Source organism: Mustelus asterias, chromosome 6, assembly GCF_964213995.1.
Source record: "Mustelus asterias chromosome 6, sMusAst1.hap1.1, whole genome shotgun sequence".
Classification (NCBI taxonomy): Eukaryota; Metazoa; Chordata; class Chondrichthyes; order Carcharhiniformes; family Triakidae; genus Mustelus; species Mustelus asterias.
Genome location: NC_135806.1, coordinates 119,135,977 through 119,208,065, shown reverse-complemented (window position 1 = coordinate 119,208,065; position 72,089 = coordinate 119,135,977). Strand labels below are relative to the sequence as shown.

The 72,089-nt window shown below is 44.7% G+C and overlaps 2 protein-coding genes across 3 annotated transcripts; one reads left to right on the top strand and one right to left on the bottom strand.

Moving 5' to 3' along the window:
* The first annotated feature begins 18,105 nt into the window (after positions 1 to 18,105).
* Positions 18,106 to 28,705, top strand: LOC144495123 (ADP/ATP translocase 1). Its single transcript, XM_078215053.1, has 4 exons — positions 18,106 to 19,167; positions 22,536 to 23,022; positions 24,758 to 24,898; positions 28,080 to 28,705. The coding sequence occupies exons 1-4, from the start codon at positions 19,057 to 19,059 to the stop codon at positions 28,235 to 28,237; spliced, it is 897 nt and encodes a 298-aa protein (XP_078071179.1). The 5' UTR covers positions 18,106 to 19,056; the 3' UTR covers positions 28,238 to 28,705.
* Positions 28,706 to 42,457: 13,752 nt separating this feature from the next.
* LOC144495122 (cilia- and flagella-associated protein 97-like) lies at positions 42,458 to 71,565 on the bottom strand. 2 transcript variants are annotated; one of them, XM_078215051.1, is made up of 5 exons: positions 71,501 to 71,565; positions 70,335 to 71,468; positions 62,771 to 63,033; positions 47,999 to 48,128; positions 42,458 to 42,826 (listed from the first exon to the last, which is right to left on the bottom strand). In XM_078215051.1, the coding sequence occupies exons 2-5, from the start codon at positions 71,377 to 71,379 to the stop codon at positions 42,765 to 42,767; spliced, it is 1,500 nt and encodes a 499-aa protein (XP_078071177.1). In that variant the 5' UTR covers positions 71,380 to 71,468; positions 71,501 to 71,565; the 3' UTR covers positions 42,458 to 42,764. The 2 variants fall into 2 exon arrangements, with proteins under 2 accessions (XP_078071177.1, XP_078071178.1); XM_078215052.1 differs by having other exon boundaries at positions 70,599 to 71,468.
* Positions 71,566 to 72,089: the final 524 nt, after the last annotated feature.

The following is a 72,089-nucleotide window of genomic DNA, read 5'->3' as shown; positions in this document are numbered from 1 at the left end:
TAAGCGTTCTCCAAGGCGGCCTTCGCAACACACGACAGCGCAGAATCGCTGAGCAGAAACTGATAGCCAAGTTCCGCACACACGAGGACGGCCTCAACCGGGATATTGGGTTCGTGTCACACTATTTGTAACCCCCACAGTTGCCTAGACCTGCAGAGTTTCACTGGCTGTCTTGTCTGGAGACAATACACATCTTTTTAGCCTGTCTTGATGCTCTCTCCACTCACATTGTTTTGTTTCTTAAAGACTTGATTAGTTGTAAGTATTCGCATTCCAACCATTATTCATGTAAATTGAGTTTGTGTCTTTATATGCTCTGTTTGTGAACAGAATTCCCACTCAGCTGAAGAAGGGGCTTGGAGCTCCGAAAGCTTGTGTGGCTTTTGCTACCAAATAAACCTGTTGGACTTTAAGCTGGCGTTGTTAAACTTCTTACTTAATAAATTATAATTAACAGGCACCTCGTCTGGTGGTGGCTCAGGTAATGAAGCTTAAACTTCAGGCTTACGTTGAGGATATTTGAACTCCTATTGAACTGTATTTTATGCAGAGGAAGAGCTCTCTTTTATTTAGTTACAGAAAATGCTGGAGATGTTTGTATCTCAATACTTAGTAATATAGTCTAACATATTTGCAAGTACACAGATGAAAAGCAAAGTAACTGCCTTCTTTCATTTTGAACCGCTCACAGTAGATCTGTTTGGAAACAGTGATTTATTGCTTCTGTAGTCTCATGCCAATATTTTCTTTGCCTGATTAATTGAGCTTATCCTAATCTTTAAGTCTCTGTGCTCCCGCAGTAGCAGTTTCACCACACGCTATTGCCTCATTACTATTGCCTCTGCATGAGGGCTGAAACCATGGTTTCTACCTAATACAAAACAGCCTTTTAACATAGTAATTCTGCCCACAATACAAACAGATCATTTTATTGATGTGCGCTGACATAGGTGTAAACATTGACCCCCATAAAATGCTTCATTTGCCAAATTATAATGCATAAATGGTAAATTAGAGTTTAAAGCATCTAGATAAAATAGTCAGGGGATGCACAGAATTGCTTAATAAACTGCATTTCAAAAACCCTTCTACAATCTGTCTTCCTCGTTTCCTAGAGATGTGTAAACTTTGGATTCAATCAAATGATGAGCAAACACTTCAAAACCTAGTGTATTGTATCTAAGTAACTACACTGACGTGCAATGCCATCATAGAATAGAATCCCTTCAGTGCAGAAAGAGCCCATTCGGCCCATCAAGTCTGCACCGACCATAATCCACCCCGGCCCGATCCCCGTAACCCCACGCATTTACTCTGCTAATCCCCCTGACGTTCAGGGACAATTTAACACGGCCAATCCACCTAACCTGCACATCTTTGTTTGTGGGAGGAAACTGGAGCACCCGGAGGAAACCCACACAGACAACATGCAAACTCCACACAGACAGTCACCCAAGGCCAGAATTGAACCTGGGTCCCTGGTGCTGCGAGGCAGCGGTGCTAACCACTGTGCCACCGTGTCGCTCAGAAGACTACAATTGAAAGTGAAGCTAATAGTGTGTGCTTCAGTGTTAAGTAGCTGTGTTTTATCCAAATCAATTTCTTGTCCAACTACTGGGAGAAATCTCTTGCTGTGTTGTATTGCTTTGTAGAGCTATAGTTTCCAAATGGTCCATTTCAATTTTCCCAAAAATGTGAACAAATCATGTTGATGTGATCAATAAGCTCTTAATCTCCAACCTGCGATATATACTCTTGATGCAGGAATTAATCGAAGAGACTGTAGCTGCAGGTTAGGCTAGAAACAGACTCATTCTGGCTTTGAAATTTTCACGTGAGCAAAGAATGTTGGATTCAGTGGCCTTCTGTAATGTTCTATGTTCTATATAAACATATGGATGATATTGGAATAGTGTAGGTTAGATGGGCTTTAGATTGGTTTCACAGGTTGGCGCAACATCGAGGGCTGAAGGGCCTGTACTGCGCTGTAATGTTCTGTGTTTTGCTTCTGAATCAAATCTAGCAGCGCTGTGATTGGAAATGGCCATTTAGTCTGTAGCTGATTGTCAGAACTAGCTTATGGGAGGCAGTAGCAACACAAGTATGACCGTTTCCCTGATTTTTAGCTCTTCCTGCTCCTCCCATTCCATGTCGTACTTCTTTCTTCTATTTACAGTGATCACCACAATAAGGTTGTCTTAAAAATGTGAATGTAATAGGGAGAATTTGAACAAATCACTGGACAAATAAAATGTCTTTGGTATGTTTTAACAGGCATATGAGATGTGAAAATGATGAACACGTGCCAGGGAAATCCTGCCTTTAAGCTGGTTCTGCCTTCAGACAAAGACCAGGAGGGAATTCGTCCCAGTTCAGACTCCAACACACATCTCATCACATTTGGGGAATGTCGTAACTCAATAGAACACTGGATTCAACAAAATGCAACAAGTGTGCAACTCCAACATATTTTTCTTGTATCAGACATTTGTGTTGGACTGGGAGTGATATTTACACTCACTTCACTTGTTGTACATAGAGGTACGCATGGAAAATAGAAGCAAGAGTAGGCCATTTGGCCCTTTGAGCCTGCTCCACCATTCATTATGATCTTGGCTGATCACCAAATTCAGTACCCTGATCCTGCCTTCCCGCCATATCCCATGATTCCTTTAGCCCCAAGAGCAATGTCTACTTCTTTCTTGAAATCACACATTTTAGCCTCAACTATTTTCTGTGGTAGTGAATTCTACACATTCACCACCCTCTGTGTGAAGAAATTTCTCCTCACCTCAGTTCTAAATGGTTTACCCCTTATCCTCAAACTATGACCCCCTAGTTCAGGACTCCCCCACCATCAGGAACATTCTTTCTGAATCTACCCAGTCTAACCCTGTTAGAATTTTATAAGTTTCTATGAGATCCCCTCTCACTCTTCGAAACTCCAATGAATATAAAGAACAAAGAACAAAGAAAATTACAGCACAGGAGCAGGCCCTTCAGCCCTCCAAGCCTGCACCAACCATGCTGTCCGACTTAACTAAAAACCCCTATCCTTCCAAGGACCATATCCCTCTATTCCCATCCTATTCATGTACTTGTCAAGACGTCCTTTAAAAATCACTATCGTATCCTTAAAAGTCACTGCCATATCCGCTTCCACTACCTCCCCCGGCAACGAGTTCCAGGCACCCACTACTCTGTGTAAAAAATCTGGTAAGAAGTTTAACAACACCAGGTTAAAGTCCAACAGGTTTATTTGGTAGCAAAAGCCACACAAGCTTTCGGAGCTCCAAGCCCCTTCTTCAGGTGAGTGGGAATTCTGTTCACAAACAGGGCATATAAAGACACAAACTCAATTTACATGAATAATGGTTGGAATGCGAATACTTACAGCTAATCAAGTCTTTAAGATATAAACAATGTGAGTGGAGAGAGCATCAAGACAGGCTAAAGAGATGTGTATTGTCTCCAAACAGTGAGACTCTGCACGTCCAGGCAAGCTGTGGGGATTACAAATAGTGTGACATGAACCCAATATCCCGGTTGAGGCCGTCCTCATGTGTGCGGAACTTGGCTTACTTGTTTAAGTCTCTTCCTGTGATTATATGTGTCTTTATGCAGACAGTACCCCTGTTAGTCTGTAAGTCGGATCTGGAGTCATTTCACTCAGTGCTAGTAGTTTTATCAGTGTCTTAAATCCCTGATTATTTGAAATTTCTTTAACAGACTGTACTATGAATTCTCCCATTTCTGACTGTGGAGTAGAGAAGGCTGAGGGGGGACATGATTGAGGTGTACAAGGTTATGAGGGGTATAGGTTGAATAGGAAGCATCTGTCCCCCTTGGTTTGAGGGGGGTCAATCATGAGGGGTCATGGTTTTAGGGTAAGGGTCAGGAGATTCAGAGGGGATTTGAGAAAAAAACATTCTATCAGAGGGTGGTGAAAATCTGGAATGCACTGCCTGCGAAGGTAGTGGAGGCTGGAAACTTTACAATCTTTAAAAAATATTTGGATGAGCATTTGAAATATTGTACTCTTCAAGGATATGGGACAAGTGCAGGAAAATGGGATTAACGCAACTTTACTGGTAGTTTCTGTCGATGCAGACTCGATGGGCCGAAGGGCCTTTCCTGTACAGTGCGACTCCATGACTAATTAGCTAAAGACAGGGTTAGAATCATAGAATCCCTACAGTACAGAAGAAGGTCATTCGGCCCATCGAGTCTGCACCGACCACAATCCCACCCAGGTCCTATTCCGGTAACCCTTCATATTTACCCTACTGATCCCCCTGACACTAGGATTAATTTAGCATGGCCCATCAACCTAACCCACACATCTTTGGACTGTGGGAGGAAACCGGAGCACCCGGAGGAAACTCACGCAGACACAGGGAGAATGTGCAAACTCCACACAGACAGTGATCCGAGGCCAGAATTGAACCCAGGTCGCTGGCGCTGTGAGGCAGCAATGCTAACCACTGTGTCAGCGTGCCGCCAGGATATTTGAGGGAGGGCTGGATAAATGTGTAAACTGGCAGATAAATGGAGAATGGTTTCAGGTAAGGGCTTCAGGTCTCACTCATTGTAAGTGTGAGATGGAGGGACATATTGCAAGTAACCTATCATGTAGGTGTGGCATGAGGTTCTACAGAAACCGTTGCCATATTAAGATGCCCAAGGTGTCACAGCCATCCACCCAATCATGGGGCAGCGGCATTCCCAGCAGCATCAGCGTGTTCTCTGGTCTCATCCTTGTTATTGATGTCAGGCGACTGGTCCCTTACTGGCACTTCCTCATCCTCATGAGTTTGTCCTCTTTGTACTGCAATGTTATGGAAGTCACAGCAGACCACAACCATCAGAGGGGTGTACTGTAATGCACCTCCTGAATTGTCCAGGCATCTGAAACATATTTTGAGGAGGTTGACTGCTCAGTTATGCTCCTGGTGCCGGCATGATTCTCATTGTACCTGCAGTTTCTGCAGTTTCTGCTCCCCGGACCTAGAATACCTGGTGCTAAAATGCCGGCACTACTGCCTTCCGTGGGAGTTCACCTCTGTTAACCTGACAGCAGTTTACATCCCAACCCATGTTGACATGAAAATCGCGCTGGACGAAATATACACCACTACAAGTAGCCTTGAGATGAAACATCCTGAGACCTTGTTCATCATGGCCAGGGACTTCAATCAGGCCAAGCTCAAGAGCGTCCAACCAAGATACCACCGACACATCTCCTGTTCCACTAGAGGCCCAAGCATCCTAGGCCACTGCTACACAAATATCAAACATGCCTACCGCTCTATCGCCCGCCCACACTCTGGCAAATCAGACCACAAAGCTGTGCTCCTGCTCCTGGCTTACAAGCAAAAACTGAAACGGGAGAATCCGTCAAAGAAAGTCGTGAAATGTTGGTCTGAGGAATCGGATGATCTCCTACGGGGCTGCTTAAAGTCAGTGGACTGGTCAATATTTAAAAACTCTGCGACCAGCCTGAACGAGTACGCCACTACAGTAACTGACTTCATTAGTAAGTGTGTAGAAGACTGTGTGCCAAAGAAGCAAATCCACATGTTTCCCAATTGGAAACCATGGATGAACAGGGATATCCACTGCCTGTTGAAGTCCAGGTCTGAGGCATTTGTGTCAGGCGACACTGACCTATACAAGAAACACCTAGATAACAAAGACACTTACTCAAGCTAGGGCCTTAAATGAGGCAGTCAAAATTTAAATATTCCAGCTATTTGCAATGTTTTGGAAATCAGTCTGTGGGTACAATTCTACTCAAATATATTGGTGTCAATTTTGCCCTTCTGCAGATTGGGGCACAGATCCATTATGAAGCGACTTTCATCACAAAACAAGCCCTGGCCCTGGACAGTCATCCAGCCACAGGGTGATGAATATTTTGCAGGCAGTCATCCCAGCCTCTGCCACTGAGTCTAGTTGGTGTATGGGCAGAGATATCCGCTAAGGATAGATTTCAGCCCCTTCTGAACTACAGGTGAAACTTTGAAGAAAGTTTAAATTCCCCTCTTCCCACCACACTGACCTTCCCAACCCCCGCCAGCCCCCAACCTCTGTCACTGATTACTCTCCAAACAGTTAGTATGAGATTTCTTTGTTAAAAAAATGTTACACCCCCTTCACCTTTGCCGCCATGGTAACATTGGATGTGAGATTCTAACAGGCATCTCAGGAATCCAGCTTTCCTACTCCACAAATACGTTGCAGGATGTTATCCGCTCACTTTCATCTATTGACAATGCATGTGCCATATAGTGAAGCCTGGATGGATTTTAACTATCAAAGCAAAGTTTAGGTTCTCCAGAGTAAAAGTAAATAAAGCTGCTACAAGATCACAAGTCTACATCAGGGGGGGTGATTCTCCCAACACATTGCGCTGCTCTAACAGCACAGTGGGCCGGGAGACTCAAGCGGAGGCCATAGAGCAGGCTTCCCGCTGGGTGGCACGGCCTCCGCATGTCCCCACCATCGGATTTCCAGCAACGACAGCTCCACGCAAGCGCGGAGCTGGATAATTTATTCAAATGAGCATTTACATCTGATTAGCTGTCTCCGGGCTTGCCAGCATGTTTTCACTCCATAGGGTTTACATCAGCTCCCCACTTGCGGGGAGCTGGCGGCCCGACTCTGCTGGAGTGTAGGGGGCCTCAGGTCAGGGGTCAGGGGGGGGTTGCCCCCTGGAAATTGCCACTTTGCCTCTAGGGCGGTGTCAGGGGGCCAGCCTGGCCCCCTGTCACTGCAATAGGGGCAAAGTGGCAATGCCTAAGCGGCACTTTGGCGCTGCCCACCAGGCATCAGACAGTGCCAAGGGGGTGGGGTCAGAGGGGGCAGGGCCTAATGGAGGCGGGGTCTCTGGGGGTGCGATCGGTGGGGGTGAGGGTTCCCACTGCCACTCTGCAGTTGGGATCAGTGACAGAGAGAGGCAGCCAGTGGGTTGGGTGGAGGGAAATCAGCCTCGATCTTGGCGATGATAGATCGGCGCATGCGCAGTGGCTGGCTCAGCGCTACGCTATCGGCCTCTCAGCGCCCACAGGTTTTTAATGAAATTCACGCCAGGGCGCTCTGCAGTGTACAGAGTGTGGGAGATTCATTTTGAAAATCCTGCTGAAAAAACCAGCAGGATTTACTCCAGTTTTTACGTGAATTCGACACTTAGAATTTTTGGGGGGAGAATCTCACCCCAGATATTTTCTGGTATTCAATATTTTGAATATTTATGAAAGTGAATTTCGTTGCCTATCCCCTGTGATCTGGAGGGCGCTATTACTGCCCCAATATCTAGTTAAACAACAGCATATTGTAAGTTTAAAGTTGATTAATTGGTGTCACAAGTAGGCTTACATTAACACTGCAATGAAGTCACTGTTATCCCAGTGAGATTAACAGTAAAGAGACCGGATCATATGTACAAGACACTGTCTGTGATTTTACTGGCTCACCCCGCGAATCGAGAGCCACGAAATCAGGATCGCGCACAATCTCTCGGTTCTCGTGATCTTACCGACGCCGGATTTCCGGTGCGGTCAGCCTCTCGCCCATTTGCAGTGAGAGGCTGAATATATTATTTAAATTTATTTAAATGATCATTGACATCTGTATAACGAGCTCAATCGTCCGGGCTCTCTTGCCTTCATGGCCTCTCGGGAGAGGTTCACTCTGGCGAGGAAAACATCTGCTCCCTATGAACGGGGAACAGTCTCATTGCCCTTGTTAGTAGAGCCAGAGGCTATGGAGGCCTGAAAATCGGGGGTGCCCTTTGAGCAGTGCCAGCCTGGCAGCTTGGCATTGCCCATCAGACACCTTGGCACTGCCCATTAGGCAGTGCTGGGGTGGGGGCCTGATGGGGCGGGGCATATGGGGAGCAGAGCTTAATGAGGGTTGTGGCTATGCGGTGGGGCCTGAAGGGATGGGGCCTATGGTGCAGGGTCTGGGGGGGGCAGGGCCTGAAGGGCAGGGTCTGGGGAGGGGAGGGCCGCTCAACCTATGATTGGTGCGCAGGTTGAGGGGGCCCTCTCCCTGTGATCGGTGGGATGAGGGGGAAGGCCTGCTGCTGCTCTGTGTGTGATCAGTGGAGGGTGAGGGGGGGCGCAATTTGTCTGGGCAGCGGGGAGGCAGCGGGGGCTATAAGGGGCAGTGTGGGGCTCACGATCAGCCGTGGGCCTACATGATTATGGGGGCATGCTGGGTTGAGGCTTGCTGCAACAGCAGGGGCCTGACAGGTCTCTCACACAGATCTCTCTCTCTCTGTCAGCCCTCTGCTGTTGCAATTGCGCCTGTGCAGCCACAGAGGTCTGCACGTGCACAATAGCTCCCTCTGCTGGTTGATCAGGCTTGCTGATGAATTAAGCCCCGCCCACTGCCTCGAGTCGCTCAAAATGATCCAGCCCATGTTTTCAAGCTCTACGTGCATAAGTATTCCAGTGAGATCAAACCAACAAACCGATTATTTTACATGCAGCATATAATTAGATTTTGTTTAAAATATTTAGGATTGCAATAATGCAGCAGCGGTGGAGGGGGGTGGGAGGGGGAGAGGAGCAGCAGCGGGGGGAGAGGGGCAGCAGTGGGAGAGAGAGGGGCAGCAGCGGGGGGAGAGGGGCAGCAGCGGGGGGAGAGGGGCAGTAGCGGGGGGAGAGGAGCAGCAGCGGGGGGAGAGGGGCAGCAGCGGGGGGAGTGATGCACTATCAATTACGACACGAAGACTCCTGAGAGTGAGGGAAACTAATAGGCTTTTATTCACAGAGAACAGGAGCACACCCTTGTAGCTGACCTGGTCGAGACTGAGGCGAGGAGGAGGAACCATCACCTTCATACCTCGCTCAGGTGGAAAGGGAGGAGTCTCGGGCCAGGTGCAGCATGGGTGTGTCCAGGCATACACATGTAGTAACAGTGGTTCACCACATTCACCCCTCCTTTAAAAAAGAGTCCAGCGGGGTGGGTGGAACATATGTACAGGAGTATATACACATAAGAGTCACAAGCTGAGGTGAGGCGTCGGCCCTTCACAGGTTCAGCCTGTCGGGCGGCTTGACCAGTCGTTGTGACCGATGCAGTACCAGTTGAGGTGTTGCTTCCGATGGCAGGGTGGAACCGCTCGAGTCCGCCGTCGTCCCTTCTGGTCGGGTCCTGCGTGGTGACTCCGGGGGCTCAGGCGAGCTGCGTAGAAGGGGCAAAGATGTAAGCGGACCTGGTGCTACCTGAACAGAGGGGTTTAGGGATGTGGGGTGGGGGGTCATAGTGGGCTCTGGGGCACCCGGAGGGGCCAGGTCCCGGAGAGAGACCGTGTCCTCCCGCCCATCGTGGTATGCCACATAGGCATATTGGGGGTTGGCGTGGAGGAGCTGGACCTTTTCAACCAGGGGGTCCGACTTATGGGGTCGTACATGCCTCCGGAGCAGAACGGGGCCTGGGTACGCCAGCCACGACGGTAGTGCGATTCCCGAGGAGGACTTCCTCGGGAAAGCAAACATCCACTCATGGGGGGTGGCGTTGGCGGCCGTACACAGGAGGGACTGAATTGAATGTAGTGCATCGGGGAGGACTTCTTGCCAGCGGGAGACTGGAAGGCCTTTAGACCGTAGCGCTAGTAAAACGGCCTTCCAGACTGTCGCATTCTCCCTCTCTACCTGTCCGTTACCCCTGGGGTTACAGCTGGTAGTCCTACTCGAGGCTATGCCCATAGAGAGCAGGTACTGACGCAGCTCATCACTCATGAATGAGGATCCCCGGTCGCTGTGGATGTAGTTAGGGTAACCGAACAGGGTGAAGAGGCCGTGCAGGGCCTTGACGACCATGGTCGAGGTCATGTCTGAGCAGGGGATGGCAAAGGGGAATCGGAAGTACTCATCTATCACATTGAGGAAATAGATGTTGCGGTCAGAAGAAGGAAGGGGCCCTTTGAAATCGACGCTGAGGCGTTCAAAGGGGCGGGTGGCTTTTATGAGGTGTGCCCGGTCCGGCCGATAGAAGTGCGGCTTACATTCTGCGCAGACCGGACAGTGTCTGGTTATAGACCGGACGTCCTCAACAGAATAGGGCAGATTATGGGCCTTAATAAAGTGGTAGAGCCTGGTGACCCCCGGGTGACAGAGGTCATTGTGGAGAGTCTGTAGTTGGTTCACCTGCGTGCTCGCACATGTTCCGCAAGACAGAGTGTCCGGGGGCTCATTGAGCTTCCCGGGCCGGTATAAGATATCGTAATTGTAGGTGGAGAGCTCAATCCTCCACCTCAGTATCTTATCATTCTTAATCTTGCCCCTCTGCACGTTGTTGAACATGAAAGCCATTGAACGTTGGTCCGTGAGCAAGGTGAAGCGTCGGCCAGCTAGGTAGTGGCGCCAGTGTCGCACTGCTTTGACGATGGCCTGAGCCTCCTTCTCGACCGAGGAGTGTCGGATTTCCGAGCCCTGAAGGGTTCATGAGAAGAAGGCTACGGGTCTGCCCGCCTGGTTGAGGGTGGCGGCAAGGACAAAGTCAGACGCATCACTCTCCACCTGGAAGGGGATTGACTCATTCACAGCGTGCATCGTGGCCTTTGCGATGTCCGCTTTGATGCGGTTGAAGGCCGAGCGGGCCTCTCCCGACAGGAGAAAAAGGATGGATTTGATAAGCGGACGGGCTTTATCCGCGTAATTAGGGACCCACTGGGCGTAGTATGAGAAGAAGCCCAGGCATCTCCTCAGTGCTTTAAGAGTGGTGGGGAGGGGAAGTTCTATGAGGGGGCGCATGCGGTCGGGATCAGGGCCGATGACCCCATTTTCCACCACATATCCCAGGATGGCGAGGCGGCGAGTGCGGAAAACACACTTCTCCTTATTATAGGTCAGATTCAGGAGAGCGGCCGTACGGAGGAATTTATTAAGGTTGGCGTCGTGGTCCTGCTGATCATGGCCGCAGATGGTGACGTTATCCAGGTACGGGAAGGTGGCCCGCAGCCCGTTTTGGTCCACCATTCGGTCCATTTCGCGCTGGAAAACCGAGATCCCATTGGTGACACCGAAGGAAACCCTAAGAAAGTGGTAGAGGCGACCATCCGCCTCGAAAGCCGTATATTTGCGGTCCTCTGGGCGGATGGGGAGCTGGTGGTAGGCCGATTTGAGGTCGATCGTGGAGAACACCCGGTATTGCGCAATCCGATTGACCATGTCGGATATGCGCGGAAGGGGATACGCATCCAGCTGCGTGTACCGGTTGATGGTCTGACTATAATCGATGACCATCTGGTGTTTCTCCCCAGTTTTGACCACTACCACCTGCGCTCTCCAGGGGCTGGTGCTCGCTTCAATGATCCCTTCCTTCAGGAGCCGCTGGACCTCGGACCTAATGAAGGTCCTGTCTCCCGCACTGTACCGTCTGCTCTTAGTGGCAATGAGCTTACACTCGGGGGTGAGATGTTCGAATAGCGGTGGAGGGGTGACTTGGAGGGTTGAAAGGCCGCAGGTGGTGCGCGGTGGGTAATCTAGGAACTGTGGGTTGCAGACGGAGACCGGGGAAAGAGGCCCGTTGTACTGTAGCGTGACACTCTTAAGATGGGTCATGAAATCGAGCCCTAAGAGTACGGGAGCGCAGAGGTGTGGGAGCACCAGGAGCTTAAAATTTGCGTAATCGGTCCCCCGAACCATAAGAGTCACCACACAGTACCCGAGGACATCCACCGAGCGGGACTTTGAGGCCAAGGAGATGGTTTGTTTGACTGGCCATACCGAAAGGGCATAGCGGCGCACAGTATCAGAGTGGATAAAGCTCTCCGTGCTTCCGCTGTCAAACAAACAATTTCCCGCGCGGCCGTTTACCTGGATGTCCATCATGGACCTGGTGAGCTGATGTGGACGAGATTGGTCCAGCTGGACCGCTGCCACCGTGGGTCCTGGAGAATCATCGGCCGGCGTCCAAAATGGCGGCTCCCTTGTCTCGCATGCGGCCGACGGCATCCAAGATGGCGGCCCCCTTGACTCCCACGCGGCCGACGACATCCAAAATGGCGGCTCCCCAGGCTCACACGCGGTCGCTGGTGTCCAATATGGCGGCTCCCTTGAGTCACACGCGGCTGATGGCATTCGGGTTTACTGTTCCCTCGGGTCGCACGCTGCGCTATTTGGCTTCGAGGCCGACTTCGCCCTGCAGACTTTCGCGTAGTGGCCTTTCTTTCCACACCCTGAGCAGAACACCTCCCTTGCCGGGCAGCGTTGTCGGGGGTGCTTCGCTTGGCCGCAAAAATAACACTTTGGGGCTGCATTGGCCGCAGCCGTCGAGTCGTTGGTGGGGCGCTGTGTGGCATAAGTCTGGGGCCCTTCTAGGTACTGGGATGATAGTGGCCGTGAGGCCCACGATGTTGCGTGATCGGGCGCGTACGCCTCGAGGTTACGGGATGCCACTTCTAGGGATTCCGCGAGTGTTACAGTTTTTGGATGATCTAGTCCACCTTGTTCCAGCAGGCGCTGTCGAATATAGTTGGATGCGATGCCCGTAACGTAGGCATCGCGGATTAAATCCTCTGTATACTGCGCAGCGGATACGGCCTTGCAGTTACAAGCCCTGCCGAGCGCACGGAGTTCGCAGAGGAACTGTGCGTTTGATTCTCCCGGCCGCTGTTTATGGGTAGCTAGCAGATGCCTGGCATAGACTTCATTCGTCTGTTGGCTGTATTGGCTCTTTAAGAGCGCTAGCGCATCAGCGTACGTTTCTGCGTCACAGATGGTGGCGAAAACTGCGTCGCTTACCCGGGCGTTGAGCACGTGCAGCTTGTCTGCATCGGACCGGACGACCATGGAGGCTCCGAGGAAGGCTTCGAAGCACTTCAGCCAGTGATTAAAGCTGTTGGCGGCCCCCCGGCGCTTGCGGATCCAGGTTTAGGGTATCGGGCTTTAAAAGTTGCTCCATTCCGGTTTTTTTTCTCTGTGAATATAATTGATGCACTATCAATTACGACACGAAGACTCCTGTGAGTGAGGGAAACTAATAGGCTTTTATTCACAGAGAACAGGAGCACACCCTTGTAGCTGACCTGGTCTGAACTGAGGCAAGGAGGAGGGACCATCACCTTTATACCCCACTCTGGGTGGAAAGGGAGGGGTCTCAGGTGGAAAGGGAGGAGTCTTGGGCCAGGTGCAGCATGGGTGTGTCCAGGCACATACATGTAGTAACAGTGGTTCACCACATGGGGGAGAGGAGCAGCAGCGGGGGGAGAGGGGCAGCAGCAGGGGGAGATGGGCAGCAGCGGGGGGAGAGGGGCAGCAGCGGGGGCGAGAGGTGCAGCAGCGGGGGGAGAGGAGCAGCAGCGGGGGGAGAGGAGCAGCAGCGGAGGGAGAGGGGCAGCAGCGGGGGGAGAGGGGCAGCAACGGGGGGAGAGGGGCAGCAGCGGGGGGAGAGGAGCAGCAGCGGGGGGAGAGGAGCAGCAGCGGCAGGAGAGGAGCAGCAGTGGGGGGAGAGGAGCAGCAGCTGGGGGAGAGGAGCAGCAGCGGGGGGAGAGGGGCAGCAACGGGGGGAGAAGGGCAGCAGTGGGGGGAGAGGAGCAGCAGCGGCAGGAGAGGAGCAGCAGTGGGGGGAGAGGAGCAGCAGCTGGGGGAGAGGAGCAGCAGCGGGGGGAGAGGGGCAGCAACGGGGGGGAGAGGAGCAGCAGCTGGGGGAGAGGAGCAGCAGCGGGGGGAGAGGGGCAGCAGCGGGGGGAGAGGGGCAGCAGCTGGGGGAGAGGAGCAGCAGCGGGGGGGAGAGGGGCAGCAGCGGGGGGAGAGGGGCAGCAGCGGGGGGAGAGGAGCAGCAGCGGGGGGGAGAGGAGCAGCAGCTGGGGGAGAGGAGCAGCAGCTGGGGGAGAGGAGCAGCAGCGGGGGGAGAGGGGCAGCAGCGGGGGGAGAGGGGCAGCAGCGGAGGGAGGGGGGCAGCAGTGGGGGGAGAGGAGCAGCAGCGGGGGGAGAGGGGCAGCAGCGGGGGGAGAGGAGCAGCAGCGGGGGGAGAGGGGCAGCAGCGGGGGGAGAGGAGCAGCAGCGGGGGGAGAGGGGCAGCAGCGGGGGGAGAGGAGCAGCAGCGGGGGGAGAGGGGCAGCAGCGGGGGGAGAGGGGCAGCAGCGGGGGGAGAGGGGCAGCAGCGGGGGGAGAGGGGCAGCAGCAGCGGGGGGAGAGGGGCAGCAGCGGGGGGAGAGGGGCAGCAGCAGCGGGGGGAGAGGGGCAGCAACGGGGGGAGAGGGGCAGCAGCGGGGGGAGAGGGGCAGCAGCGGGGGGAGAGGGGCAGCAGCGGGGGGAGAGATGAAGAATCCAGTTACAACATTAACTAATAGCTTTAGTTCCAAAGTAGACAAACCTCTTCAAAGTTCCTAAGACGCAAAAAGCTGAAAATACTGAGAACAAACAGCAGGTCAGTCAGCATCTTTGGAGAAAACAAACAACTCAACAAAAACATCTGGGGGACAACTTTTCAGCAGAACAGATGTTTTCAGGAATTGCTGCTTTTTGTCTCTTGTCTGGAATATGACCTTGTCTTTCTGGTACATCAGCCTTGTGGCATTGCCTTTGGAGAATTAACTCGAATCTACAAACACAGGGAAAGGCTGCCTGTGTGTCTCCCGTGTTGTAGCACTTTTCGGTACAATTCCAGCATTATCCTCTTGCGTGCTCTCAGAGTTCTGTGGTGTGGTATCGAGCACTACGTGCTTGGAATCTTAATGGCCTCTGGTACCACTTGTTGGCTGGCCCTGTAAGGCATGATTGACTGGAGACGCATGCCAGTCAGAATTTCCCTCCTGAGACCTCACTGTCTCCCTGTCCCTCCATGGTGTCCAGGGAGCCGAATCTAATACAACAGGTAAACTTCCTGGGGTGGTTTGTTATGTGGATCATGAACCGCCTGCGACCTCTGTACTCCCAGGTTACCCGGCGCTCATGTTACTTCGATACGCAGGCAGCAATGGGTGCCACACTCGTGCTGCGATGTTTTAAACTCCTACGTGTTAATTGTCTTTACCACAGCTGTGTTGACACTCTGAAATAGAAGAACCAACAACCAAAAATTAGATGAATAATCAGTTCATTTGTATTTGGAGGGTGCTTGAGGGTGAAATGTTCAACAGAATCACTACTTCAAATAGTAGCTGGGGATCTTTTACATCTTTTACATCATTAGCAGCGGGAGACAGAAACCTTCATATTCAACATGTTTCGTTCGATATAACAGATTCTGGGGTAATAAAAATAATAAATGGAAAATACTGTACAAAACTCAGTAAAGAGTACGAAGAAAGTGTTTACTGCAAAAATATGCAGCCCCTCAAGGCGACATGGTGGCACAGTGGTTAGCACTGCTGCCTCACAGTGCCAGGGGCCCAGGTTCGATTCCAGCCTTGGAGTGACTGTCTGTGTGGAGTTTGCATGTTCTCCCTGTGGCTGCGTGGGTTTCCTCCGGGTGCTCTGGTTTCCTCCCATAGTCTAAGGATCCAAAGATGTGTAGGTTAGGGGGATTAGCCATGGTAAATGCTGAGTCGGTGCAGATCCAATGGGCTGAATGGCCTCCTTCTGCTCTGTAGGGATTCTATGAAGTTTTGCTTGTAAATTTCAGCTTTATCAGGGATATAAAAGCGGGAATCTTTTGAGTGGAATGGGGTATGGTAACTTGAGAATGGCACAAATTATGGAGATTTGCACTTAGGATTTTGGTGTAAAACTAACTTAAGTCACTTGTGTGCAAATATCTGTGGTAAACTCCAGAACAACACTAGTCTTACACTATTGAGAGGAAAATCCTTCTCCAATGTCTGAAAGGTGCCCTGATAAAGAGATTCTAACCTTTTTATTCCATGCTTGAACATACTCCAAGCTTGTCTCTTTTTCTGTTAAAGGTATATACTTACCATATGTAGGAAAGAGGGAGTAATGAATGCAAAAACAAGGGGCAGTGCCTGTTCTTGTATTGTTGAATTAATATACTGTACAATCCAACACTGCCAAGAAGATGGAAAAGAAAAAGTATGAACACGGGTTTGCTTTATGGTGTCTAATCAGTCAGTATAAATGGTCATGAAGCATCAAACTTTACTTCATCATAAATATGCTTTGTCACGCTATTAAGAGAAGCGAAAATCGTTGACTTTGTTCTTAGAATGTGGGTGTCACTGACAAGGACAACATTTGTTGTCCATCCCTAGTTGCCCTTGAGAAGGTGGTGGCGAGCTCCCTCTTCAACCGCTGCATATGGTGTAGGTACACCCACAGTGCTGTTTGAAAGGGAGTTCCAGGATTTGATCCAGCAACGGTGAAGGAATGACAGTATAGTTTTAAGTCAGAATGGTGTACAGCTTGCAGGTGAACTTGCAGGTTATGGTGTTCCTTTGCATCTGCTGCCCTTACCCTTTGAGGTGGTAGAGGTTGCAGGTTTGGAAGATGCTGTTGAAGGAACCTTGGTGAGGTACTGCAGCGTATCTTGTATCTGGTACAAACAGCTGCCATTGTGCACTAGTGGTAGGTGGAATCAGTTTTGAGTGCTGATTGTTATGATCCGCGTAGAAACCAATAACCAATCTTGAAATTAAATAGACAGTTTAAAGTATAACCATTTACAAAAGATTTGTGGAGTTTTACCTGTTTCTGACCTTTTTGACAGACCGCGCTTGGTCAGCTCCCTGGATCAGCAAGAGGCACATTTGGTGGTCTGGCTCTCCAGGGAACTGCTACAATGAATTTGGTGAGAAGCTTCACAAAACCGATTGCTGTCCATATGGCATTCTAGGGGATGCTAGCAGAAGGAAGATTCACCTTGTGGACGTTGGTTGAGTAACTCTTCCTCCCTGAATTTCTCCACTTCTTGCTGCCCCCTTGGAGCTTTAGTCATGGCTTCCTCTGCACCCTTCTCTGATGAAGGATCATCCAGACTTGAAAGGTTTGCTCTATTCTCTCTCCACAGATGCTGTCAGACCTGCTGAGATTTTCCAGCATTTTCTGTTTTTCCCTCTTAAAGGGTGCTGGTTCCAGATTCTCAAGCAGTGTCAAATTCACTTCCAGCGTCATTGACAGCTATGTGTGCATGCCATGACCGGAAGGGTTGGTTATCCGCCTGCAAATCCTTTCGATGTGCCTTATGATGGACAGTAAGAGTGGGAGAGTTTTCTGGTCAGTCATACAGCAGAAGGCCACGGCAAACCCCTGCAGTACTTCATCAACCATAATCATGGGCCAATCCAATGGAAATCCATGGTCTCCTGGTGCATGCTACCTGCAGGAGGAAGGAGGAGGATTTTGTAAGTCTGGGGGACTTCTTTCTTGCGCTACCGGAGGAAACCTGTGCAGCAAGTTCACAGCAGCCTTTCACCCTTACAGCTTCCCGGATATGCTTCACTTAAACGTTGGACATAACCCATGAGTAGGGTACCACCGATTGACGTCTGCTCATCAGGGGTGCGTGGTTTGGTGACTCCCACAACAGCTTTTTTAACATCCTCACGACGCGGGGTCCATTCAATCTCCACAGAGAATGTCTCACTACCTGGAGACACTCAAACTCAGTGTGGCCAGCATATCAGCTTTCAGTGCTGTGTACCTCTTTGATGTGGAGATGCCGGTGTTGGACTGGGGTGGGCACAGTAAGAAGTCTCACGACACCAGGTTAAAGTCCAACAGGTTTATTTGGTATCACGAGCTTTTGGAGCGCTGCTCCTTCACTCACCTGAAGAAGGAGCAGCGCTCTGAAAGCTAATGATACCAAATAGACCTGTTGGACTTGAACCTGGTGTGCTGAGAATTCTTACTGTGCCTCCTCTTTGACCAAGACCCCATTTGCAAATGGCAGGACAGGGTATCTAGCTGCTTTGGCGAAAATTACATTTTAACAAAAATCCTTTTGAATATATTATCTAAGTAAGGATTTTTGTGGGTGTGTTTGCTTTTATCCGGCCCTGGCCGCCTAATCAATGCAGATTTACCCAATTCTTACTGACAGTGGAAATCCTTACACCCTCACTCCTGGAACATATCAAGGTGACCTCTACCCTCCCCGTTGCAAATAAGGCTCCCGGGTCCATATACAGAAAAGTGGGCCAGCCTCTGCGGGAGTGGCACCTCATATAGACTGACCATTCTCCACATACCGTTCAGGGTTTGCAGGACAAGCGCAAAGTCAAACACAACAACCACAAAATGACAACCCACTGATCTTCGGAGGACTCGCTGTAGTTAAACCGTAGCCGATGTTGAAATCGGTTGAGTTGAGGCTCGGTTGCACATTCTCCCCCCTCCATGCATTTCTATCGAAGTTGGCAAAACAGGCGCCAGCATCTGAACCCTCGCACTAATGTATATCTGCTCCATTCTCTGCTGCTATTGAACTGACATCATGTAGACAGCATTTATAAAGTAGACAGCACAACTCTTATTTTGACCCACCGAAGTGACACTGCCCCAGCCCCACTCCACTGCTTTCTAAAGTAATGGTCAAAAACTGAACCCCAGAGATCAAAAACTCTGGTAGAAACATACAAAAAAAAATTTAAAAATTAATTAAGCCAATCACTTCGTCGAAGTTGACTGTTTTAAAGCTTATTTCGCTTTTAAACCTTTATTTATCAGTATTTTTTTGGATTATTTGGTTAACTGTTAACTAAACAAAACTAAAAACAGGACTTCCAAAAACGTAACTGACTGTCGAACATTGGACCAAATTAAAGATCGCCCCCAGCGACCAAGGGTCGTTTGCATCACAGGGTCGCGACATTGCCAACTATTTAAACTCGCTCCAGTTCAAACATGTCCTTTAAATGTCCCCGGTGTACTTTGATATCTTCTCCTGACAAACCATGGCGCCTCTTCTGAACTGTGACACAGGAAATTTATGGAGTGGCACCCAATGCGAGCTATGCCAGCCCCTGGCACGCTGGCCCTTTCCCCTCTTCCCCTCTCGCGATATATGGGAGGCTTATATTAGGTGTGAAGGAGTCGAGACGTCCATTTGGTCCGCTGCGAAGATCTCAGGAGCTTGCTGCTACCAGCGGGTGTCCCTCTCTTTTTTTTTCCTCGCCGGGAGAAGGTCTTCCTCTCACTCCGCCAGATGGGTGACTACGCGATTAGCTTCATCAAGGACTTCCTGGCGGGTGGCATTGCCGCTGCCATCTCCAAGACGGCAGTGGCACCCATCGAGAGGGTGAAATTGCTACTGCAGGTAAGAGGAACGGTTAAATGTATACAAAAAATAATCCAGCAAATACAATCTGAGTGGCAAAACACCCGGTCCAGGTTGTGAAATCCACAATCCCGGTGAAAACGAACGACCTCGTCCAACCCAAAACCCAAAGGCTTGGACAAAACCAAGAGAAATCCAGTCAAACAGCTTGCAAACTTCGCTGGCCCAAAGTGACAAGGCGCTACAGCAGCCCAAAGTGCCTGGCTATAAAAAGAAGCGTCACATTGGCTCGCTGGGATTATTTTCCAGCTTCTGTTTTTAGAATCAAGGGTTGAAGCGAAAGTTTCGACTCCAGAAAGTCCCCGTTATTTCGTCACCAGCCGATTGTTCAGGAGCGGTCTTGCTGGGGATGTGTGGGGGACATTTCACAGCGCTGCTGAGGCCTTGGTTTGTTTTTGCTGCTTTGTTGAGACAGTTTTATATATATAAAAATAATACAGGAGGGGGGGGGGTTGTAACTGGCACCGAATCACAGATTTAAAAGTAGGAGCCATGGGAGTGTTATTTAACTGGCCACAACTGGAGAAAACCTTTAGGATCCTGTAACCCATTGACAGTTCCAGCTTCAAGGGCCACAGATTTTCCATTTGCTTCAGAGAAGCATGTTACTGTATCTGCTATCTATTTTTATTCCTCAAAGTGTTGGTGGGGATGGGGGGGTCATTGAAAAGTTTTGTACCAGTGGTTTAGAGAATGTTTCCTCAGGTGGGAAAAGAGTGATAATTACAGAGGTCATCCTCATAGGACAGGCAGTGGTTCAAGAGGGCAGCTAGCTCACCGCCACCTTCTCAAGGGCAAAGAGAGAAGGGCAATAAATGCTGGCCTAGCCGGCGAAGCTCACATCCCCTCAATGATGCCTGTTTAAATATAGAACAGTCACCACGAAATCCAATGGGAAACTCAGGAGAAACTATCCAAGGGGCTGTGAGAATGCGGAACTCGCTCCCACACAGGGAGTGAGTGGTTGGAGGGACTAACACGGATGGATTGAAAGGGAAGTGAGATCAAATGGGGAGGGGGGAATGGGGAGGGGCTTTGGTGCCTGGATTCAGATGAGGGAGGATGTGAGGAGGCGCCAACAAAACATATACACCAGCACGGATTGGTCGGGCCGAATGGCCTGTTTCTGCGCCAGATGCCCCTATGCGATCCGATCAACTGAAACGAATTCAGCATCTGTAATTGATCGGAATTAAAGTTTTTATTAAATTAAATCAAATTTGGCAGATGGGCCTAAGTGGAGATGGAAAAAGTTTAATCATTACATGGGTCCGCAGTGGAGGTAGAGTCCTGACTGCAGAAAGGTGATGAATGGGTCGCTTTAAAAGCCGACCCAACTCAAACCGGAGGGAGGTGATGATCGCATCTGCCTTGTCACATGAGATATTGTTACTTGGTAAATCTGCAGATCCCTCTGACTACAATAGGCTTGATGTTGTTTCGGTGGCCACTTCCTGACCTCCCACACACACCTGAATGTCGAATTCACTGAGCCCTGCTTGGATTTCACAGACATTGAACAGAAATTAAGCTCACTGTCTCAGAGAAAGTTTATTTTATCTGGGTGTCGCTGTCTGGAGCCAGCCACTCGTTGCTGGGGATCTGGAGTCACTTGGCAGATTTCCGTCCCTGAAGGGCCTTATAGTGAACCAGATGGGTTTTTACAGCATTGGTCCATTCATGGTTTCATTGTCATCATTAGATTTTTAATTCCAGTTTTTTTTAATTTAAATTCAAATTTAATTGGGATTTGGACTGTTCCCGGGATCTCTAGATTACGAGCAGATGCTGGAAAATCTCGGCAGGTCTGACTGCATCTGTGGAGAGAGAATAGAGTCAACCTTTCAAGTGGATGTGCTCATCCTAACTCGAAGCAATGGCTCTATTCTCTCGCCGCGGATGCTGCTCGACCTGCTGAGTATTTCCAGTATGTTTCTGTTTTTATTTATATATCGCCTCGGCCAATACTTTCCACTTGTTTACAAGGTGCAATGAAAATCGTAGGTTATTTCAGAATTCTGCCTTCTACCCGGTACACCATGTGGCGGGTTCTTAAATTGATCCAGTGTTCCCGCCCTCAGATGCCCTCCCTGGGGGCCCAGTCAAGCGATTTCCATGTAAAGAAATAACTTTTCTGACCTAAACTTGCCTTCCGTAGCCCCGAATCTAATGTCCGCGGCTCCGGCAGAGCTCTCGGCATTGCCTGGGGTTCGCTTTCACTGTCTCATATCTCAACGGGATATCTCTCTGGGTGTTGCACTTCCAAACCCAACCGGGCTTTATGTAGACAGGTAGAGACAGAGATCTTCTAACGAGAGATTTCCTCTTCAGTAGTCTGGAGAACTCCTCACTTTGTGTGGACAGACGTCTGTAGGATTCCAGGGGAAGGAGTTACACTCATGACCTCTGGATTTAAGCTATCCTTTCCCACTGTGTAGATAATGTTAAGTGCGGAGTGAATATAATATTCTTCCTTGGGTGTTTCCCAACTTTTCCCCAGGTTGTCTAGGTTCCGCTTCAGCTTTGTCTAAAAAAACTGATGTCGGGATTCAGCAATGTGTACCCTCCAGAATCAAGGTCAGGTTGAAAAGGTGACAGTGAAGGTCAGCTTCCATTTTAACTGTTTGACCTCGCCGTTTCACTTTAACCAGTGGGAATTGATCAGATAATCAGGAGGCGGTAACATGATGGTTACATCAGGAGCTCATCATTGTTTGTGGGTGGACGAAGAAATCATTCGCCAGCTCCAAGTCAGACCTGAGGCTGATTTTGTGACAAACAGCAACAGTGAGCCCAGGGACAGTTACTTTTTTCAAAAACAGAACATTCAGGAAAATCTCAGCACGTCTGACAGCATCTATGGAGAGAGATTAGACTCAACGTTTGGGCCATTCAGACTCGAAACGTTGGCTCTATTCTCTCCCCACAGATGCTGTCAGACCTACTGAGATTTTCCAACATTTTCCGATTTTGTTTCCCATTCCAGCATCCGCAGTATTTTGCTTTTATTCAGTTACTTTTTCAATGGATTGAGATGCTCCAAGTTGACCAGAAACTGGACCAGCCATATAAATACAAGAGCAAGTCAGAGGCTGGGAACCCTGGAGTAATTCACCTCCAGGTCCCTCAAAACCTGTCCACAAAATTATATCCTGCCTTTCCAATTCCAGAATTCCAATCAGTCTGGCCATGCACTTTGCAACTGTTCCTGTACTGTTCCTCGGGTCATTTCATAAGGATGGTTTTGTAATGACAGTTAATTTGAGGAAGAATCGATAATAAACAGCAACCCCCCAAATGGACCTGAGTTAACAATAATTTCTTCACTTTTGTTTTCACTCCTTTAGGTACAACATGCCAGCAAACAGATAACAGTAGAAACACAGTACAAGGGCATCATAGATTGTGTGGTGCGGATTCCGAAAGAGCAGGGATTTATATCATTCTGGCGTGGGAACCTGGCCAATGTGATCAGATACTTCCCAACTCAGGCTCTCAACTTCGCCTTCAAGGACAAGTACAAGCAGATCTTCCTTGGGGGCGTCGATCAGAAGACCCAGTTCTGGCGTTACTTCGCCGGGAACCTGGCCTCGGGGGGAGCGGCTGGAGCCACCTCGCTCTGTTTTGTGTACCCGCTGGACTTTGCCCGAACGCGGCTGGCAGCTGATGTGGGCAAGGCCCTGAACGAGAGGGAGTTCACTGGCCTGGCCAGCTGCATCACCAAGATCTTCAAGTCGGATGGCCTCAAGGGCCTCTACCAGGGATTCAATGTCTCAGTCCAAGGCATCATCATCTATCGAGCTGCCTACTTTGGTGTCTACGACACTGCGAAAGGTGAGGAGGAGGAGAAAACTGCACGGGCTTGCAGTTAGTTGTGTCCTGAAATATTCTAACATGTACAGACTAACCTGGGTCCTGAAATATTCCAACATGTACAGACTAACCTGGGCCCTGAAATATTTCAACATGTACAGACTTACCTGTGTACTGAAATATTCAAACACATACACACTAACCACAGTGATTTTAATTTATAATGGTGCTTTTGAAAGAGGGACTTTACCAGATTCATCCCCATCTTTCGAAAAATGTAGAAAAGAAGTAGGGGCTTTTTAAAATTAAAACTCATGGATTGTTTTAGTTTTTAAAAATTCCCAACACCTCATCAATCCTGTCTGTTCCAATGTGGAAGTTTGGACTCCAGTTCTGCTAAAATGTTTTAGAATGTCCTAACAAGTTATTAAAAATGTCCTAAAGGATCACAAACATTGATCCAGCTTGATTCAGAAGGGGAACCTGGTCTGTGTTATTCCCTTAATAATGGAAGAGTTTAATGTGTTTATTCAGGAATATCTTTCCTGTATAATAATGTTTTTTTCCCCCCAGTGAGTGAAATTCCCTTTGATAGATGTTCGTAACTTTTACATATTCTCCGCACTGACTTCCACTTTCCAGGCAATGTAACTGACCTATAAAGTTACGATCACCTATAAATGTAACTCTGTCCCATACCATCAAGTCCGTGTCACACTCTTAGCTGCCAGCCACACAGTATGACGGCGCTACTTTATTTCTACATTGGAGTACAGCTACCCTATCTTATTACTGGTTAGATCGTGGGGATGGATAGGTTAAATGATTAAATATAATGGGGTGGTGCCAACTGAGGAGCAGTGATTGGTGGGGGTGGGGGGTGTGTGGTGGGGGTGTGGTAGGGGGGAGCGTGGTATCAGGATCCTGCTGACTGTAAAGGATCCTCTTGGTAGTGAGGAAGGAGGGGCCAGCACTCAATACAAATTGCCTTTTCCTACAGTTGTCTGCGCCCATCAAACACAATTCTCACACTGGCACCATCCCAGCTGACAGTGAAAATCAACCATTAACCAGTGTTAAAAATGTATTTGCAAGAAAAATATGAGAGCAGGGAGGTTATAATGGAGTTGTATAGAACACTTTTAAGGCCACACAGCTAGAATACTGTGTATAGTTCTGATCAGCACATTATGGGAAGGATGTGATTGCACTAGCGAGGGTGCAGAGCAGATTGACCAGGATGTTACCTGGACTGGAGTGTTTCAGCTATGAAGAGAGGCTGCCTAGGCTGGGGTTGTTTTTCTTGGAGCAGAGAAGGCTGAGGGGGACCAGATTAAGGTGTACAAAATTATGAGGGACATAGACAGGAAGAAACATTTCTCCTTAGTAGAGGGGCCAATAACCAGGGGGCATTGATTTAAAGTAAGGGGCAGGAGATTTAGAGAGAATTTGAGGAAAAATATTTTCACCCAGAGGGTGGCAGGAATCTGGAACTCACTGCCTTGAAGGGTAGTTGAGGTGCAAGCCCTCACAACATTTAAGAAGTATTTAAATAAGCATTTGAAACACCACAACATACAAGGCTATGGACCCAGTGCTGGAAAATGGGATTAGAATAGATAGGTGCTTGATGGCTGGCACAGACATGATGGGCTGAAGGGCCTCTTTCTGTGCTGTAAAATTCTATGACTCTAATCAAGTCTGTCATTTATCAATGAACATCAAATGAATGAACTGGCTGTCAATTCATCATCAGGTATGATGCCGGATCCCAAGAACGTGCACATTCTGATCAGTTGGATGATTGCACAGACTGTGACCGCAGTGGCAGGCCTGGTGTCTTATCCCTTTGACACTGTCCGTCGGCGCATGATGATGCAGTCAGGTCGTAAGAAAGGTAAGCATGAAATCCTTTCATGTTAATCTGTTGAAAAAAAACATTGTATTTATTAGTGTCACAAATAGACTTACATTACACAAGAGTGTGTGCTTCTTTGTATATGTGAAGTGTGAGTATGTGTATGAGGTGTGAGTGTGTGTGTGAGGGGAGAATGTGTGTGCGTTTTTTTGAAGTTTATTTATTAGTATCACAACTATGCTTACATTAACACTGCAAAGAAGTTATTGTGAAAATCCCCTAGTCGCCAGACACCAGCACCTGTCCGGGAACACTGAGGGAGAATTTGGCATAGCCAATGCACCTAACTAGCACGTCCTTCGGACAGTGGGAGGAAACTGGAGCATCCAGAGGGTTATTTAACAATAATCAATGATATTGCATAGTCACCATTACTGAGACTGGCTACCAACAGCTGCCATGATGTGATTTGAACTCTTGCCCCCAAGGCATTCGCCTGGGCTGCTGGATTACTAATCCAGTGATGTTACCACTATGCAATGGTCTATTCTGCAGCCTGTGGCTTGTAGTTTAGGTTTGAAAACCACAACAGTTGAGTCCCAAGGTAAATATAATCCAGACATATACAACCGTGTTCATATGACTGAATGACCCTCTTACCTGACCCTCTGTGCCTGCAGTTTGTATTTATTCCAACATGTTGCATTCTTAACAGATGACCCATATCTATTTTAATTTCTCCCATATTTTAAAATGCACTTCTTTCTCTCTCCTTTTGCTGTGCTTTATTGGTGCTAGAACAATCCTTACTGCATATGCGCTGCTCTGTGGCCTCTCACAGCTGGATTGTCACTCATTGTAGTGGACCCATGCCCACTAGAAACTAGGGGGCAAAGTCATTTCAGATGGGGGTGTCTTACAGGCTGTAGACATAGGAAGTTTCCATTGCATCACTTTGAGTTGGGTTTAAATCCAGACCACAGATGGGCAGCACAGTGGCACAGTGGTTAGCCATGCTGCCTCACAGTGCCAGGGACATGGGTTCAATTCCTGCCTCGGGTCACTGTCTGTGTGGAGTTTGCATGTTCTTCCCGTGCCCGTGTGGGTTTCCTCTGGGTGCTCCGGTTTCCTCCCACAGTCCAAAGATGTGTGTGTTAGGTTGATTGGCCATGCTAAATTGCCCCTTAGTGTCAGGGGGTTAGCAGGATGAATACATGGGGTTGCTGGGATAGGGCCCGGGTGGGATTGTTGTTGGAACAGGCTCGATGGGCCGAATGGTCTCCTTCTGCGCTGTAGGATTCTATGAAAAGTCAGTGCTCAACCTATTGAACCAGCAAGACATTAGTCATTATTAAGTGAAGAATCAGAAACAAACATTAAAATACCTACATTTTCCATTTAGCATTACAACAACTTGCATTTATATAATCACTACAAAAATCATTTATTGGTGGGTTAGAAAAAGATGACAAAGAACGTTTGTTTGATACATTTTGTATCAAACACTAGTAAACACTAAACAAAATGCTTTTCAGAACCTTCTTGAATTAGAAATCTTAATATACTTGAAACAATATTCTGATGACTCGTTGTATTCTTTGATAAACTGGTATTAATATTCTGGCATGAGCATTAATGCTACACTTGATCATCACCTTGCATGAGTGCTACAGTGTTGGAGGTCCAAAGCACTCTGTCATCAGTTTGTGCCTAAAATTGCCCAGATTCTGAGCGACTGATCTCAGCTGAGACAAGCAGTCCCCATAGAAAAGGAGGGAGGCATTACCATTCTGAACACATCCTTGTGGCTGACAGTACAGAGTCAGTATCAGGCACCTGAGAACAGGTAACTTACCCACCATTTTGATGCAGGAAGATCAAGAAAATTAGGAAAATAGGGAACGTGCAGATGAAATACTTTATTTTAAAGAGGGATATGGAAAAATCTGTAATGAGCACATTGCCTATCATCGCTTACACAAATTAGATGTCACCGTGAACAATGAACACATTGAAAAGCTATTTACTATATAATGCCAGAGTGGATTGTCAGCATATCAGTTACATAAATAACTATGCTGTTCAAGTGATTGGTATAAACTATTCAAAATGTTCTTGTTTGACTCTTCAGTTAAATTCATAGAATCCCTACTGTGCAAAAGGAGGCCATTCAGCCTATCGAGCCTGCACCAACAACAATCCCATCCAGACCCTATCCTGTAACCCCACGTATTTACCCTGCTAGTCCCTCTGACACTAAGGGTCAATTTTGCATGGCCAATCAACTTAACCTGCACATCTTTGGAGTGTGGGAGGAAACTGGAGCACCCGGAGAAAAGTCACACAGACACGGGGAGAACATTGTGAGTTACCCGAGGCCGGAATTGAACCCGGGCCCCTGGTGCTGTGAGGCAGCAGTGCTAACCACTGCGCCATCCCAAATTATTGTACCGATTCCCTCATATTCATTACTGTGTATTCTTAAAAGGAGCAAATCTAATATTAAGATGATGCCTTGTATCCCCCGTCTAAAGGCAGGTCCTTGGCTCAATGTCTGCTGATGTTTCATCCAAAGCTATTATAAGTTAAAGTTAAACTTTACTTATTAGTTACAAATAGGCTTACATTAATACTGCAATGAAGGTACTGTGAAAATCCCCTAGTCGCCACACCCCGGCGACTGTTCGGGGTGTGTACACTGAGGGAGAAATTACCATGGTCAATGCACCTAACCAGCATGTCTTTTGGACTGTGGAAGGAAACCAGAGCACCCAGAGGAAACCCACGCAAACATGCGGAGAATGTGCAAACTCCACACGGACAATGACCCAAGCTGGGTCCCTGGCGCTGTGAGGCAGCAGTGCTAACCACTGTACCACAGTACCGATTATCTTGGCAGTTTGCCATTGTCTTTCACTCCCAGGGGCAGAGTGAAGAGTCTGCCAAGTCTACCTCAGCCAGAATGGGAACCAAATCCACACTTTGGTGTTATTCAGAACCACACACTAGCCATCTAGCCATCTCCTCTACATTAAGACAACAGACAAAAAAAGTACTTAGGCACCAGTGATTGAGTTCTGCACATTCTAATATCAGCCCAGTTTATCACATCTGAGAGAAGAAACATTGGGACCCATCACTTCTTGTCCAATGAATAGGGTATATTTTGCAGTGAGTGGATAATACATATTCTAACATTGCTGTTGTAATGTCTTAACAGCTGACATTATGTACAAGGGCACAATCGACTGCTGGAGGAAGATTTTGAAAGATGAAGGAGGTAAAGCTTTCTTCAAAGGTGCCTGGTCGAATGTATTAAGAGGAATGGGTGGTGCTTTCGTACTGGTGCTGTATGATGAAATCAAAAAATATGTCTAAGGTCCAACTCCCTCCCACCACTGAAAATGATACAAAGTTAGAAAACTGTAATATATTGTAGCAGGAACAATGGTTTTAACAATCATGACTGTACCGTCGAAGATTGAGATGTCTGAACGAAAGCAGTTGCAGGTTGGGGGAGACAAAACGAATGTGAAAGGGATTTATGCATCAATAAAAGGTCAAGGTCGGCCTTTGGGTTTTGTTATCCATGTATTAAATTCCATATCCTTATCCCCATGCAAACTGTACATATTTTACTTATGGCTTTACCAGTTTTTTTGTGGGTGGTGATGAATTTCCATATTTAATACATGTACTCCAGGAATGGTTATATTCTAATTACCACAGATATGCATATTGTTTAGCATTGATCCTAACCAAACAAATGTATTTACGGTCCTAACCAAATGTATTTATTAAGACTGCTTAATGTATACAATTTTCAATAAAACTTCCTGTCTTGAATTGTGCTAGTGCTTGTACTCACTCCACAACTTTGAAACATGTACGTTGTTGTGAATATGGTGTGTGCTTTTAAACCACTTTATGTACTCACTGACAAATCAAGAATAGCATTAGAGCAAAAGAGCGAGTAATGATGATGGTGAATGGAAGAGAAAGAAGCACCCATTGCATTACAGGCAGAGCAATTTGAAATGAAATTAGATAACTATCAATAATGCCTTTGTGGAAGACCGTATGGTAACTGACAGGAAGGTTAATCATAGAATTCTACAGTGCCGAAAAAGGCCATTCGGCCCATCGGGTCTGTACCAACCACAATCACACCCAGGCCCTATCCCCATAACCCCATGCATTTACCCTGCTAATCCCCCTGACACTAAGGGGCAATTTAGCATGACCAATGCACCTAACCAGCACGCCTTTCAGACTGTGGGAGGAAACCGGGGCACCCGGAGGGAACCCACGCAGACACAGGGAGAATGTGTAAACTCCATAGTGACCCAAGTGAACATAAGAACATAAGAAATAGGAGCAGGAGTAGGCCATCTAGCCCCTCGAGCCTGCCCCGCCATTCAATAAGATCATGGCTGATCTGAAGTGGATCAGTTCCACTTACCCGTGTCCCCAGCGCTGTGAGGCAGCAGTGCTAAGCACTGTGCTACTGTGTCACAGTTCACAAGGCAAGACAGGATTTTATTATTTTTTAAATGTTGCATTTAAGACAAACACTTACATTTAACTTTCCACTTATTCCTGACTTGAGCATTGTGGAAATTCCCGTAACAAACAAACCATTGGCCTTTATCGCAAGGGAGTTGGAAATCAAATATAAAGAAGTGATGCTGCAGAATTGAGCCTTAAATAGATGGCGCCTAGAATATTTTGTTCAGTTTTGGGAAAGATATATTGCCTGAATTTTCCAGTCTCGCATGCCCTGCTATCGCTGGCAGCAAGAACAGAGAATTTGCCGCTCTGGGCAAGGCCAGAGAATTCCAGCTATTGTCTTCGAATGGGTGCAGTGCACAATCACTGGAATGGTAACAGGGTTTAAAAGGTTCAATTATGCAAAACGGTTGCATAAACGTGGCTGTGTTCTCTCCAATGTAGAAGATTAAATAGTGATGTACTTCAGACACATAATACGATAAAATGGTTTAATGTTTTACGTCCTCTGGTGGGGAAATCTAGAACAACAGTCAAATAATCCTAAAACGAAAGCTTGGGTCATTTTGGACTAAAATTAGGAAAGTTTATTTTATCAGTGTCACAAGTCGGCTTATATTAACACTGCAATGAAGTTACTGTGAAATTCCCGTAGTTGCCACACTCCAGCGCCTGTTCGGGTCAATGGACCTAACCAGCACATCTTTTGGACTTTGGGTGGTAACCGGGACACCCGGAGGAAACCCACGCAGACACGGGGAGAACATGCAGACTCCACACAGACAGTGACCCAAGCCGGGAATCGAACCCAGGTCCCTGGCGCTGTGAGGCAGCAGTGCTAACCACTGTGCCAACATGCCACCATTGGAAACACTTTTTCACACAAAGCATACTGGAAATTTGGGACTTGTTCTTCGAAAAGGTTGTGGTAGAGGTTACATGAAGCCACTAAGATTGAGATCAATTCATTTTATTGGATAAGAGTTTGGAACAAAGGGCAGTTAAATACAGCTGAGGTACAGGTCAATCACCCATCGTTTTTATTTATTCATGGGATGTGGGCTTCACTGGTTGGGTCAGCATTTCTTGCCCATTCCTAGCTGCCCGTGGAATGCAACCAGCATTTGTTACTCAACTGAGTGGCCATTTCAGAGGGCAGGTAAGGATCAACCACATTGCTGTGGATCTGGAGTCACATGTCGGCCAAACCAGTAAGGATGATAGACTTGCTGAAAGCAATTTTTACAAGTGGTTTCACAAATTCAAATTTCACCATCTGCCAGAATTACTCTGGATTCCTGGTCTAATGACATTACCATTACCTCCCCCATGATTGAGTTAAATGGTGAAAGAGGTTGAATGGCCTACTTCTGAGGCAGTGGAGTAGGAGGAACACAAAAGGATAAAACAGCTTCTTTCTACAAGTGAGTCTAAAGCACTCATGACTCAGTTAAGCTTTGACATTGCCAGATTCAACAGGAGACTCCCTCCCCTTCCTGTTAATAACTGTCTGAGGCTGGACTGGACTGGTCACAGCCTGAGTGTCATATCTGACCCCTAGGTGGGATTCTTATCACATATCTGCATCATCGCTAAGATCACCTATTCCCAACTCTGTAGCATTGCCAGATTCTGTCCATGCCTCAATTCATACATTGCTGAAACACTCATATGTGCCTTCTTTACCTCCAGGCTTGACTATTCCAACATAGACCTGGCCAGTCTCCCACTTCCCACCATCTGTAAATGTAAGGTCATTCAAAACTCTGCAACCCGTATCCGAACACTAATTGAAACCCAATCACCCCATCATTCCAGTGCCCATTGACCTATATTAGCTCCTGGTTAGCTCACTGCTACCTCTCTCAATCCCTTCACTATCTCTAAACTACCATACTGCTTGTTCAACATCCAGTACTGGATAAGTAGAATTTTCCATCAATTAAATACTGGAAACACAAGAACACAAGTAAACAAGAATTAGGGGCAGGAGTAGACCATTCAGCTCCTTGGGCCTGCCCTGCCATAAGATCATGGCTGATCTGATTGCGGCCTCAGCTCCACTTTTATGTCTGTCCCCCATAGCCCTTGACTCTCCCTTGTCAACCAAAGGTCTACCTAAATCAGCCTTGAATATATTCAGTGATTCAGCCTGAAGCCATTGTTTTTGGTTCCTGCTGCAAACTCCATTCCTAGCTACAACTTCACCCCTTTCACTAGCATCTGTCTAAGATTAGCAGCTGTTAGCAATCTTGGTGTCATATTTAACCTCAGGCATGAACTTCTGACCACATATTTGTGTGATTCCCTAAGAACATCTATTTCCAGCTCATAACGTTCAAAGAATCATAGAATCCCTATAGTGCAGAAGGAGGCCATTCGGTCCATCGAGTCTGTACCGAACACAATTCCACCCAGACCCTATTCCCATAACCCCTCATATTTACCCTGCTAATCCACCTGAAACTAGGGTTAATTTAGCATGGCCAATCAACCTAACCCGCACATCTTTGCAGTGTGGGAAGAAACCGGAGCACCCGAAGAAAATCCACGCAGACATGGGGAGAATGTGCAAACTCCACACATACAGTGACCCGAGGCCAGAATTGAACCCGGGTCCCTGGCGCTGTGAGGCAGCAGTGCTAACGACTGTGCTGCCATTCCCCAATTTCAGCCTCGTCTCAGCTGATCTGCTGTCGAAACCCTTGATTAGACTTCCATTAACTCAGTGCTTGACTATTCCAAAGCACCTCTTACAACATAGTTGGTTAATAGTTATAGTAATGAGTTAAAAACATAATCATGATTTCACAGTGACATCAACAGAAATATGCTAGAGGCTCTATAGAGTAAGTGGAACAGTCAGTACTCAAGATAGATGTACCTACTATGTAATCTATCTTGTATATAGTGTTAATAAAGTACTTTGAAGTAACCTCCCTGAATTGGACCAGAATTACTCATGGTAAGAAGGAAACCTTTCCATTATAGATTTGGCCATGAAACCAATACAACTAGACAGGGTAGCAGCGATGGCGGCACCAGTCTAACAATGGGTTTGGTGCCATTGACAAAACACCCATGGTGAGAAAGTGGAAAAAAACCTGTTAGAAGTTAGAAATCTGAAAGCTTACCCATGAGGAAGTTACACTGAGAAGCAGTGGCGATGTCAGCACCAGGTGAGCAGGCACTGCTCCTTCTGCACCCATTTGGAAGTCTTAAGAGCTCGCAGAGAGACCAAGAATAGGAGTTATGGAAGAAAAACTTCCTAATGTTTGGGCAGCAACAGGATTGCAAGCCAAAGAACAGAAGCACAAGGTTAGTTTATTCCTCTACGCCATCGGACCCCGTAGCTATGTCCTTTTCAGACAGGGATGGGTAGAAGAGATCTCCACAGCCCTCAAAACTGTCCTAAATGCATTCCAGATATATTTTAGACTGAAAACAAACCTCGGGAGTGAGCAAGAGCTATTTAATCAGAGATCCCAAAGGCTACGGAAATTTGTTCAATTATTTCTTACAGGTCTAATCAGTTCTTGTGGAAATGTGCATTGAAAGATTAACTTATTTGTGACCCCACATTTTCGTCAGAGTCCACAATGAAAACCTCTCAGATTTTGTACAGGTAAAAGATGACTTCACTCCCAAGCAAGCGATTCAATGCAGTAGTCAGGCTGAACTCAGAGAGCTAACTGGGCTATGATCCATTGTGACATTGAGGCTCTAGATGATACCGTTAGCTGAGTAGGCCCAATGGTAAGAAGTCTCACAACACCAGGTTAAAGTCCAACAGGTTTATTTGGTAGCAAATACCATAAGCTTTCGGAGCTACCAAATAAACCTGTTGGACTTTAACCTGGTGTTGTGAGACTTCTTACTGTGTTCACCCCAGTCCAATGCCGGCATCTCCACATCATAGGCCCAATGGTGGCAGCCCACCTACTCAAAAGCCTGCCAAAACAGGTGAAAGGGCAGGAAACCCTACAGCAGCTACCTTGAGGTGCTGACGCTATGGTGTTAGGAAGCAGCACAAATGCTGGGATTACTCATCAGGGGTGCAGTGTTTCCAGTGTGGAAAGATGGGACACTTTAAGTGGCTCTACAAGTCTAACAATTTAAATAAAGGTGGAAGACAGGAAAACATGTATGAAATGCAAACTATTCAAGAAATTGGAAATAACGACGACATGAAATTGCAGAGTTCCTTGGAGAAGTAATTGGTAAGTCTGACTTTAAAATTGAGCTTGCATTTCAATACTAGTTGATCATCTGGACTGGCTCCAAACAATAATCCTCCATCCATCAGACATTAAATTGCAAAGTCTAGACGGCACAAATCTTCCAGTAAAAGGTTGGATAATCACCATCCTTTAGTACAGGGACAACTAAATTTTGTGACTCACTGTGTTGTCTACAATCAAAGCATATCTTTAATGAGTGGACATGACTGTATACACCTGCACATTCTGGAAAAAGCAGATGATGAGCTACAAAACAACCGTGTGTCTTTCATTGAGGACTTTCCAAAGTCATGCGTGGAACTGATGGATTTTTATCCTACAGCGGCTGGTGAGGTTTGTTCATTGAGCAATGGTTCATTCTCCATCAGAGATACACTGTCCAATAGACTCTGGGTGGAGATTGAGATTGTGGATCTCTCAGTTCTTTCTGAAGCATGGTTGGAGGATGAGGATACAGAAGACACTGCAGCTGGCAGTAGCCGTTTAAAAAAAGACCTTTTGATCCTTGTTTTTCAGTCCTGCTTCCACTGAGCACTAACCTTTGTTCTCCTATTAACACATTCTGCTATCTTACCTTATCTTGCCACTATTAGCACTTCCCTAGTCCTTAATGTCACCATTAACACCCCATTTGTTTTATGTCCATGACATCTTTGTCAATTTTTCCTTAGCTTCAATCTACCCCTGACCTTCTACTATGCACCATCTCCACCACCCTCTTTTCCAATGATATAATTTATTAATAATGGATATAATAATATGAATATTGATCTCCTATAGGATGATATTGATAGAATTTGAAGAATATGTTAAGATTGAAGTAGAATTTAAAATTGGAAGTCAGGTTTATGGGGCTTTTAAAAATTGATTTAGATATTAAACAAAGTAAGTCTGGTATAACTTTAAATCAACAATTCTGATTAAAGAGTATTACTTCCATCCCAATTAATCATACCAGGTCATCATAGAAAGTTGATAAATCTAAAGGAGAGACAGAGAACTGGAGTGTAGAACTGGTGGTGTATCAGGTCAGGACAATGTTTTAGTTTTGACGTTTTGGCTTTAAGTGCTATAATCAAACACTTGAAAGAAGAGTAAGTTTTAAGGTCAAATAAAACATTAAGAATTTTAAATCTGGATAAGCGTGTAGTTTGACTCCCAAACTTGGGTGACCTGCAGATCATGAAACCGGGCATTTTAGTAATGTTTCAAATACTAATCTGCATGATGGATATTCTAGTTTAGTTGGTTTCATAGTATTCCTAATGGGTCAGAATGGGACATATTATTGTCCTTACCTTGGCAAGTTAAAAAAAATTAAGGGAAAAGGGTTGTTGAAAGTACTCTGGCTGCTGAAACAGATGTGGAGATGCCGGCGTTGGACTGGGGTAAACACAGTAAGGAGTCTAACAACACCAGGTTAAAGTCCAACAAGTTTATTTGGGAGCAAACGCCGTTTGCTACCAAATAAACCTGTTGGACTTTAACCTGGTGTTGTTAGACTCCTTACTGTGCTGAAACAGAGTCATAGAGTCATGACTTTGATTTGATTTGATTTATTATCGTCACCTGTATTAGTATACAGTGAAAAGTATTGTTTCTTGCATGCTATACAGACAAAGCATACCATTCATAGAGAAGGAAAGGAGAGAGTGCATAATGACAGCATAGAAGCAGCTCATTTGGCCCATTGGATTCCTCTACAGAGAACCGGTATGGATTCAGTAAATCCTATTCCACATTCTTAGCCCTTAGCTCTGCAAGTTTATTTTCCTCAAGCCCCTACACAATTTCTTTTGAGATTATTGGTCGTCTCTGTTTCCACCACACTCGTAGGCGGTATTTTCTAGATCATTACCACTCACTGCATTTTAAAAAACTTCTTTACTCTGTATTTCAATATCCATGACATTTACATATATCAAATCGAGCACAAATGTTGGGGTCATCATTTACTACTTTCCTCCAGCCTGAAAAATAACCATTTACCAGAATTCCATGTTTTCTGTCCTTAAGCCAATTTTTAAATCCAAGAGCCTCAATTTTCTTGACCAGCCTCTTACATCGAAAATTGTCAAAGGCTTTCTTAAAATCCATAGACAACATCCACTGCATGCATTTCAAGAACATTTACTTCAAAATAAATCAATTAGATTACTGAAACAGATTTTACCTTCCACAAATCAATATTGGTTCTCTTTAACTACTTCAAATCTCTCCACGTGCCTGCTGATATTGCTTCTAAAATCAAAGCCACCATTGGTGCTAAATTGACCAATGTGTAGTAAAGACAAATGTTGCTATACCCTTTCTTGAATAAGGGTATCATCGCATTTCCCACTTTCCAATCTTTGCAAAGGACATTAGTGAGCCAGATGGGTTTTTACAACAATTGGCTCCAGAATCACAACAATGTCTTACATGCCTTCTAAATGACCCAGCATGTCACTCTACTCAAGAGTAATTAGGGTTAGGCAATAAATGCTGGCCTAGCACCTACATCCCATGAATTTTTTTTATTCATGCAATGGGCATGGGTGTTGCTGGCTGGCCAGCATTTATTGCCCATCCCTAGTTGTCCTTGAACTGAATGGCTTGCATTTCAGAGGGCAGTTGAGGGTCAACTACTTTGCTGTAGTCTAGAATCACATGTAGGCCAGACCAGGTAAGGACAGCAGATTTCCTTCCCTAAAGGACATTAGTGAACCAGGTGGGTTTTTCCAACAATTGACAATGGTTTCATGGTCATCAGTAGATTTTTAATTCCAGATTTCTTTTTTATTGAATTCAAATTCCACCGTCTGCTGTGGTGGGATTCGAACCCAGGTCCCCAGAACATTAACTGAGTTTCTGGATTAAAAGTCTAGCAATGATACCACCAGGCCATCGCCTCCCCATGAATGAATGGAGGCTTGGGGGAGAAACACAATGAAAGTGTTATTCAGATTAGAGTAGAATTTAAAATTGGCAGTCAGGCTTGTGAGTGAGATAAGGTCACAGATCGACATTGTCGGGTCGTAACGGATGCTGAAGAGAATGGAAATCTCAAATTAAATGGGTGGATTCAAGCTAGGAGCTGTCAGATTGTTTCATTAAAAGAAAAGCACATATTAAGAAAGTGTTAGGGGCCCTCTAAACAAACAAAGTCTCACAAGGTAATACGTTATGGAATATGGAAGCATTTTGATTTGACATTTTTGATTGTACATGAACTCTAATTGCTCTTTAGAAAGAGGAATGGTATCTGTTCTGTTTAACTGTATTCATGTGATGGCTATTAACTGGATTCACTGTGCTCCTATATATAGGAGCAGACAAACTGTGGTGGTTGAGGTTAGGAGGCGCATTTTTGCAATGTGCATTTCTATAAATATATGCCTGTAAGTGTGCAAAATTAGACAAGCAGCTGCCAATCGTCCATTCTCTCTGTGGTCAGGTCAATAATGTGTGTCCATTCCATGAGGCTTAACTTTAGCTAACAGTTTATGAGAAATCTTATCATATTCCTTCTGGAAATCAATATTAAAAACATCCCACAGACATCCATGTCCACTAATTCAGTCACTTGTTCAAAAAATTTCAGTCAGGTTTGTCATGTATGACTTAGCACTTTCAAATCCATGCTGGCTCTCTCTGATCAGCTGAAAAATTAAGGTGTTCAGTTACCTTATTATTAATTATAGATTCTTGACAAACCTGGCAACAGATTTTTGAGAGAGAATACAGCTAATGTTTTGAGCAGTTCTGAAGGATCATCCTGACCCGAAACATTAGCTCTATTCTCTCTCTACAGACGTTGTCAGACCTGCTGAAATTTCCAGCATTTCCTTAATTTTGCTTCAAATTCCAGCATAAGCAGTAATTTGCTTTTATTCAAACAAGTTTTTAACCCTGGTATTGTATGATGTTCGCCAGAAATTAGAAGACTTCTGGCACTTTACCAAAAATACCTTAAAGTCCATAACTTAGTAAATTTTAAGGATGACTGATCAGTTTTGATAGAGTGGCTGAACTACTATCGGATCTGAGAGGGACACATTATCAAAAGTGAGATACAAGCAGGAAATGTACAATTATTTTTATTTGTTCACAGGATGTGAGCATTGCTGGCTGTGCCAGCCCTTAGTGCCCATCCCTACCTGCCCTCCATTTCAAAGGGCATTTGAGAGTTAACCACATTGTTATGGGTCTGGAGTCACATGTAGGCCAGACTGGGTAAGAACGGCAGATTTCCTTCCCTAAAGGACATTAGTGAAGCAGATGGGTCTTTACGACAATCGATAATGGTTTCATGGTCATCATTACGGTGGCACTGTGGCTAACAATGCTGCCTCACAGTGCCAGGGACCCGGGTTCAATTCCCGGCTTGGGTCACTGTCTGTGTGGAGTCTGCATGGGTTTCCTCTGGGTGCTCCGGTTTTCTCCCACAGTCCAAAGATGTGCGGGTTAAGTGGATGGGTTATGCTAAATTGCCCCTTAGGGTCAGGGGGACTAGCTAGGGTAAATACATGGGGTTATGGGGATAAGACCTGGTGGGATTGTGGTAGGTTTAGACTCGATGGGCTGAATGGCCTCCTTCTGCCCTGTAAGGATTTTACGATTACACTTTTAATTCCAGGCTTTTTTTATTGAATGCAAATTTCACCATATGCTGTATTGGGATTTGAACTCGGGTTCGCAGAGCATTACCCTGGGTCTCTGGATTACTAGTCCAGTGACAATACCACTAATTATTGATTACTTTATCATATAAAATGGAGAGGGTGCTTAACGTCCATTTGAACAAGCAGATTAACATCTCAACCGAGAGATTGCACCTCCAACCACTCTTCAGTACTGCACTGAAATGTCAAATTCACCTTGCCTCCCAACATAGGGTTTGTAATAAAACTAGAAAACTCTGGAAATACTCAGGTCAGGCAAAATCTATAGAGAAAAATAGAGTTAACGTTTAGAGTCATAATGACCCTTCATGAGATTTGTAATTCTGGCTTTATCTAATACTTGTGTAAAGTTGGCCGTGTTCCCAACCTCTCCAATGAACAGCTGATCATTGACCAAGCCACAAGTCTGATTTATGGATTTTGGCTACAACATCCAAAGTCAGAATCAAGCACCTCAAAATTATTCCTTTTCAGCACAAACATCATACTTTGCTACTATTGCCCACATCCCAACAAATATTACTTGGTTCATTTTCTTCAATTGTACACTTACCACTTTAATCACAATCTCCATGTGAATACTGGTACTAATTTCATTATTGGCACATCAACGTGGAGCCGTTTGCATGAGACTTAGTAAAATCATTGGACAAATGTGGGTTCATTAAGGAAAGTCAGCACAGATTTGTTAAAGGAAACTCAAGTTTAGCTAAATTGTTGCGAATTTTAACAGGTAAGAGAGAGGGTTGATGTGGGCAAAAAGCATTTAATACAGTACCGCACAACAGACCTGTGAGCAAAGTTATAACTTGTGGAATTAAAGGGATAGCAGCAACCCAGATACAAAATTGACTAAGTGATAGGAAACAGAGTAGCGGCTAATGTTTTTTGGGTTGGAGGAAGGTTTGTAATAGAGTTCCCCATGTGTCAGTGTTGGGACCCTTGCTCTTTCTGATACATGTTAATAAGGCCATAAGACATAGGACAGAAGTGGTTCATTCAAGACTGCTCCACTAGTCAATGAGGTCACATTGAAATTCTACTCGTTTAATTTCACATTTGCACCAACTGGAAATCTATTTTAGCTACTTTTCAGTGACTTAGATCTTGGGGCATAGGGCACAATTTCAAAATTTGCGGATAAGAAACTTGGAAACATTGTGAACTATGAGGATAGTGTAGAACTTCAAAAGGACACAGACATGTTGGTGGAATGGGTGGACAAAATGCAGATGAAGCTAAAGAGGAAAAATGCAAAGTGATTCAATTTGGTAGGAAGGAGTGTAAATTGCAAAAGGTAATACTCAACAAGACCTTAGTGTCCTCATGCATCAGTCGCTGAACGTAAGTGCGCAGATACAGCAGGCAGTAAAGAAGGCAAATGGTATGTTGGCCTTCATAGCAAGAGGATCTGAATATAGGAATAGGGATGTTTTACTGAAATTGTACAGGGCATTGGTGAGGCCACACCTGGAGTAGTGCATGCAATTTTGGTGTTCTTATCTGAGGAAGGATGCCCTTGCTATAGACGGAGTACATTGAAGGCATACCAGGCTGATTCTTGGGATGGCAGGTCTGTCATATGAGGAGAGACTAAGTCATTTAGGATTGTATTTATTGGAGTTTACATGAGAGGGGATTCCATAGAAACTTATAAAATTCTAACAGGATTAGACCGGGTGGATTCAGAAAAAATGTTCCTGATGGTGGGTCAGTCCAGAACTAGGGCTTATAGTTTGAGGTTAAGGGAGTAAACTTTTTAGGACTGAGGTGAGGAGAAATTTCTTCACCCAGAGTTTACAAGCTTAAGTTTATTTATTAGTGTCACAGGGTAGGTTTACATTAACACTGCAATGGAGTTGCTGTGAAAATCCCCTCGTTGCCACACTGAGGGAGAACTTAGCATGGTCAATGCACCTAACCAGCACGTCTTTTGAACTGTGGGATAAAACCGGAGCACCCGGAGAAACCCCATGCACACACGGGAAGAATATGCAGACTCCGCACAGACAGTGACCCATGGCTGGAATTGAACCAAGGTCCCTGGTGCTGAGAGTCAGCAGTGCTAATCTTTGTGCCACTGTGCCACCCCAGAGTGGTGAAGCTGCAGAATTCACCACCATAGAAAATTGTTGATGCCAAAACATCGTGTGATTTCAAAAAGAAATTAAATATAACTCTTGGGGCTAGAGGGATCATACAATGGGGTTGGGGGGAGGCAGGATCAGGATATTGATGATCAGCCATGATCATATTGAATGGCGTAACAGGCTGAAAGGGCCGAAAGGCCGACTCCTGCTTCTATTTTCTATGACGTAGAGCGACAATATAAAGAGTAAACTCTAAAGGGGCGCAGGAGCAAAGAGACCGGTGTTTTTTTGCAACTGGGATGGGAGGAGTGTGCAGTTGATCCAGCCCCACTACTCCACAGGTCCCACCATTAAAGTTCAATCTAATCACCAAAACGGCCAATAACTGACCTTCACTGCTGTAAAACCTAGAACAAAAGAGACTTTAACCGGGCTTCTTTCAGTAAACTGATTTATTATAAAACAAAATGTATTTTTTGAAACAAGTTGCAATGACTGGTACACACACAAGTGCACTATCCATCTCTTTTTAAAGAAACACTAGTGTGCGCGTGTTTGCGCACACGGGACAAACAGATAGGGTCTCTGTAGAGATGGCCTTTACAAAATAAAGGATAAAGTTTGCAGGGTTTTGATGCTATTGATCTGGAGCTCCCTCCTGGAAGACAGGCTAGTTCCAGTAGATGTCTGGAAGTACTCAGACGGAGTTTGATCAAATCTTCATGTTTTTCAAGGTTTCAAATGCAAACAAGATATACGCAGATGAGGATTCTCTGGCAGCAGATTAATATGATGTGGATTAATAACCATACACACAATTTCAGGCAAGGTAATGGAGGGTGAGTTAGGGCAACCTTCCTTCTCAGCTTATTCCCCAAAACATTCAGATTTCAAAAGCCACAGGTCCGAACCTTAAAGCTTGCCTCTGGCATTTGATTTACTGGAAATTACGAGCTGTTGCCAGATTTCCCCAATTAAAATGTTTGCAGTTCAAAACAAACAGCTAATTTCCCCACAAGTACCATGCCGGTCAGGCGATTTCTTAGAAGGCAGGCAGGCTTGCTCTCAGTCCACAGATGAACTTGTGACCCTTCTTTAAAATAATTCTCAGTTACCATCCAAATGTCCAGATAATGTAATGTCTTTCCATTTTAAAAAAATGTTTTGACAGATATGATTCTAACAATGTATATGTGAATGTCATTGAAGGTGGAATGACAGGTTGAGAGAGCAGTTAATAAAGCATATAGTATCCTAGGTTTTATTAATAGAGGCATAGAGTGCTAGAGCAAAGAGGTTATGTTCAATTTGTGGAAGAGACTAGTTCGGTCTCTGCTGTTGTATTGCATCCAGTTCTGGGCACCACATCTTAGGGAGGATGTGAAGAGTGCAAAAAAAGATTCAGGAGAAGGTTCCAGGAATGAACTTCAGTTATGAAGGTAGACTGGAGAAGTTGGGACTCTTTTCCTTGAAGAAAAGGCTGAGAGGAGATTTGATAGAGGTATTCAAAATCATGAGGGTCTGGACAGAGTAGGTAAGAGATAAACCGTTCCTACTCATGAAAGGATCAGAAACAGATTTAAAGTAATTGTCAAAAGGAGGAAAAGCAACATGAGGAAAAACATTTTCACTCAGCAAGTAACTAAGATCTGATTGCACTGCCCGAGTGTGGACAAGTCGGGTTCCAATGAGGCATTCAAAGGGAATTAGACTGTTATCTAAATAAGAAGAATGTGCAGGGTTACAGAATTGCTCATTCTGAGACCTGGTGCAGACATGATAGGTTGAATGGCCTGCTTCCTTGCTGCACCAATTTGGTGATTATATTCTTTAGTGAGAAAAGTCCAACCTGCTCAATCTTTAAAAGCACAAACTGAACTCCAGGCACAATGTTCACCATACCATTATATCAGTGTTTAAAATAGCATCTCCAATTATTACTGACAGGACAATTTTGTCAGCTGGTGTTTGGTAGGGTTGAGGGTAACTGGGTAAAATTGCATATGCAATTCAGTCTTGGGTCAATTTAAAATGTTTTAACTCTGCACAACACCATGCTCTACCGCAGACAATGTTTCAAAAAAACATTCGCTGTAAATTTTACACTTTATTAAAAATATATTGGATCAATCATTCAAATTAACGCTCAATTATAGAAATTCTCAGGACCAGGTCAACCAATGTACAAAACTTATCCACAGATATCATATCACATTGCACACTTATAAAACACACCTCAATTTGACAGAAATATTGAAGCTCGATTTATGTTTATAAAATACAGTTTAAGAATGGAGTGGATTGCCACAGTATTCAAGTCACTTAACAATAGCAATGAGCTAAGTTCAGCTAAACATTTATGACTAGACTGCTCAAGAGATTTGGATGATTTAGTTGAATCTCAGGCACTTGAGTTAGACACTGGATGAATATTCTTGCGGCTGGATGATCTTGAACTAAGTCCTAAAGTGAAGGAAAAAATGTATATTAAAAGGTAGCATAAGAATCATCTAAAATAGAATATGACGATTTGTAACTTTGGAGTTTGTTTTGATCCATTTTATCCTTTGCATATTAGTGTAACTTGAACTCTAGCTGAGGGAATTGGTAGCTACCTGTGTGCTCATCAGAACAAACACAAGAATACAAAATTTCAAGAGCACAACAATTCATATTACAGGAGAAAAGGGTGCTGAATGGTTGGCAAGTTGACTGATTGGCTGAGGCATCGCCATGGAGAAAGTAACAGGGACCCATCAGCTACCCAAGCTCCTGGGCAATTCAAAAAAGGTGTAAGGCTTGAATATATTAGTTTTATTTACAAAGAATGGGTCCTTATGGTGTGAATGCATGCCGCTTCTAGCAAGTATAATGAACCATGGTTTGGCTAATTATCTTAATTGGTTGCTAATATAGCTATCAGCGCACTCAGAATTATTCGGCATGAGCTGCCCAATCGCAAAATCACATCTAACAGTAAACCATTTTGCAAGCACAGGCTCGTCAAGTATGGTTTGTTCACTGCCTATTATGAACAACCAAAGGAACATACTGTATGATTCAATCAGCCAATTGTTTGGAGGTACAGCCTACATACCCGGCATGGCAAAGACACTGAAATTTATGCACAACATTGCTCAGATGCATGATAGGCAGAACGTCGTCTTGGACTGACAGCATTGGGTTAGCAGAAAATACCACTTGTGTAGCCAGTGGACAGTAGTAATGTGAAACAGCTTGTTTAATCTGTTGTTCAGGTCTGAAAGTGACAACTTTTGGCCCATTTGCAGGTTTGCGCGATATACAACAATGACCTAATCAGGATAGTTATTGTCCCACAGGATAGCTTTGATACACTCATTTCTTTCTATGCTAAGCTTGCAAAGTGAGCAAATGTCTAGGATTCCACTTACATGATATCTGATAATGTTACAATGCGTGGAGCCACACAAACCTCAATGTACACTGAGATCATATATTGATCGGTAAAGGTAGGCTTGGAGTAGAAAATTGTAGAGAACCCATTCAGGGATTTCTCAACTAGCACATTAGGCAAAGGGAGCATGCTGGACTGCTCCATCTCAAAGTGAATTTGAGCAGAGATGGAGCATATTAAAAATGTGTGAAGAAATCCTTACGCTCAGCTGCCGATTCAAAGAAACCTAGGTATCAGAAATATGCATTGGGTAGGAAGTTAAGGCTCAAACCATCAAAAATGTGTTTCTCATGGAAACTGACAAAAATGCTATCCAGCATTGGATCTTCACAAGTTCATAAGATATAAGCAGAATTAGGCCATTTGGACCATCAAGTCCGCTCTGCCATTCGATCATGGCTGATATGCTACTCATCCTCATTTTCTTGCCTCTCCCCACAACCCTTCAACCAGTACCAATTCATGATTCATGAGGGGAAAGTCGTGCTTGACGAACTTGTTGGATTTTTATGAAGATGTGACTAGTGCGGTTGACGGAGGGGAACCGGTGGATGCGGTGTTTTTGGATTTCCAAAAGGCGTTTGAAAAGGTGCCTCACAAAAGGTTGCTGAAGACGACTGGGTCACACGGAGTTGGGGGTAGGGTATTAGCGTGGATTGGGGATTGGCTATCCGACAGGAAGCATAGAGTCGGAATAAATGGGTGCTTTTCTGGTTGGCAGATGGTAACTAGTGGCGTGCCGCAGGGATCGGTACTGGGGCCTCAACTATTTACCATTTATATAGACGATCTGGAGGAGAGGACTGAGTGTAGGGTAACAAAGTTTGCAGACGACACAAAGATAAGTGGAAAAGTGAATTGTGTGGAGGGCGTAGAAGGTCTGCAGAGAGATTTGGACAGGCTGAGTGAGTGGGCGAGGATCTGGCAGATGGAGTATAACGTTGACAAATGCAAGGTTATTCACTTTGGAGGAAATAATAGCAAATTGGATTATCTAAATGGAAAAAAATTACAACATGCTACTGTGCAAAGGGACCTGGGTGTCCTTGTGCATGAGACGCAAAAACCCGGTCTGCAGGTGCAACAGGTGATCAAGAAGGCAAATGGGATGTTGGCCTATATCGCAAGGGGGATAGAATAGAAATGATGTGGAGATGCCGGTGTTGGACTGGGGTAAACACAGTAAGAGGTTTAACAACACCAGGTTAAAGTCCAACAGGTTTATTTGGTAGCAAAAGCCACACAAGCTTTCGGAGCTCCAAGCCCCTTCTTCAGGTGAGTGGGAATTCTGTTCACAAACAGGGCATATAAAGACACAAACTCAATTTACATGAATAATGATTATTCATGTAAATTGAGTTTGTGTCTTTATATGCCCTGTTTGTGAACAGAATTCCCACTCACCTGAAGAAGGGGCTTGGAGCTCCGAAAGCTTGTGGGGCTTTTGCTACCAAATAAACCTGTTGGACTTTAACCTGGTGTTGTTAAATTTCTTACGATAGAATAGAAAAGCAGAGATGTCTTGCTGCATCTGTACAGGGCATTGGTGAGGCCACAGCTGGAATACAGTGTGCAGTATTGGTCCCCTTATTTGCGGAAGGATATACTGGCCTTGGAGGGAGTGCAGAGAAGGTTCACCAGGTTGATACCAGAGATGAGGGGTGTTGATTATGAGGAGAGACTGAGCAGATTGGGTTTGTACTCGTTGGAATTTAGAAGACTGAGGGGGGATCTTATAGAGACCTATAAGATAATGAAGGGGCTGGATAGGGTAGAGATGGAGAGATTCTTTCCACTTAGAAAGGAAGCTAGAACTAGAGGGCACAGCCTCAAAATAAAGGGGGGTCAGTTTAGGACAGAGTTGAGGAGGAACTTCTTCTCTCAGAGGGTGGTGAATCTCTGGAATTCTCTGCCCACTGAAGTGGTGGAGGCTACCTCGTTGAATATGTTTAAATCACGGATAGATAGATTCCTGATCGGTAAGGGAATTAGGGGTTATAGGGATCAGGCGGGTAAGTGGAACTGATCCACTTCAGATCAGCCATGATCTTATTGAATGGCGGGGCAGGCTCGAGGGGCTAGATGGCCTACTCCTGCTCCTATTTCTTATGTTCTTATTAAAAATCCATCTAACTCCTCCTTAAATTTACTCACTGTCTCAGCATCCACCACACTTTGGGGTAGCGAATCCCACAGATTCCCAACCCTTTGGGAGAACTAGTTTCTCCTTAACTCTTAAATTTGCGACCCCTTTTCCGAAGACTATGAACTCTCGTCCTAGAATGCCCCACAGGAGGAAGCATCCGCTCCACGTCTACTTTATCCATACCTTTTATCATCTTGGATACCTCAATTTGATCTCCCCTCATTCTTCTAGAGGGGATTCCATGGCTATACCATTTTCGTGGACATACATGGTCTCATTAAAACTGAACTCAATTGTACAAGTTACTAAGTTCATAAGTTCAATGAATAAAGATTCATAAAATGGTGACATGTCTATATTGTCGTGATGTAATATGTGTTGCAAATGTTGATAGCTTCCTTCAGGAGCATACCTGCAAATAAGCCCGTAATGTCAAAAGAGCATAGTGACAAGGCATTGTTATATAGGTTGTGCATAGCCTTTGCGAAGGTGAAGGAATCCTTCACTGTCAGTAGAAAACTCACTAAGAACTGGCCAATTCCTGCTGTGCAGAACTGGTCACTGACAACATAGGGCACAATGGGACATTTCTTGTGTGTCTCTGGCAGCCCATACATGAATTGAGTGCATTACTATAGCCAGTTCTTAGTGAGTATTCCATACATCATTGAACACAAACTCGCAAATGGGCCAAAGGCTGCCACTTTCAGACGTAAAAAATCCTGGTCTACCCAAAATTACTCTGGAAAGGTTGCTTAAATCAAAAATTTGAACAACAAGCTGTTTCACATTGTTACTATGCAGTGTTTGTTATGCAAATGCTGTTTTTCACTAACGGGATGCTGCGATCAGTCCAAACATTCTGCCTACTACACAACTGAGCAATATTGTGTATAAATTTCAGTGCCAGTGAGATGCCAGGTACATGGGTCGTCCCCACAATCGGTTGATTGAATCAAATAGCATGTTCCTTCAGTTGTTCATGATAGAGTATACTGTACTCATTCAACCTGCATTTGCAATACCCAAAAGAAAATTACTACTATTAGATGTGATTCCCTGATTAAACAGCAACGCCTCTACTTGCTCAGAACACTAAGGAAATTTGGCATGTCCGCTACGACACTTACCAACTTTTACAGATGCACCATAGAAAGCATTCTTTCTGGTTGTATCACAGCTTGGTATGGCTCCTGCTCTGTCCAAGATCGCAAGAAACTTCAAAGGGTCATGAATGTAGCCCAGTCCATCACGCAAACCAGCCTCCTACCCATTGACACTGCCTACACTTCCCGCTGCCTCAAAAAAGCAGCCAGCATAATTAAGGACCACACGTACCCCAGACATACTCTCTTCCACTGTCTTCCGTCAGGAAGAAGATACAAAAGTCTGAGGACACGTACCAACTGACTCAAGAACAGCTTCTTCCCTGCTGCCATCAGATTTTTGAATGGATCTACCTTGCATTAAGTTGATCTTTCTCTACACCTTAGCTATGACTGTAACTCTACATTCTGCACTCTTTCCTTCTCTATGTATGCTATGCTTTGTCTGTATAGTGCGCATCTGACAATAATAAATCAAATCACTTACTGAACAAAACTGTCCAACAGCTACACTAAGAATCAATTAAGATAATCAGTTGAGCTTGGACCATGGCTTATTCATAATTACTGGAAAGCAATATACATTCATATGCAGGGAGACATTCTCACAAACAGAAGATATATGTTCAAGCCTTGAACCATTTTTGAATTCCGAGGAGAATGGGGAGTCCCCTATTGCATTCTCCATGACAAAGTCTCAGCCAGAGTCAACTTGCCAACCAATTAGCACCCTCTTCTGCTGTAGTTTAAATTGTTGTGATCATTTGAAAGTTGGTATTCTTGTGTTTGTCCTTATGTGTACAAGACAAAAAGATTTGGCAACATATCTCTCTTTTCAGCATCATTCAATCGATTGTCAAAGAACAAGTAAATGTGCAAGGAACACTCCTACAGTTGATGCTACTCTAGTGTGTGTGGGTAAATATACAAACATAACATGCACCCACTTGTTGATGGTCTGCTTCGCTGTGAATAGGATGACTCCAAGAATGACATTTGCCGCTGGTAATCCATCAGCAGATTAGAGCGTTTCAGCTCCATGGTTGGCTTCACTGCCTCCAATCTCTTCAGGAAAGCCTGTGGTTTCATAGAGATAATCAACTTTAATACAACCACTTGTCATTCTAAAGAACATATAACATATTGTTCCATTATACTACTGAATAGAATTACTAGAAAGGCAAAAAACACAACTTCATTAAAGTGTTAACGTGGGGCAATACAGTGGTTAGCACTGCTGCCTCACAGCGCCAGGGGCCCGGGTTCGATTCCCAGCTTGGATCACTGTCTGTGCGGAGTCTGCACGTTCTCCCTGTGTCTGCGTGGGTTTCCTCCGGGTTCTCTGGTTTCCTCTCACAGTCTGAAAGTCATGCTTGTTAGGTGCATTGGCCATGCTAAATTCTCCCTCAGTGTACCCAAACAGGTGCTGGAGTGTGGCGACTGAGGGATTTTCACAGTAACTTCATTGCAGTGTTAATGTAAGTCTACTTGTGACTAATAAATAAACTTAAAACTACTATGTAATTCCTGAGAATTGAAAGTGACAATTTTGATAGAACTGACATCAGCTGAGCTGTATTTAAATGTTAACAAAGAACAAAAACCGAAAAGCTGAAAGGTCTGACAACAGATTAGACAGTTTATGACGTACATTAAAATGTTCTCCAGAGAGCCAGCTCTTGAATTACCAGAATAATCTGATAACAACAATAGAAGAGTCTATATACATGTCTTGTCTCGTGGAAACATTTATAAAGATGAGATTAATAGTGTCAAGAATGTAAAGATTAATCAAAGAATAAATAAAACAAAGCTCAGTGGGAGAGTGAGCGGCGAGGAGGATGCTGAGTTTGCAAAGTGATATAGATAGGTCAAGTGAGTGGGAAAGGTGGCAGATGGAGTAAAATGAAGGGAACTTTGGCAGGAAGAATAGAAAAGAATGGCCCTAACCTGGTCATAACCCAGAAGATTCGCTATGGGACTCCCACAGAGGTCCCAACTCGAGGGCTCCGTAAGAATTATGGGCAATTCCCCTACTCCCTAGGACTCTCCGGAAAAAATCTCCAACTCCGCATTAAGTGTGGATGGTCCGGACTTATTTCCATGAAACGTTAAAACAGGAAAAAAATTAGTCTAACAATGAAGTAACTATACTGCTGACCCCCAAAATCACTTCCACTGGCTTCACCCCCCGCCCCCAACGAACCTCAACTATCCCCTGACCCGACTAGCCCTGGATATAACCAGAGTAGCGCTTCACCACATAACTACCCGTAATCCCATGACTTCACTCCCAACCCGACCCGACTAGCCCCCATCACCTGACTCCCCACCCACCACCCGTGCCCACTTTATCCACTTGCCACCATATCTGCTTGCACCACCTCACCCATCTGCTACCCTGACCCTTTCCTTTCCTGCATAGCTGTTTTAAAGCAGCATGGGATATTTAAACTTTCTGCTTGCCAAAATATGGCAGCTTGTGCTGTAAAAGTCATACGCGGCTTCTGTGTGGATTTACTGCACTGTTTAGCTCCAGGTTTGCACGGGGTTGAATCTGAAGGATCCTCCATCAGAAGATTGCTCAGAAAAATCAGAGGAAGATAAAGTGTAAATTTTCAAGGTAAATTCCGGGGCCACAGAGGGAGTAGGGAGTGTGTGGGAATGTGTGCGAGAGGGGGAAGTGTGTGCGCCTGGCTCACTCCCAGTCTTATAATTCTCATTTACCCTCACACACCAACACATATTCTCACCCACCCTCTGTGACTGCATGAGTGAGCACCCTGAAACTTGGAGTGTGCCTAACATAAACTCTTTCACATTCTAATCATCATCTTTATTATTCATTCTTGTAATGATCAGTTTATTGCTTTGACATTGTTCTCTTGTTCACCAAGTTGTTTCTTTTCATACATCAGAGATTTTAACAGAAAAAAACCCAAAAGGTTTTTGTCCAACCCCGAAAGAGGTTGGACAAGCCTACTCTATTGCCTTTGAGTGTTATTACAGAAAATGGAAAGGACTGTGGAATAGCAAAATGGAGGTAGCATCTGAAGAATTGAAATGATAAAATACAGTTGTGATTTGCATTTCATTAAACCTTTTCCAGAGAGTCATAGAGGTTTACAGCGTGGAAACAGGCCACTCGACTCAACTTGCCCCTGCTGCCTTTTTTTAAAACCACTAAGCTAGTCCCAATTGCACACGTTTGGCCCAGATCCCTCTGTACCATGTAACTGTCTAAATGCTTTTTAAAAGACAAAATTGTACTCATCTCTACTACCACCGCTGGCTGCTTGTTCCAGACACTCACCACCTTCTATGTGAAAAAATTGCCCCTCTGAACCCTTTTGTATCTCTCCGCTCTCACCTTAAACCTATGCCCTCTAGTTTTAGACTCCCCTTCCAATGTCAACATTTTTCTCTTTCACAATCCTCAAATTTCAAAACAAATAACTTTATTTGAAACCTCACATTGTGAACGTTCAAGAAATTAATTATAGAACCACAAACAAATTGTGCTTCATTATAAGCATCTCTAAAGCCACGTTCTTAATTATGAAGTGCACAGCACATCAAGAGTTAAAATCACTTTGGACCTGAAGGTACATGTCACAAGTGTTCCGAGTCTGTTGCCAGGTTTTTTGGCGTCAAATGGAAATAACTAGCTAAGCACAAGCCAGAGGAAGCGCTGTTGCCTGAAATAGGTTGTACAGGGAGTTGGTACATTCCAGATGTGAAACCTTAGAACATATTGAAAATGTGACTTACTCTTCTGTAGTAAACTTTAAACGCTTGTGCATACATCCCAGCTATAAAGCAACTAATTACCCTTAACTGAATCACAAACTGAGCAACTGGGGAACAGTGAACTTTGTGTTGTTAAATCAAAATCTTCCAGAAGTTAAAATACCAGAAATTGTTTCAGTTACAAAACAGATTTGAGGCACAAGCTGTAAATAATTCTTAATTGACAAGGTGGCATTTTACTTCCCATTTCCAGGAACATGCTACAAGTTACGGGAGAATTATTATGCATACTTTAAGCCTATTGGCCTACATGGAGCAACAAAGAGAAGATATCTTTGGCTCTTGAACTGAACACACCTCAAACCGCCACTAAGTAGGTTGACTGGATATGGACACTTGCTATTTCATGCTCCATTTCAAAACTTACAGATGTAGTTGGGCTTCCAGCCTTTCACAAGAGTAATACCCTAGGTCACCACATAGGAACACAGGTTATACATTTTTTTTTATTTTGTGCTAAAATATGGGGACACTGGCCAAGATGCATGCATTGCCATCCCTAGTTACCCTAATATGATAGTGGTGGGCCTTCTTTGTAAGCTGCTGTCAGAATGATGCTCACATTATTTGTACTATCTCAAGTGGCACTAAAAGTAAAACACAGTTTGGACTAGTCACAGTTATGGCCAGACCAGTAAGGACATTACTGACACACTTGATTTTTCACGTTTATCAGCAACTGTAGTGGTTTGCCCACAAATTACCATATTGATTGGATTCAGTTACACAAGTTGCCAAAGCAACACCATAACCACTATCCCACCATATCTTCAAATTTATTCTTTATTCTTTCATGGGACATGTGTATCACTGGCAATGCCTAATAGCCTTGGCATCTAAGAGTCAACTATGTTACTGAGAGTCAAGGGTCACATATGGACCAGGTCAGTTAAAATTGACAGATTTCCTGCCCTAAAGGACATTAGTGAACCAGATGGGTTTTTGCAACAATTGATAATCTAACCATTCCTGAGACCAGCTTTATTAACTGAATTTAAATTACACCAGTTGTCATGGTGAGATTTAGCCTGGGTATATGGATTACTAAAAAAGAAGTCTATTTATTAGTCACAAGCAAGGCTTACATTAACACTGCAATGAAGTTACTGTGAAATTTCCCTAGTCGCCACACTCCGGCACCTGTTTGGGTCAATGCACTTAACTAGCACATCTTTCATACTGTGGGAGGAAACCTGAGCACCCGGAGGAAACCCATGCAGACACGGGGAGAACGTGCAAACTCCACACAGACAGCGACCCAAGCCAGGAATCGAACCCGGGTCCCTGGCGCTGTGAGGCAGCAATGCTAATCACTGTGCCGCCCAGTGACATTATCACTACGCCACAGTCCTTATTTTGTCCGTGTTTGTTTTCCTTTATTTTATTTGCTATTGTGTTGCTGTCTAGGCAGCAGAAGTATTGCTTTACAAGCTCAAGAGCAGGTTTTTATTCCCCCTTCTATGCAGCCAAGTGTGATATTTTCTGGAGTTTTATAATCTGAAATCAAATGGTGTTGATATGTCATGGCTGCTGGGAAAGCTGGATAAATTTACAGAATTTTAGATTCTGTAACAGGTTTATTTGGTAGCAAAAGCCGCTAGCTTTCACCAGCTTTCCCGAAAGCTAGTGGCGTTTGCTACCAAATAAACCTGTTGGACTTTAACCTGGTGTTGTTAGACTTCTTACTATATTCTTACAGTGCAGAGAGGATGCAGAGTGAATTTAAAATGCTGCCAATATTTCTGGTATCTACTTTCCGAGAATGGAAATAATATTTTTAAGAATCAGAATTTTTTAAATTCACTTACTTCTCTGAATAAAATATCAGATTTGGTTTTATTCTTCAGCACTCTCCTTCTCCCCCTATTCTTCTGAAGGAATGTGTTGCTGCCTTCTTCCCAACAAAGTAAAAAGTCCCATTTACAGAAGCATCTGGTACTCTGCATTGTACTTCAAAATAAGCATCGGGAAGAAGATATATAATCCAGCAAAATTGGACTGTGCTGCTTCATACACTCTGCTGTTACAGAGCAATAACTTCAGTCTTATTTTAGGCAACAGCCTTGGTTACATTATGACAACATACCACATTCACATGGGTCTGCATGGGATGGCCAACACATATTTTGTTTCACTAATCTTAGAACAGAGCCATGAACTGCAATGTGAAGAAAATCTCGGTGTACTCAGTAAGGATTAAACATTTTAGTCTCAACGGTGTTACACTACTGTGAATTATAACAGAACTTATTTTGTCCAGCATCTGCTAACTAATATGCTCTCCTCACCAATTGGTCTCTGTTACATAATGTAGTATGGACTATGTTAATAGCCTCAAATCCCTCTCCTACATAATACCTACATCCAGTCCTAGAATCATGGCCCTCCACTTGGATGAGGTGATCATATCTCTCTTAGGCATTGGATTTTATTGCAGTTTTATAATTTAGCATTTTTGTCAATTTTCTCTTCAAACAGTCCAGTTGCAGAGCTGTATGTTTTCTCCCCATGAGTCTAGCCACTCATTTTAATCCCATTTTCCAGCATCTGGTCCATAGCCTTGCAGGTTACAGCACTTCATGTGTAGATCCAGGTACATTTTAGATGAGTTGTTTCAGCCTGAACTAACAATTTGGTCAGTGAATTACATATGTCCATCACCCTCTGGGTTCAAAAGTTTGTCCTCATGTCCCCTTGAACCCTTCTACCAATTACCTTAAATCTACACTCCCTGGTTGTAGATTTTATGCAAATCTATAATCGCTGCAAGCTACTGTGGCAATATGAATGGGATCCTTGCCCTCAGCTCCACAATATATACAATGTGGAAAAGTCTGCGTAAATGACAGTAGCATTAAGTCCATGAACCAAAACTCTGGCACAAAGCTATTATCCCAGATCAACTGTAGGTGATGGCACTCAAACATTGCTCCAGCAAGAACAAACCTTAATTCTAATTAATAAAATGAAGATTAAAACCATTGTAATTTCTATTCTGTAATTCAACAATTGCAGACAAGTTCCCCTTCAATATATATCCAAGACAGCTTTGTTTAATCAAGCAGACCTCAGATTTTAATACTGCAACTCCTGTTATTAGCTAACTATTTGACTCTTCTTCCTCTAGCGTAGCACTTATACAACATAACATTGAGTGATATTGTCAGAGCCAATAATTTGCATGCAACTCTCATATCTAACAGAAACTGCACCCACGTCTCGCACAAATCTTTTTGCCTGTTACTTTTCCAAGTAAAATGTCGCATCGAGCAGACTTGAACAGAAGACTGCAAGAATAGGTTTGAAAGGATTTATGAGTGTGCCTGGGATAAATTATCTTGTGACCCGTTCGTGGGCTATGACCATAATGACGGAGACTTAAAGGTCTGGAGTCACATGGTCCAATCAAAATCAACTCTCACTGTATGGCATGTCTGTTGAAGGTCATGACAACCTTCAAACTAACAGGTGTTAATATGATCTCCATGCTGTCACGGTACTACAAAATACAAATGCAAAATGCAATTCTGGAAAATGTCACTAATTTCTTTCAATCATTCAGAGTTACATTTCAGATTTCAAAATACAAACAGGAAAAAAGTCTGTAAATTTCTCCTATCTATTGGCATGCAGTGCGAATATTTGGTTAATGCGAACATTTGTTTAAAAATATCAAAGACCGAGTTCTCCATCTCCCCAAAACAAATCTTCATTAGATCTATAACTGCTTCACTACAAGATAAACAAATCCAAGTAACTGACGATAAATGAATGGGCAGACTGCTTAGATTTTCATAACAACCTGCTCATTGACGTACATTAGACCCAATTCCACACTGCTCAATTGCCCCGTTGTGTATCTACTCAAACCTGCTGTTAGAGAAAGGGGAAGGGTATGGTGGCAAATCATAAGCAGCATTTCATGGAGAGGAGTAAAATAAAAAGATCACAGCAACAAACAGCATTTGGTTTGTGTTCTTGATTTTTTTAAAAACCGTTGATGTTGGCGGGTGTGTTAATTTATTACATTTCTTTTCTAAAACATATAGTAATATTAAGCCCTCAACAATGACTCAGTATTTTAAGTGACAATGTCACCAGATTTTACTATTACCATGGATTATTGCCATGTGCTGTAAAACATGCCCTCTTGCTGTCATCTAAAAGGACTGCAGGACAAAAATACACAGCAATAACAATTAGCAATTAAAAATACAAATTTACAACTTTAAAACCTCCAAGTATTGCCTACAAGTGGGTTAAACGACAGACTAGCATTTATACAGCACTAGACAGCCTGAATTACTTTCTGAAGTAGTCACTGTTGCAATGTAGGAAATATAGCAGCCAAGTTGTGCACAGCAAACACCCATAAACAATGAGTTAATGACCAGGTAATCTGTATTTGTCGTGTTGATTGAGGGATAAATATTGGCCAGGACACCAAGGATAACTCCCCTACTTTACTTCAAAACGACGCTACAAAATCTACTACACTCATCTGAGCAGACAAAAGGGGCCTCCCTCAGTACCGCACTGGAGTGTCTTCATGTGACTGAATAGGCCAATCTCGACCCATAGATTTTTGGCCACATGGGCAGGACATGCAATGAGATAGTGGAGCCTGGAATACAGGATTTCCTTCCTTTTCTTTCCTTCTCTTCCACTGCTCTGCCTCATCATTAAGTCATTTGAATCGAAATGTGATTCAGCTTAATGGACAAGTTGTTGCCTTTTCAAAATTATTTTATGGGATGTGGGGCATTGTTTGCTAGGTCACCATTCTTATTGTCCATCCTTAATTGCATTTGAGATTGTGGTGATGAGCTGCATTCTTGAACCACTCAGTCCATGTGGTGCATGTACACCCACAGTGCTGTTAGGAAGGGAGTTCCAGGGTTTTGACCCAATGACAGCAAAGGGACAGTGATATCATTCCAAGTCAGGATGGAGCTAGTTCGTTAGATATGTTCAAGAGGGAGCTGGATGCGGCCTTTGCGGCTTAAGGGATCAACGTGTGTGGAGAGAAAGCAGGAGTGGGATACTGAGAGTGCATGATCAGCCATGATCATCTTGAATGACGTTGCAGACTCGATGTTGCCGAATGGTCTATTCTGCACCTATTTTCTACGTTTCTGTGTGCGCAGTTTCAAGGGGAATTTGCAGGCGGTGGCGTTCCCTTGCATCTGCTGTTCTTGTCCTTCTAGGTGGTAGAGGTCATGGGTTTGGAAGGTACTGCTGAAAGAGCCTTGGCAAGATGTTGCAGTGTATCTTTTAGATGGTACACACTGCTGCCACTGCGCATCTGTGGTGATTGATTGATAGCAAGTTGCCGGTCATTAATGTCAGTGCTGCTATGCTTCAAGGAGAGTTTCAGAATGGCTTTAAAGCATTTTCTTTGTCCTCCCCTGAAACGCTAGCCATTTAGGAGTTGAGAAAACAGAACCTAGCAGTCAGTGCAGGAATGATAACATAGTTAGAACACTACTGAACTAGTAGGTTTAGACTAATGAGCAGAAACACAAATTCAAATCCCACAATGGCAGCTGAGGAATTTAAATTCAGTGAAATAAATAAACCTGGAAGAAAAAGCAAATCTTAGCTATGGTGACTATGAAATCTACTACACTGTCATGAAAACCCATCTGTTTCACTAATGTCCTTTAGAGGAAATCTCTCTAATCTGAATGCAATTCCAGGGCCACAGCAATGTTGTCGATTCATAACAGTCTTCTGAAATGGCTTAGCAATCTCACAGCTGTATCAAACTGCACCAGCAACAGATGGATCACCCGGCATGAACTCAGGCAGCAGACAACAAAGACACACTGACCCAGCCAACACTATAAAGTACTCACCACCAACATTGGGGGACTGGTGTCAAAACTGGGAAAAGTAGACCAGTCAAGCAATCACACTCACCAAATTATATCATTTCAGCCAATGTTCTCTAGAATCCTCCACCATTACCCTTGAGCAGGATGAACCACCAGAAGTGGCAGCATAATGGTAAATAGTTACAAGGAAATGCTCTATACATGAAGTTTCATGGTGTCAGGTCGAACATAAACAAAGAAAACTAACCACCCCACATCTGCTGATGAATCAGTGTTCCATGTTGAACACAAGTTGGAAGCACTGAGGGTTGCAAGGGCATGTACTCTGAATGGGGTCTTCAATGCTCATCACCAAGAGTTAACGGTAGTGCCAAGACTGACTAAGCTGGCTGAGTATTGAAGGACATATCTGCCAAACTGGACCATGCAGCAGGTGGAGAGAAAATCAACATGAGAAAACAAACCACCTTGATTTTGTTTCATCAATCCAACTGTCACAGATGTACTCATCCACGACAGTATTGATAAGAGTAACCAACACAGTTCTGATGAAAATATAGTCCTACATTCACAGTGAAAGTATCCTCTATTATGTTGTGTGTGAGGCTTGGAATACAAAAGCAGGGATGTACTTCTGAGGCTTTATAAAGCACTGGTTAGGCCCCATTTGGAGTACTGTGAGCAATTTTGGGCCCCACACCTCAGGAAGGACATACTGGCACTGGAGCGGGTCCAGCGGAGGTTCACACGGATGATCCCAGGAATGGTAGGCCTGACATATGATGAACGTCTGAGGATCGTGGGATTATATTCATTGGAGTTTAGGAGGTTGAGGGGAGATCTAATAGAAACTTACAAGATAATGAACGGCTTAGATAGGATGGACGTAGGGAAGTTGTTTCCATTAGCAGGGGAGACTAGGACGCGGGGGGCACAGCCTTAGAATAAAAGGGAGTCACTTTAGAACAGAGATGAGGAGAAATTTCTTCAGCCAGAGAGTGGTAGGTCTGTGGAATTCATTGCCACAGAGGGCTGTGGAGGCCGAGACGTTGAGCGTCTTCAAGACAGAAATTGATAAATTCTTGATTTCTCGAGGAATTAAGGGCTATGGGGAGAGAGCGGGTAAATGGAGTTGAAATCAACCATGATTGAATGGTGGAGTGGACTCGATGGGCCGAATGGCCTTACTTCCGCTCCTATGTCTTGGTCTTATGGTCTTACTATTGCCATGCTAATTGAGATAGACTTGGATGAGATTGCATAGTTCAAAACTGGGCATCCACGAGTTGTCATGAGCTATCAGCAGCAGCAGAATGGTATTAAATCTGTAACCTCATGGTTCAGAATATTCCTCATGCTATCATTAGCATCACATCATTGGACCAACCTAGTTCAATAAGGGGCCGGGTGTTGCCCCAAGCATACTTAAAAACGAAGTGCTGACTTGGTGAAGCTGAAACACAGGGCCACAGGCATGGTAATCAGCAAATAACAACAGCATGTTATAGTCAGGGCTAAACAATCCCACAACCAAAATCTCACATCAAAACTCTGCGGTGCTGCCACATTGTCAGAAGTATTGGTGGACAATGAAACAATTAACGGGAGGAGGCAGCTCCATGAACATGCTCATTCCCAATGACAGCAGAGCCGATCATGTTCGAACAAACGATACAGCTAAAGCATTCACAGCAGCCAGAAATGCTAAGTAGATGGTCTATCCAGCCCCCAACTGATGCTCCCAGCATCGCAGATGATAGCCTTCAGCCAATTTGATTCATTCCACATGATATCAAGAAATGGCTAAGCAGACTGGATACAGCAAAGGCTACAGGTCCTGAAATCATTCCAGCCTTTTTGTGAACTAGAACTAGTCATTTCTCTAGCCAAACTGCTCCAATATAGTTACAAGCCTGGAATCTACCCCACAATGTAAAATGTTGTCCAGATATGTTCGGTCCACAATAAAGAGGACAAATCCAATCCAGCCAGTTACACTCCATCAGTCTATTTGTAATCATCAGCAAAATGTTATTAAGCAGCACTTACTCACCAAATAAACAACACACTGACGTTCAGTTTGGTCTCTGCCAGGACTGAGTATATGTGCATGAGTCTGATTCAGCTCCAAACCTCATTACAGCCTTGGCCCAAATATGGATAAAAGAGTTGAATTTCAGAGGTCAGGTGAAAGTGACCACTTTTGGCATCAAGTATGTGATCAAGTGCAGACCTAGTAAAAGTCAATAGGAATCAGGTGGTAAGTCTCCACTGGTTGGGGTCATACCCAGCACAAAGAATGATGGTTGTAGTTGTTAAAGACTATTCATTCAGCCCAGAGCATTGCCGTAGGCGCGCCCCAGAGTAATGCTCCAGGCCCAACATCTTCAGCTGCTTTAACAATGATCATTCCGCCATAAAGTCAGGAGTGGGGACGTTCACTGATGATTGTACAATGTTCAGTAACATTCAGAACTTCACAGAGACTGAAGCAGCCAGTGCTTAAGTGTAGCGAGACCTGGACAACATTCAGGCTGGGGTTGATGTGGAGAGCAAGATTCATGTCAGTCAATGACCATCTATAACAAAGGAGAATCTAATATCTCCCCATGACATTACCATTGAATCCCCCAATATTAACATCTGGGGATTGCCATTGATCAGAAATTGAACTGGACCAGCCAAATAAATACAACAGCAGGACAGAGGCTGAATGCTCTGTGGTGAGTACTCGCCTCCTGACCACTCAAAGCCTCTCCATCATTTACAAGTTGGGAGTGTGATGGAATATCCTACGTTCATTAATGAGTGTAGCACCAACAAGAATGAGGGGTAATCTTATTGAAACACGTAAAATACTGAGGGGGCTTGACTGGGTAGATGCTGAGAGGATGTTTCCTCTGATGGAGGAATCTAGAACTAGGAGACAGTTTAAAAATAAGGGGTCTGCCATTTAAGATGGAGGCCAGGAGAATCGTTAGCCTTTGGCATTCTCTTCCACACAGAACAGTGAAGGCTGGTTCACTGAGTATATTCATGGCTGAGTTTGATTTTTGATTGACAAGGAAATCAAGGCTGAAGGGGGAAAGGCAGGAAAGTAAAGTTAAGGTCACAACCAGATCAGCTGCGATCTTACTGAATGATGCAAGCCGATTCGATGGGCCAAATGGACCATTCCTGTTCTATTTCTTATAATCCTGTGAACACTTCAGAAAGTTTAATACCATCCAGGGCAAAGAGCCCTCTTGACTGGCACCCCCACTAACCACTTGAAACATTCACTCGCTCTAACACAGGCAGTGTTAGCAGTGTGTCCCATTTACAAGATGAACTGCAGCAATTCGCCAAAGATCCTAAGACAGCACCTTCCAAACCCACGACCACTTCCATCTAGAAGGACAAGAGTAGCAGATACATGGGAACACCACCACCTGCAAGTTCCCCTCCAAGCCATTCACCCTCCTGACTTGGAAATATATCACCATTCCTTCGCAGTCACTGGGTCAAAATCCTGGAATTCCCTCCCTAATGGCATTGTGGGTCAACCCACGGCATATGGACTGCAGCGATTCAAGAAGGCAGCTCACCACCACCTTCTCAAGGGCAACTAGGGATAGGCAATAAATGCTGGCCAGCCAATGACGCCCATGTCCCACGAATGAATAATAAAAAAAAGGTGCACTGCAGCAACCCACCATGGCTTTTTCGACAGCACCTTCCAAACTCACGACATCTACCACAAATATACGAGAACATCACCACCTGCAAGTTCCCCTTCAAATCATACATCATCCCATCTTTGAACTATATTGCCATGCCTTCACTGTCAATGGGTCAAAATCCTGGAACTCCCTCCATGCACATGGACTGCAGCGGTTCAAGAAGATGCCCCATATCCTCAAAGGCAATTAGGGATGGGAAAAAATCTGCTGGCCTTGTCAGCAATGCCTGCATCCCATGAAGAAATAAAAAAGTTAACTTTTGAAATATAAAACATCCCTCAGAACTGAAAGATCATTACAGTCAAGCAGCATTTAAGAACAGAATAAGGGGAAGAAAAACAGTCCACTCCATACCCACAGGAAAACAGAGAAACCTATAAGGTGCTATGGTGGGGACAAGAAAATGTTTAAGGAACGGAAATTATATGCCCCACCCTGACTGTGACACTACCACCACCAACCCATCCCCCCTCCCTTCGCCACCCCTCCAAAGATTACAACCTTTGAGGTTCTGCTTTTCAATCTGCTACCTTCTGCGACTGCAGAAAACCCTGTCTGCACCTCCCACTATCAAGTCTCTTACCACTATTGTTCTTCCACTCTTATTCTTCCTCCCCTCCCCCCTTGTGCAGCTGAGCCAACTCCTGTGCCGTGAAATTGGCTCTTGCCGCACTCCCCAGAGGAACCCTCACTCTCACTGTTTTCCAATAGAGAAAAGCAGTTTTTGACTGAGATGTACTCTGGGGCTTTCCTGAGTACCTGCCTGCCTCCCTTTTTCTGACTGGTGGTCACCTGTTCCCCCACTGACTGCACTGCCTTAAGCTGTGGTGTGACCACATCTAGAAATGTGCTATCCACAAACCTCCAGTCTCGCAGATTCACCACCGTACCTCCAGTCAACGCTCAAGTTCCATAACTCGGTTCTCAAGCTGGTGGTAGTTCCCACAAATGTGGTCAGTCAAGGTTGCACAGAGTCCAGGAATTGCCACATACTGCAGGCCATACAAAATATGGCAACCACTGTGTGGAGCTCCCCAGTTGTACATTTAGTTTAAAAAAACTTTTACCTTAAATTCATGATAATTAGAAAATTATTATTATTTTTAAAAAGGTAGATAATGTAGCTTTAAATTGGAGATAAATAACTTCCCACTACTTCCCATCAGTTCTCTCCCTTTGAAGCCTCTACCCCTTGTGACGTTAGTGTCCCTTTAAGAAGTGTATTTTTAATTAATGTACTCTGTAGTTGTAAGTAAACCTTTTCAGTTTGTTTTTTTCTCATTGTTGCTGGGCTGTCTACGAGTCTTTTTATTGCCACTTCAATGGGGGCTTGTTTATGTTTACTCTGGGATTAGTTTTATGGCCTTGCATTGTTAGGAGGAAGATCATGGGTTCTGTTTTTTGGGGGGGCGGGGGTGGTTTGTGAATAAAATTGACAGTATAGTGAGGTTTAAGAATCAATAATTAACAAGAGAATAATAGAAAAATGGTGGCAGATTCCTTTATAACAGAAAAACCAGCTTCCTCTCTGTCATAAAGATTAGCACCTTAAAGTCAGCAGAATTTTCAACTGCAAGAACTGTACAAGCTAACCTTCATTAGCGATAACCAAGTTTTGGAGTCAGTCAGTGAGAGATAGCGGGGTAGGCATACCAAGAAAAGTTTGAACTCTCTGCAATACGGACAAGGTTAAATGTGACAAATATAAGATGTACCTATATGCATTGTTAGATCAAAATTTAAACAACGTCTGTGTGCATGCGAAGCATGATATAAATACATGCAGCCTTCATGTAGTGCTCTGCCTGCATATGCTTTAATAAAAATGTTCCTAACATATTTTGTGTCTCCTGTGATTAGCTCGTAAGAAATCAGCGATAACACTGCATATAAAGCATTCACAAAACCATTTTTAGTTACCCTACACATTTTAACGCAAGTAATCCAATTATGAATCATCACACCGATTATGGGTAAATTTGATTTATAACCAAATTGTGTTTTCATACAAGGCATATGGGGAACACTATTAAAAAAATTAAAATTCCAAGTTAACTGATCAAAATGAAACGAACCAATATTTTTTTTTAAAATTGCTAAAGAATTCATTATTCTGTCTCTCTAGGTTTCTTATGGTTCTCTTAGCAACAGCATTTCTTTTTGCTTTGCTCAGGTAATCACACAACATGCGTGAGCCCAAATAGAGTGTCAGTGCACTAGTCAACCACAGCGAATGGAGGCTCCAGGAACTATGATCAAATCATTCGTTCTGAGACTGGATGCCTTTAGCATCTTTTAAATTTTCTAGGCATTCCTGCTTCTCTGCCTCTGGGCTACCTGAAACACTCACCAAGTTTTCTCGTTCAATTCTCTCCTGCTCTCGCTGTCTGTTCAGAGTGCTGTGATAGACTCGGACCGACGAAGGCACGATTGCCTTTGAGGTGAGAACTGCTGGTTTTGTCGCCTTTCGGGTCAATTCTTGTAACAATCTCTGATTTTCACGATCAATTCGCTTAGCTTCTTCATTACTGAAGGTGTAGTTTTTCTTGCTCTTTCGTGTAGGAAAATCAGCCACTATTTTTCTTAGTTCTCTTCTTTCCAAATTCATCATAGCTGAAAGAAACAATAAATGGTTACAGCTCAGGTGGCCATACCACTCATTGAGCCTGTGGTTCCAATCCCCTCTGCCACCCTTTAACCATCGTCCTGTAATTTTATTTCCCTCCAGGTACTTAGCTAATTCTTCCATGAAAGCCACAACTGAATCTGGGTATTGCACTCAAAGTTCGCTGCATAAAGTTTTACCTCATCTTTGGATTCTTTTGCTAATCACCTTAAATCTATGTCCTCTGGCTCTTGACCCTTCCACCATTGTTCCACGCTATGTACTCTGTCCAGACTTCATGATTTTGAAAACCTCCATCTAATCTCCTCTTAACCTTCTCTTTTCCAAGGAGAACAACTCCAGCTTCTCCAATCTATCCACCGCAACTGAAGTTCCTTATCCCTCAAACCATTCTCACAAATCTTTTCTGTACCCTCCCATACTGTCACATCTTTTCTAAACTGTGATGCCCAGAAACTGGACACTATATCCCAGTGATGCAGTTTCACCACAGTTCCCGTGCTATTGTACTTTATGCCGCTATTCATAAAGCCCAGGATCCAATCTGTCTTTATAACTACTTTCTCAACCTGCCCTGACACCTTCAATGATTTGTGTACATACATCTCCAGGTCTCTTTGCTCCTGCAACCACTTCAGAATTATACCCTGTATTTTATATTGCATCGCCTATTCTCCCTATCAAAATTAATCACTGAATACTTTGCTGCATTAAATGTAATTTGGCCCGTGTCTGCCCATTCCACTAGCCTGTCTACGTCCTTGTGAATTCTATTACTGTCGTACTCAGTTTGTCATCTGCAAATTATAAAATTGCACCCAGGACACCCACGTCTAAGTTACTTATTTATATATCGAGAAAAGCAGTGGTCCTAGTGCTCACCACTGTCCTCCAGTCCGAAAAACAACTGTTTACCAGTACTCTTGTCATGCAGTTAACTCTGTATCCCTGCTGCTACTGTCCTTTTTATTCTGTGTTTTAACATTACTGACAAGCCTACTTGAGGAGTTTGTCTTAGGAGAAAAAGTTGAGCAGGTTGGGCCTATATTTATTGGAGTTTAGAAGAATCAAACATATTGCAACAAATAACATTGAGTGGGCTTGACAGGGTTGAGTCTGTTACCTCTCATAGGGAATCTAGAATTTAGGGATTGGGGGGGGGGGGGGGAGGGGGGAGCTGTTTCAAAAGAAGGGGTCGTCCATTTAAGGCAGAGATGAAGAGGAATTTATTCGCTCAGAAGATTGTTGGTGCTCAGAATTCTTTTCCTTAGATAGCAATGGAGGCTGGGTCATTGAATATATTCAAAGCAGAGTTAGTCAGATTTTTGATTGACTTGGGAGCCAAGGCTTGGTTTGGGGGATGGAGGACAGTGGGTGCAGGCAAGGAGTTTAGGCCATAATCAGATCAGCCATGATGGGTTTCTTTATTTAAGATATGGATATGACTGGCAGCTTCTGTTGCCCCCATCCTAATTGTCCTTGAACTGTGAGGCTTGCGAAGCCAGACCATGTAAGGACAGCAGATTTCTTTCCCTAATAGCCATTAGTGAACCAGATGGGTTTTTACAACGATCAATGATAGCTGTCATGATCACCATTACTGAGACTAGCTTTATATTTCAGATTTATTAATTGAATTTCAATTCCAACAACTGCCATGGTGGGATTTGAACCTATGTCCCCAGAGTATTAGCCTTGGCCTTTTGGAGTAATAATACAATGATGTTACCACTAAGTCACCATCCCCGAATGGCCTACTCTGCTCCTATTTCTTATGTGGCATTTGATCAAATACTTTTTGGAAGTCCTTCCTCCTTGATAAGAACAGATGCAAAGAACTCATCTAGCTCCTCAGCCAAGCCCTCTGCCTACATTTGTAGATCCCATTTTTGTCCTTTATTGGCCCACCCTGCTTTTTACTACTCTTCTATTAGGTATATGCCAATAGAAGACTTCTGGATTCCTCTTCATGTCAGTTGCCAGTCTCTAATCATACTCTCTTTGCAACTTGTTTTGTCACTTCCCCTGAGGTCTGTATTCGACTTGGTTCTCTTGCATTATCAATCTGACATTAGCCATATGCACCCTCTTTCTGCTTCATCTTACCCTCTATTTCTTTTGTCATCCACGATGCTTTGGTTTTAGTGGCCCTGCCTTGCCTCCTCAGAAAGAGGGTGCATAAGGCTAATGTCAGATTGATAATGCAAGAGAACCAAGTCGAACCATCTCCTCTTTAAAGATAGCCTGTTCTTCCAATACTGTTTTGCCTGCCATACTCAGATTCTTATTTGGGGCAGATCAGCTCTCAACCCACTGAAATTGCCCCTACCCCAATTATATATTTTTTACCTCACTATTATTCCACCTCCTTTTTCCATAGCTAACCTAAAACTATTTTTCTAGGATCGCGGCTTCTTAAATTTTCCTCTGTTGACACTTGACCCACCACATTGCCCAGAACCAGATCCAGGAAAGTCCCCTTCCTCAATGGGATAAAAATTTACTGATCAAGAATATTCCCCTAAACACAGTCAGAAACTCTTCACATCATTACAATCCCAGTCCACATTAGGACAATTGAAGTTCCCCATTGTTACTACCGTACAAATTCTTGCACCTCTCTCTAATTTCCATAAAAGTCTGCTCCTCCATATCTTTCCCACTAATTGGCAGCCTACACCCAGTAGTGTAATGGTACCTCTTTTGTTTCTTAATTTTGACCTAATAAATTCTGTCCTGACCCATCCAGTGCACACAATCTCGCACTGCAATATTGTCCTTATTCAACGCTACCACAACTCTTCCTTTTCTTTCCTGAACATCTATAGCCAATATTTAGTACTCAGTCAGGCAAGTAGCTATTTGCATTTAGCTCAACAATTTTTTTTAGATCACGCTCCTTCATGTATGCGCTGTGAACCCAATTTAGATCTTTTGTTCTAGTTTGATCCCAGTTAATATTTCTTTCTCTACTACTATCTGGCTCTCTCAGGCCGCTGTGCACTTTCTTGCTCTTTCCTAACGCTACATCTTTGCTCTCATCTCCTCTGCCAAATTAGTTTAAATCAGCCCCAACAACACAATCAAACTGCCATGCAATGATATGTTGAGATGCAGCACATCAGTCTGTACAATTTCTGTTTCACCAGAACTGGTTCATGTCCAAGAACTAAAACATTCCGTTTTGTGCCACGTGAGTAGTACGGTGGCACAGTGATTAGCATAGCTGCCTCACAGTGCCAGAGACACAGGTTCAAATCCAGCCTTGGGTGACAGTGTGTGGAGTCTGCATGTACTCCAGGTACTTGGTTTCCTCCCAGTCGAAAATTGTGCCGGTTAGGTGGATTGGCTATGTTAAATTGCCCCTTAGTGTCCCAAGATGTGTAGGTTAGATGGATTACCCATGGTAAATGTGTGGGATTAAAGGGACATGATGAGGGAAGGAGCCTGGGTAAGGTACTCTGTCAGAGAGTCGGTGCAGACTCGATGGGCCAAATGGCCTCCTTCTGCACCGTAGGGATTCTATGATCTCTCCAACAACATATTCATTTACTCTAAACTCCTATTTCTCTATTCACTGACATATGGCATTGGGAGCAATCCAGAGACTGTTATCTTTGAGTTGCTGCTTAATAGTCTCCTTTTTAGCTCCCTAAACAACAGCGTTGAAGCTGCTTGAAACTGATAATTTAAAATGTTTCACAGCCAGTGTTGGGTTAGCAAATGAAACTGCTCAAATGCAAAATTAGACAATGTTTTCATGAGAATTTTAGTAAAGTGCAATGGCAGGTGTAAAAGTTTAATTGACAGAGTGGTGATGGATTTAGCATCACCAGTATTTTAGCGCATTGTAATTAATGGAGGGCGTATGAAATTTCCACATGGTCACTTGAAACCCTAAAACCATCCAACCAGCCAGCACAACCAGATTCTGTCCAAACCAATGTTGCTGCATGTCAGGAGAGGTCATTTTAACAACGTAACACAGTACATCAACAGAGGTTGTGATAAATGGTAGGGAAAGTTTAAGGCATTAAATAAACATCACAAACAACATATTGGTACACCATTATTGTGGCTTTCCTACCCCTTATGAGGCAGATAGCAATAAGCTTGATACAGTTAGTGACACAGTTAAAGTGTTTCTTCAATTTGAAACTGAGTAATTTGAGTGAAATTTCTTCAAAAGATTGTAAATCTTCTGAATTTTCTACTCCAGAGTGTTGTGGATGCGGCATCATCCAAGCTTTGATCATATTTAAGGCCAAGATAGACAGACTATTGGTCTTTCAGTGAATCAGGGATATGGGGAGTGGTGGGAAAGTAGATTGGAAACCCAGCATCGTCCACCACCATTTTTAAATGGCCAATTAGGCTTCACAAACTGTATGGTCTTTTCCTGTTCTTAATATTCCGCAGTGACAAATGTGTAAGTGAACAGAAGAACATTTAAAAGTAATGAAGTCCTGAAAAAAATTAGGGTATTCTTTTTTGGCAAAAATCTATTGTCCTTGGAAGTGTGACGAAACAGAAATTTGCAAAAAATATAGCTGAGACAGAAAAAAAGCACATCAGATATACTCCATGTCTATCTAACTGTCTTTCAAAATAATCTATCTCGGCATTATACAATGGGAGTCAAGACATAGTATCATGGTGGAGGTGGAGAAGGTAGTCAAGAAGGCATACGGCATGCTTGCCTTCATCAGCCGGGGCATTGAGTTTAAAAATTGGCAAGTCAAGTTGCAGCTTTATAGAACCTTAGTTAGGCAGCACTTGGAATATAGTGTTCAATTCTGGTCGCCACACCACCAGAAGGACGTGGAGGCTTTGGAGAGGGTACAGAAAAGATTTACCAGGATGTTGCCTGGTATGGAGGGCATTAGCTATGAGGAGAGGTTGGAGAAACTTGGTTCATTCTCACTGGAACGACGGAGGTTGAGGGACGACCAGATCGAAGTCTACAAGATTATGAGAGGCATGGACAGAGTGGACAGTAAGAAGCTTTTTCCCTGGGTGGAAGAGTCAATTACTAGGGGGCATAGGTTTAAGGTGCGAGGGGCAAGATTTAAAGGAGATGTACGAGGCAAATGTTTTTTTACACAGAGGGTGGTGGGTGCCTGGAACTCGCTGCTGGGGAAGGTAGATACGATAGTGACTTTTAAGGGGCGTCTTGAGAAATACATTAATGGGATGGGAATGGAGGGATATGGTCCCCGGAAGGGTAGGGAGTTTTAGTTCAGTCGGGCAGCATGGTCGGTGCAGGCTTGGAGGGCCAAAGGGCCTGATCCTGTGCTGTAATTTTCTTTGTTCTTTTTAAGAGAAGAGGGGAGTTAGAGACACGGTTAACTAGAAGAAAACACACCCATACTTCCATTCCTAATTTAAAGACAGTGATACAATCTGACCTCATTTGGTTTAACAGCTGGATTTTCTATCAAGTAAAACGTTAAACTTGGGGGGAAAAAAGTGAAGTACAGCTGATTGGAGCATCTGGGTTTCTCTGCAATACAGGATAAAGAACTGAAGGATACAAAACAGATGCTCCAACAGCATCACTGGCAGGAGAGTATAAATGGTGTACATCACATTTCCTCAAGCCTGCTGCACAAGAAAGGAAGGTTTTGCAGATAGCAAGTCCTAGATTTGTATTATATTAATTGATGCACAGATAGATCATATGTGGGATAGGGTTCACAGTTGGCTGATTATTAGTATTGTTCAGAAATAAATAGATCATTTTCAGATTGGCAGGTTGTTATTTGTGAAGTGTGATAAAGATCAGTGCTGGAAACTCAGTATTTACAATCTATATTAATAGTTTGAAGGCACATGAGTGTAACAAACCCAAATTTATTGACGATACAAAGCTAGGTGGGAAAGTAAGCAATGAAGAGGAACTATTTCCCTTCCCCAAATGTCTCACACTCTCTACCTCTCTTTCCTACTTTGAGACATTTCTTAAAATCTGCCTCTTTGATCAAGATTCTGGCCATGCTCCCTAATATGACTTTATGTGGCTGAGTGTTAAGGTTTTCTTTATAATGCTCATGAAGAGCCTTAGGACATTTGATTAAAGGCAATATATAAATACAAGTTGTTGCTGTTGGTGTGGTCAGGTGAAGTTAACAGACAAGGGCAGCACGGTAGCACAGTGGTTAGCACTGCTGCTTCACAGCTCCAGGGACCTGGGTTCGATTCCCGGCTTGGGACACTGTCTGTGTGGAGTTTGCATTCTCCTCGTGTCTGCATGGGTTTCCTCTGGGTGCTCCGGTTTCCTCCCACAGTCCAAAGATGTGCGGGTTAGGTTGATTGGCTATGCTAAAATTGCCCTTAATGTCCTGGATTGTGTAGGTTAGAGGGATTAGTGGGTAAATATATGGGGGTAGGGCCTGGGTGGGATTGTGGTCGGTGCAGACTCGATGGGCCGAATGGCCTCCCTGTACTGTAGGGATTCTAAGATTGCCGAGAAGATTCACTTTGGTAGGAAAAATAGTGAAGCAACTTTTTTTTTTAAATGGTGAGAAACTATTCAGTGTTGATGTTGAGGAATTTAGGGGTCCTTATACAAGTAACACAACTTGCAGATACAGTAAGCGATTAGGAAGGCAAATGACATGTTGGCCTTTATTGCAAAGGGTTGGAGTATAAAAGTAAGGAAGTCTTGCTGCAATTGTAAAGGGGAGATCACACCTGGGTACAGTTCTGGGTCTCCATACCTAAAGAATCATATACTTGCTTTACAGAAAGTAAATAAAGGTTCACTAGATTGATTTCTCTCTTCAGCCTTAGGGAGATTGGGTAAAGTGGGCCTATATTCCTAGAGTTTGGAAGAATTACGAGATCTTATCAAAACATAAAAAATACTGGTTAGCACGATGGAGTAAATGCTTAGAGGGTGTTTCCCTAGATCAGGGAGTGGACAACTTCAGGATAAGAGGTCAGCCATTTAGGATTGAGATGAGGAGAAATTTGTGGCTCTCGGGTTGTGAATTTTTAGAATTCACTACTCCAGGGGGCACCACTGTCAATGCTCCGCTGTTGAGTATATTTAAAATAGATAGATTTTTGGACGAAGGGAATCAAGGGATATGGGGATCAGACAGGAAAGTGGAGTTGAGGTCAAAGATCAGCCATGGTACTAAAGCCTGTTCCTGCACCTATTTCTTAAAGAGTCATCAAGACACGGGAGGCAGCCATTCAGGCCATCAATGCCAGAACTGAAATAAAGACTACTAATGGCAAAGTACTCGCCTTCATTTTACAAAAGGAAACATTTAAGTTTCACCTTTCAGTAGCTGGTTTAGGTCAGTGGCATCATTGAGGATCTTCTGGCTATGTCTTGGACTCCAAAACCTCTTGGGCTCCAAGGAATCTGACTTTGCAAGCAAATTGCTAGACTTGACTTCCCTCTGACTTCGTGACTTTTCCCTCCCTTGACCCCTTTCCCTATCAAAGCTTAAAGTGTCCAGGCTCTCGTAGACTTCCTGACTAATATTTTCCTGTTTACTGTGGCACTTTTTTCTGCGACATTTAGCCTTCGATTGCTTACATCGGCGAACAGTTTGAACGGGGCTGCTATCTGGACTGGAGAGCGCGGTCACGTCAGTTGCTGTACCCTCGGTGTCTTCCTCCTGGTCCTTGGCGTGGCGGGAGTCTTTGACATGCCCCTTTCTCGACTTGGAGGAAGATTTGGGTTTGCGCTGGGTTGCAGTAACGCATAAAGACGGTTTCCCCGACGAAGATGAGGAGGAGGAGGAGGAACAATCCAACTTGGAGCCATCAACGTCCAAGTCTGGGTCGGAATCGGCAGCTTCATTAGACCGAGAGCGGTTCCCAGGCGCACTCCTCTGGGAACTGGGTCTAGCTCCAATGCACCTTTTCCCTTCTTCACTATTTCCCGCTTCGTCTGCTGAACTGTTGGCAGAGCCTGCGGTTTTCAGCGGGGGCTCCTCTGGGAAGCTGGCGCCCTTTCCACTGGATGAGGACGAGGGGGACCGGGAAGCTGAGGACGAGGGGGACCGGGAGCCTGGGGGCGAGGGGGAGACCGAGACGGGGGGCGAGTTGGACGCTGGCGGTGAGGGGGACCGGGAAGCTGGGGACGAGGCGGAGCTCCCCGCCTCAGCTCGCTCGTCGGGGTCGCTCCCCGCCGCTCCACGGCCCCGCCGGCTCCGGCTCGCCCGGCCCTCCGCCGGCGCGCTGGCCGGCTTGCCGGAGCCGCCAGGCCGTGCCCGGGGGCTGGGGCTGCTGTGCTTGGCGGCGGCCTCCCCCTCGTAGTCGCTGTCGAAGAAGGAGTGATCCACCTCCTCGTCCAGGTTCGTGTCGCTATCCATTGGGGCGGCCGCTCAGCGCCGCCGCTCCGGCTTCACTGCCTCAACCCGCCGCCCGGCGGCCTCACAATCTGACCCCGCCGTCACTTACCCTTTGACCCCGGGCAGACCCCCCGTCACTTACCCTCTGACCCCGGGCCTAGCCTGACCCCTCCCCTCACTGGGCCCGGGCTGACCTCTCTCTGTCTCTCTCTCTCAGACTCTAACCCCGCGCCTCCTCCACACTTTACCCCCCTCTCTCTCTCTGTTATTGTAATGGTGGCTTTCGTCTTCGCTTCGGTTTCTTAGGAACGTTGCTATCAACGTCAATTCCCTGTCCGCCGCCCTCACTTTCCCCCCGGAAACCGGGCCCGGCGAATAAACGTTCCGCTTTAGCCGTTGCACGGCAAACAGGAGGTGGAAAGCAGAATGTCTAACAATCTAATTCTTAGATTATTTCCACAAACCGGTTAACGCATTTCTTTTTGTATGTGGCTTCATGGAGGGTTTCTGTCTCTGGATCAACGTCTTCCTGGAAGTTCACTGAGATGAAATTCGCTTCAGTTTGTAAATGATATTGAATCCGAAAGATGTGCTTGGTCAGGTGCATTGGCCATGCTAAATTCTCCCTCAGTGTACCCGAACAGGCACCGGAGTGTGGCGACTAGGGGATTTTAACAGTAACTTCATTGCAGTGTTAATGTAAGCCTACCTGTGACACGAATAAATAAACT

Coding starts and splice junctions, on each gene's coding strand:
- LOC144495123 (XM_078215053.1), top strand. CDS start 19,057: ATGGGTGACTACGCGATTAGCTTCATCAAGGACTTCCTGGCGGGTGGC. Junction 23,023..24,757: donor TGTCTACGACACTGCGAAAG/GTGAGGAGGAGG, acceptor ATTCATCATCAG/GTATGATGCCGGATCCCAAG. Junction 24,899..28,079: donor GCAGTCAGGTCGTAAGAAAG/GTAAGCATGAAA, acceptor ATGTCTTAACAG/CTGACATTATGTACAAGGGC.
- LOC144495122 (XM_078215051.1), bottom strand. CDS start 71,379: ATGGATAGCGACACGAACCTGGACGAGGAGGTGGATCACTCCTTCTTC. Junction 63,034..70,334: donor CCTAAACCAGCTACTGAAAG/GTGAAACTTAAA, acceptor TGTTTCTTTCAG/CTATGATGAATTTGGAAAGA. Junction 42,827..47,998: donor GCGAAGCAGACCATCAACAA/GTGGGTGCATGT, acceptor CCTTCACTTTAG/GACTTAGTTCAAGATCATCC.